Here is a 71,465-nt window from a genome sequence, read left to right on the forward strand (position 1 = left end):
CTCCATATATAACTGTAATAACAAATTCATAAGCGCTATATATATTGTTGGTGTGACTGACATCGCCATAGAGACGCTATCACCCACCAACCATCTCTCATCGTTTGCACAGCGGCTCCCATTGTTCCCTTCATCTTTGTCTCCATTTTTTTCGTGGCTACGTACGTACTGTTGCAACGGTACGTCCACGTGCAAAGGTGCTTAGACACCAGTGATTCATTAAACACATGATGTAGACAGGATGTAGGATATATATTATGTCCTCCAAGGGCTTAAACCTGTATAAAGCCCATATCATGTGGAACTGTCTTGTTTAATCTCGTGGATATAACCATATAGTTGTTTTATTTAATTTGCGGATCAACCCTATAGTTGTATTACTGGTAACAAAACACCGAAAGTTGGCACTCTAGATAGGGGAACACATGCACTGATCCATCTGCAAAGGCTATATTGCTCCCATCATGATAGGGATCATGAATCTACTTCATCTCATGCTAGGTTCTTCGCTTCTGAAGTCTAGACTTTGTCGTTGACTCGGTGGGCAACATATCCCTTACTAGGGCATTCACTGTGGACCAAGAGTTCCACTTTGGAACCTTAGACTTCATCATCAACAACTTTAGCAAGCTTATCTCTGCTACTCGGTTGGGCCAGTCTGTGGAGAAGTTATCTTCACCTTTGCTCGAGCTCCCATTAAGGATTAGGGACTCGGTCACCATCACCCAGCAGTTAACACCTTAGCATGTGGATCTATTACCCAAACATGGCCCTGAGTCCCTAAGCTAGTTGGAACACATTCTGTATGGTCGACATTGTTGTCGAGTTTCTATTACCTATCCTCGAGCATTAATAATATGTGAAGTTATTACCTCTTCTAGGACATTACATCCTCGACGATGAGAATTCAAAGTAGTGACGGCAAACAAAGCTTAATGATGAGTGCAATTATCTATAGGCCGAGTGTCACCGATGACTTGAAAGGATCATGCACGACCTATAGAGGGGTGAATAGGCATGTACAAACTTCAAACTCGATGCGGCGGATTAGCAGTATGCAAAAGTTCCGAACAAATTTGTGGAAGTTTTGCTGGTCCTAGTTGAAAACAACTACAACTCAAATTGACAAAGAGTAAACTTAGGTTGAGTTAAATATCAAGATTTGTGAATTTATTTCCTTCCTTTTGCACCACAGCCAGCTAGAACTTAGAGGAAAAGTAGATCAAGTGTAGAAATGAATTCAAATATGAAAGTGAACACCACCACCACAACAACAAGGGGCAAGACACAGGATTTAACCCAGACTAGGTTCAACCGGAGCCATCGGAGCCACCAAGACTTGTCTATATCCTCGTTGTTAAGGAAGCCACAAAGGCTTTGGGTTTCTTCCAACCCTATCCTCTTATCAAGATAATCACAAAGCTCAAGGTTGAGGTTTCCACTAGCTTCTTTGGGGCAATACAAACTTCTTGGAGCTAATCACAAATGATGAGCGCTCAACAATAGGCAACCCTAGTCGTCTAGCTAGGATCCAAAGCTCCAAGATTAACAAACACAAATTCAGCAGCTAGGGGATGACCAAGTGCTCAAGGTTGGATCTCTTGCTCACATGCTCTCTGTCGGTGCAGAAAATGACCAACTAGTAAATATTTGTAGTTTTGCTGTATGTTGTGATCGGAGGTGGTCTAACACTCAATATCACAGGATCTATACTGGTTTGAAGTCCAGTTAGGGTCGGTTGGCGACTTTATTCCTGAGCCCAGGTGCTCGAAGTTTGCAGTGAGGTTACAAACGAGAGGGAGAAAGATGGGGTGTACAAGAGGTCCGGTCGGCTCCGACCGGAAGGGCCGAGAGTGACAGGAACTTTGCTACGAGCTAGGTATTCAAGCGTGTGCTTGAGGGATTGTGAGCTATCGATCTAGTGAGTCTGAACTTGAAGAAGTCGACCTCTCCTTGTTGGAGGGAGCGCATCCCCTTTTATAGATAAAGGGGATGGCTTTACAGGTGAGAGGGAGAGAGTACAGATGTTTCTAAGCCTTGTTGCCCACACTGACAAAGATTGGATAATGGTAGGCGCCCCCAACACTGTTGATGTTGCTGTAGAATGTCAGATGCGCACGGGCGGTCGTGTTATCTTTTTCAGGAAGGATGGACGCCGGTACCTACAAATACTATCTGATGCCTAGTGGCAGGTGAGGAGCCATGCTATGTTCACTTGGTACGGCAAATCCTGGTGCCCATACTGCGATCGATGTCCAGAGACACGCGGGGGCTTACCGTATGGGAGTTTTTAGCTGCCCCTACAATGCTGTAGGGGGAGATGTCGGCGCCTACAATATTGTTTGTGTCAGAGTGGCTGCAGAGTACTATTTTGTGTAGGGTATGGTCCCTAGTACAGTGGTTTTGACTTGTGAGCCTTGCCTTGCCTTTCTCCGCATGTCTTCTAGTGCCTACCGAACGGGGTGCCCCCAGTCGGATGGCTCCAGTCGGCTCTAAGTGTGCCGATTGGAGAAGAGCGGTGAGCAGGGTTCCCACGAGCCCCAGTCGTAGGGTTGGAGTCACGGGGTCAGAGTAGGAAGCAACATTTTGGGCTAGGCCTTCCGTTTGGAGAGACCGCTCAGAGGCGGCTGGTGCCCGAAGCGAGTGCTCCGGGCGGAGAGGTGGGCCAAAGAAGTTGACGAGCTGGCGCTTGTTCTTTTGGGTAGACCTTCTGGTCGGCCACCAGACTGTCCTTCTGGCCTGTTGTGTTTTAGGCTCTTAGTCCGGCCCATGAACTACATGTTGTTTTCCTGGGCCGAGCCCGGGCGTGGAAGCCGGTCCCCAAGGGACCCTGGGTTTATGAACCCGATAGGAGCCCCTGAGCCCCCGGGTGATTTGAGCTAAATCGTCCGAGGGATTTTTTGTTTTGCCGGCGGGTGCGCGCGAGCGCACCCACGGGTGTAGCCCCCGAGCCCTTAGGCGGTTCGGGCAGAACTGGTTGGGGGGTTTTCTGCGTTGTCAGTGGGAGAGGTTTTGTGTTCAGTGGGTGTGCGCGAGCACACCCACGGGTGTAGCCCCCGAGCCCCCGGGCGGTTCGGGCAGAACCGTCTGGGGGTGTTTGGAGCGTGTGTGCGTGTTTTTTAGTCTGAGATGGATTTTTGTTAATCCACGGCGTTGTTTGTGCAGCCGAGGCGTTTTTAGGCGTGGAGATTGGTTTGAGACAGAACTTACTGATCCTGGTGTCGATGCACTCCGTGGTTTTGAAATGGTTAGTTCTGGAGATGGATGAGACGGAGCCCGTGGGTCCTGATGTTGGTTCGGCCTGGGCAGCCGAGACTGTTAGTTCAGTTAGTTTTTACGCAAGTTCAGAGTTGTGGTCCCTAGCCAGGGTTTCTTGGAGTGCAGTCGGTAGTGAAGCCGTTATACGAGTTTGGAGTCGCGGTCCCAGGCCATAGCCGGATGTCGTAGATCCTGTCGACACAAGTTCGGAGTCACGGTCCCAGGCCATAGCCGGATGTCGTAGATCTTGTCGACACAAGTTCGAGGTCATGGTCCCAGGGTTTTTGTCAGAAGTGAAGCTGTTACGCGAGTTCGGAGTCGCGGTCCCCGGATTTTTTTGTAGCACAGTCGGAAGTGAAGCTGTTATGCGAGTTCGGAGTCGTGGTCCCAAGCCGTAGCCGGATGTCATAGATCCTATCAACGCGAGTTTGGAGTCGCGGTCCCAAGGTTTTTGGCATTTGAGCCCCCGAGCCTTGTCGGGCCTTCATGGGGGTCGATGTGAGTTGTTTTGCGCTACCCCATCTGGTTCCTCACAATCGGAGGGGCTGAGTTTTGTCGACTATCCCGATCGCTTAGGCTCAAAGACTAGCTCGGTGAGCTCACTAACGGGTGTGATCGAGCGGAATCCGGGTCCGTCGTTCATGACTGGGTCGGCATAGCCCTCTTGTGGCATTCCACTACTCCTTTACCTATAACCCGGTAGATGCCTAGGTCATTCCAAAGATCGACCCAGGTGGCCTAATGGCCTCCCCTCGATGGAGATTTTGTTGGCTTGGCGAGAGGTTCAGGATCGAACAAGAAGGTTGAGATGACCCGGTTTGCCAGACCGGGCAAAGGCCGCACGGTGCTCATCTACAGTTTTCTCCCTTGGCTCTGTTGTTTGCTCATGTCGAATGAGGCAACCGCTGCTTCGTGGCGCAACACGGAGCGTTCTGGTGCATTTCGCTGCACATGCGATGCTTAGTTCCCGAGCCCCCGGGCGGTTCATGCCCTAACCATCTGGGGGGTTCAGGCGTATGAGATGAATGTGCGTATGGATGTATGAATGATTTATAATGAAATAGAGGGGGTTTGATAGTACTTACCTTGACGATTGGAGTGACGGGGTTCGGAGGGCTCTAGTTGGAAATGTCCGACCGGGACCTTGATCCCCTATTCTCCTACTGAACACCTATGGGTGCAACGCCCTTGAGGTATCCGTTTGTGCTTGCCGAAGCCGAGGGAGCGGAACCGAGCGGGTCCTTGGCGGTCGCAGTGGTATTTGCAGTAGTAGAAAATGTAAAAGTTACGTTTGTGGGTGAGTCCCCGTGTGAATAATTTTTTGTATTTAATGAATACATCAGTACTGTCCTTGTGACAGAACCATGATACGCCTTTCCTATTTATATCCTAGCATAACCTTTGTTCTTACCCTTTCTCTCTCGTACCTGCCCATTTGTCCCATAGGGTGCGACCTTGGGAGTCCAGGGCATGGCCCACGGGGCTCGACTGCTCACGTCCGTAGGGAAAAGGCGGGGTGCGTTCGGTTCGTAGTAAGAGCAGAGTTACGTAGGGTAATCAAGGGCATGGAATGTGTTTCCGTTTGGGGACAAAGTTGTTTGTTATGTGATGACAAAAGAAAAAAGAGGTAATATACAATATTGTACCCTTATGGAGCCCCGGAGCAACCCAGGCCGAAAGTGTTTCGGGCAGGGGTGCTCTTTTGGGAGCATGTTCTAACTAAAAAACGGTTTAGACCATATTTAGGGGGGAAACGGCGTAGCTGTTCAATGTTCCAAGTGTTGGTGAGAGCGTTGCTGTTGTGGTCCTCGAGTCGGTAGGTGCCTAGTCGGATTACTTCGATCACTGTATAGGGCCCTTTCCATGGTGGAGAAAGCTTGTGCTTTCCCTTCGTTGATTGGGTCCTCCAAAGCACGAGATCGCCGACTTCAAGTATCCTTCCCCTAATCTTCCTTTCGTGGTACCTATGGAGGGTTTGTTGGTAGCGAGCGGAGCGGATGACGGTCGTTTCGCGGGCCTCTTCGAGTAGGTCGACCGTGTCCTATTGAGCCTCCGCGGCTCGGTCGGGGTCGAAAGCCTTCACTCTTGGTGTGCCGTGGTCGAGGTCGGAGGGCAATACTGCCTCAGCCCCATAGGACAGGAAGAAGGGTGTGAATCCCATGGATTGGTTTGGGGTCATTCTTAGGCTCCAGAGGGTTGCTGGAACCTCTGCTACCCAACGCCCAGCATACTTTTTGAGTCAGTTGAAGATGCGCAACTTAAGTCCTTGGAGGACCATGCCATTGGCACGTTCGACCTGACCGTTAGTTCATGGATGTCCGACCGAAGCCCAGCCGATCCTGATATCATATCCATTGCTGAAGTCTAGGAACTTTTTTCTGGTGAAGTTGGTCCCATGGTCAGTGATGATACAGTTAGGAACACTGAACCAGTAGATGATGTTGAGGAAGAATTGGACTGCCTCCTCCGACCGAACATTGGTGATGGGTTTGGCCTCTATCCACTTGGTGAATTTGTCGATTGCTACGAGTAGGTGAGTGAAACCGCCTGGGGCCTTTTTGAGGGGTCCCACCATGTCGAGGCCCCAGACCGCTAACAGCCAGGTGATGGGGATGGTTTGGAGCTCCTGTGCTGGCAAATGGGTTTGTCGAGCGTAGAACTAGCATCCTTCACACCTGTGGATGACGTCCTCCACATCTCGTAGCGCGGTTGGCCAGTAAAAACCTTGGTGGAAGGCTTTTCCGACCAGCAACCTTGGGGCCGCGTGATGCCCACAAATGCCGGCATGGACCTCGAGGAGGAGCTGCCTCCCTTGGTCGATGGGGATACACTTCATGAGTACCCCTGATGGGCTCCATTTGTAGAGCTCGTCACTGAGCATGACGAAGGTCTTTGCGCATCGAGCGATCCATCGAGCTTTAGCCCTTTTGGGTGGGAGAACCTCCTCGAGGAGGTAGGCGAGTAGCGATACTCGCTAGTCGGTTTCATCGAGTGCCAGTACGGCGACGTTCACGGGTGACATAGGGGTACTGGGGTCAAAGTCCCCGGGCGCTGGCTAGGCATCGGGAGCGGAGCCCCTAAGTGCCAGTGGGGCATCAGGGTGTGTTTGGGTCAGACCTTCTAGGATGCGGATGGACGGCTCGTGGACGTCGTTGATGAAGACCCTGCTTGGGGATGGATCCCGCCTGGTGGCTAGTTTTGCAAGGAAATCGGCGGCATCGTTGTCCCTTCAAGGGACGTGATGTAGTTTGATCCCCTAGAATTTGTCCTCGAGCTTGTGCACCTCTTGGCAGTATGCTGTCATGAGGGGGCTTTTGCAGGAGGACTCCTTCATGACCTGATCAATGACTAGTTCTAAGTCACCGTGGACATAGAGTCGCGTAGCATCGAGCTCGATGGCGATGCGTAGTCCATTGATAAGGGCCTCGTATTCCATGGCATTGTTTGAAGCCAAAAAGTGGAGGCGGATGGCATAGCGGAGCCTACTCCCATCTAGGGAGATCTGAACCACTCTAGCCCCCGAGCCAGGCGCCATTACGGACCCGTCGAAGTACATTATCCAGTACTCGTGGGAGATGTCTGGGACCGGTAGCTGGACCTCCATCCATTCAGTGACTAAATCAGTGAGAGCCTGAGACTTAATTGCGATGCGGGGGGTATACCTGATGTCATGGCCCATGAGTTCAAGGGCCTACTTAGAGATTCATCCCGTGGCGTCATGGTTGCGGATGATGTCCCCGAGTGGGTATGAAGTGACGACTGTGACTTCGTGGTCGGTGAACTAGTATAGGGGCTTCCTAGTGGCCATTAGCACGACGTATAGGAGTTTTTGCACCTGGGGGTACTAGACCTTGGGGTCTGTAAGTACTTCTCCGACGAAGTATACGGGTCATTGCACCTTGAGCTGGTGTCCCGGTTCCTCCCTTTCGACGACCAGGGCGGCACTCACCACATGGTTACTTGTCGCGACATAAAGGAGGAGGGGTTCTCCCTGTTCGGGAGCGACGAGGATTGGGGTTGATGTCAGGGATGTTTTGAGGCTTTCGAGAGCCTATTGGGCTTCCTCAGTCTAGACGAAGGCGTTCGTCTTTTTGAGGAGCTTATAAAGTGGCATCCCCCGTTCGCTGAGCCAGGAGATGAAGCAACTAAGGGCCGCCAGGCAGCCGGTGAGCCTTTGCACGCCTTTTACATTGCGTATGGGGCCCATGTTGGAGATGGTTGTGATCGTTTTGGGGTTGGCCTTGATGCTGCGCTCGGATACGATGTATCTAAGCAGCTTTCCCCTTGGAACCCTAAAAACACATTTTTCGGGATTTAGCTTGATGTTGAACCTTCGGAGGTTCGCGAACGTTGTGGCCAAGTTTGTGATCAGGTCGCAAGCTCGAGCCATTTTGACCACTATGTCATCAACATAGACGGTGATTGTTGGTTTAGGTTGTTCAGCCTGATCAGGCTGATCGGGCGGGTTGATTTGGTTGGCGAAGCACTGCTGCATGCACCTTTGGTAGGTGGTGCCAGCGTTCTTCAAGCCAAAAGGCATGGTTACATAACAGTATGAACCATACGGGGTGATGAACGAGGTTGCGAGTTGATCGGACTCTTTCATCGCGATCTAGTGATAGCCTGAGTATGCGTCCAGAAAGAAGAGGATCTCGCAACCCGAAGTGGAGTCGATTATCTGGTCTATGCGTGGCAAAGGAAAGTGATCCTTTGGACATGCCTTGTTGAGTCTAGTATAATCAACGCACATTCTCCATTTCCCAGTCTTTTTCCTAGCAAGGATGGGATTGGCGAGCCAGTCAGAGTGAAAAACCTCCCTGATGAATCCGGCTGCCAAGAGCTTGACGATTTCTTCTCCTATGGCTCTGCGCCTCTCATCATCGAAATGACACAGGCATTGCTTGGTGGGCTTTGAGCCTGAGATAAGGTGTAGTTCATGCTCGGCGACCTCCCGTGGTATCCCCAGCATGTCAGAAGGCTGCCATGCGAAGACATTGCGATTATCACGTAGGAAGCCGACGAGCTCGCATTCCCATTGGGCCGAGAGCTGGGTCCCGATTCGCACCATTTTGGCTAGGTCAGTGGGGTGGACACCCATTGCCTTGGTTTCCTTGAGCGAGCGGAAGGCCATCGAGGAGGTTGGTTTGTTGCAGTCTGGGGCTGCTGGGGTTGATGACTCCCCGAGCTACGGGAGCTCGGACGAGTTGACGACCGTGGTGGCGAGCTCATAGTGCTCATGGTCGCACTTGAAGGCATGCGAGAAGGCGCTACTCACGGTGATGATGCCATTTGGTCCCGGCATCTTCAGCTTGAGATAAGTGCAGTTGGGGATTGCCATGAATTTTGCGTAGCATGGCCGCCCTAAGATGGCGTGGTAGGACCCTAGAAAGTCCACCACTTTGAAGGTGAGGACCTCCAAGCAGAAGTTGGCCTGGCTGCCGAACATGATGGGCATATCGATCTATCCAAGCGGGTATGCCTACGCTCCTGGTATTACCCGATGGAAGGGGGAGCCTGTCAGGCGGAGCTCCGATCGGGGGATGCACATGGCATCGAGGGTGTTGATGTACAGGATGTTGAGGCCGCTACCTCCGTCCATCAGCACCTTGGTGAGGCGCTTCTTGCGGACGATGGGGTCGACGATGAGCGGGTAGCGTCCTGGTCTTGCGACGTAGGAGGGATGGTCCCTCTGATCAAAAGTGATTGGGGATTTCGACCAGCTGAGGAAAGAGGGGACGGCCATTTCGGCAGCGCATGCCTCCCTATAGCGTATCTTATGCTGGCGTTTAGTCCAGATGGCGTCGGACCCACCAAAGATCATGATGCACTCTTCGGGTTTGAGGAAGCCATCTCCGTCCTTGCCTACCGTGCCTCCCCTTTTGGCTGCTAGCTCCTTGCCGTCTCCCTCCTTTGGCTCGCTGGCCTGTCAGAGGAAATGTTTGAGAAGCTCGCACTCCTTGTAGAGGTGTTTGACGGGGTAGGCATGGTTGGGGCATGGGCCATCCATGAGCTTGTTGAAGTGGTTAGGCAGTCCCTGCTGGGGCTACCTGGCCACGCGATTGGCTGCGGCGACTAGCACGGGGCTGTCCGATCGGCGTCGATCTTTTTTGTTTTTCTTACCCCTCTGCGTAGAGGGGCCTTCGTCTAGGTCCATGCGCTTGGCTTTAAGCTTGTCTCGGCCCCCGCCAAAGACCGCTTCGACCGTGTGGCAGAACCACCCGAGATAGCGTACTTACGGAGGCGCTCGTCTTCCACCAGACACTAAGCACCCCGAAAGCAACTATCACAACCGGTATCCGTCGGGCACACCCCGAGGGAGAACCCAAAAGATCCATATTTTTTCCAAGGATCCAATAATGAAAATGAGTCACAACATAAGTCCATCTCATACATTAGAGTTTCTTAAAAAGTACATTATTACAATACCAAATACAGAGTGTGGAATGATAAACAGCGGAATATTAAAAGATAACATCTAGCGATATGATAACGAGGATTTCGTCTGAGCCCATCAGAAGAATCCTCCACTCAAGGTACTCCTCAAGCATCACCTACAACAGGGGTAAATAAACCCTGAGTACACAATGTACTCGCATGACTTATCCGACCAGTGGGAATACTTTCCCGACTCCAAGGGATATGCTAGGCTTTATGGTTTGTTGTTTCTCTTTTAGCAAAAAGCAATACTAATAGTGAGTCCTTATTGATACATTATTATCATTAGCCGTATTAAGTCTTCATCTAATCAATCTATATAAGCACCTGTTCTACTTTCAAGCAAGGGTTGAGCAATCGATACTGATCATTCTCCTTTTTTCCACTTACAGTTCTTACTACGGTGCTAAACCGCAGACAAGCCGTACCGGATAACCCGGCGATTCACGAATCAATGTGCCTAGCTGGGTGCCCCGAAGACACATGCCCCGCTTGTACCCTAGGCACAAGCAGGACTAACCCACCACTCTCCTGTCTCGGGTGTCCAGGTCCCCGTCCAAACTTGGACTCCAAGCCCCCGCCTCTGAATCCCGGACTCAGTGCGGTGCAAGGACCTCCACCACCTCCTCTTCCCATCAGTCGGTCCGAAAAGAGCCAGATCCGCAACAAGAGAGTAGCAAGCCTTCCTAGTGCCCATACCCAAGTATGTGCTCAGGACAATAATCTGTGACTTGCCTAGAGTCATATGCAACGACCGGTCCTTAATCGACACAGACAGGGAAAAAGTGTAACCGGGCTATGCCCTGTTGGCCGCAGGACACAACCCCTCACACCCACTAGTACCAAATCCACATCCCTGTCCGGTCACCATTTTCCTTTCCATTATTTCATCGTGATATCATAGTTTAATCACCTATTTGCGAGTAACGACAGGTTACTCACGCTACCGATATCCTGAGCATAGCAGCTACTCGACCTGTACTAGTAGGACTCATGGTGGATATATTTATGCATGTAGCTTCCATAAAATGCCTATAATGTAAATGCATATCATATAAATATTTACAGTGATCATTTAAAAATAGGGGTTATGCACCGGGGCTTGCCTTGGGCAGGTGCCAGGTCAGCAAAGTCAGTACCAACAGGCTCCTGGGCTCCCTCCTATGCGAAAAGCTCCTCCTCGTACTCCTCGATCACCTCGTCGTACTCCGGATCACCGACGGGTATGAAGTCTACCTGTTCGTGATCTACATGAAATGACGATGCAATGATTAACACTATGGCAACAGCAATTCTCAATGCAAAAGTACCCCCATTAAATTACTAAGTGAGGTCTACCCACTAAAGTCTAAGCTACATACCAGTACTACTAACAAGTATGAACGTGTCCTACATTCTTACGATGACTACGGATATTCATACTCCTAATGCCAATTTACGATACATACTAGAAAACAAGGATAATAACTACGCCATTAAACGACTCGTTCTATGTTTACCATTTTTACAGCAAGTATATAAATGCCTAAGGAACCTACTGTAATGATTTCAAAGCTAAAGCTATTGTCGGTTTACCACAACAAATCCTGCAATTAAAGATCGATATACCGCTAAGCTCTCTACTTCAATCTTATGAGCCTACCATCCTAACAGCTAATGGTGAACTAACTGTACTAACAGGTAGATGACATTTTTGCGAACCTAACAAACTTAGTTTCGCTATTTTTGGACAACCATGCAATTTACTATGATTTATCAAAGTTGGAATCATAACAGGAAATAAATAAGCATTTCAAATTCTAGGAAATAATGAAAACCGAAACTTCCTTTGCCGGCCCACAACGCGCGGCCCGATCCAACGCGTCACCCCGCCCGCGCGTGACAGAAAGCCAGCGCGCGGCCCACTCGGAGGAGTGGCCCAACCGGCCAGCGGCCCACAACGGTGACGGCCTACGCGTGGAGGCGATTATGCACGGGCACCCCCAAACTACAACAAAATCGCAGCGAACCCTAAGCCACTATTGAATCAGTCAGCGCTTTTACAACAGCACCCTCCAACTTCTACGTCTTCACCGCGGTGAAGTCCCTGACCATCCAGGGCGCGCACTGGCGTGATGGCGCGGCGCTGGACATCTATGTCGGCCACCCCAGCCCTCTCCTTACTCAAATAAAGAGCCGATACTCACCTATGTGCAAACGCAAATCATAGGGCGGAGACACACGCGCTGAGACGTCGCAGCGAGCTCGGACCACGATGGTGGGCACCCTGCAAGTACGGTGATGCCGTTCTGGTGAACATCAGCACTGCCGGGACAAAGCGAGGAGCGGACGAGTACCAGCGACTCACCACGGAACTGGAAGACATGAAGAAATGACTGGAGATGGCTCAGGCCGAGCCGGCCACGTGCGCGCGATGAGTGTAGCGGAGCACGGCAATGGCACGGCCATGCCACAGGCTGCACTACGGCGATAGGGTATAGGATGTGGCGAGCATGGTGACAACCGACTAAAGGGGAGGCTAGTGGCACGAGGAATTTGACCGAGCTGCTTTGGTGGTGACGAAAGCCGATGGCGCAGGCACTACTGGTCTTAAGGACCCGAAAGCTCAGCCCTTCAAAATTGGCGCACAGGACTGAGCTACATGCGGCTATGAGGGGAAGGATGGGTGACCGGCTGCCCAACGAAGCTGCGGGCAAGGCCAATTGGAATGAGGTGCAATCACTACGGTGAATTGGAAGAAAACGTCACTGCGGCAAGGGAACAGCGGAGATAGGGGAGGTCCTAGCACGGCATGGCTCGTCAGCGATGTCAATGCTCGGTACTGACATGCCTGGTCATGGGGAACCTCAGGGCGTGCTCCAGACAGCTGTTCGCACGGTCGCTGCAGCAAACGATGAAACGCGGCATGGCTCGCCTGCGGGTAGTGCCAGCCAACGAACACCGTGACATGATGTCGAGGTGACGGCGAAGCAGGCCGTTGTCCAGCGCGCAAGCAGCCAAGGGAGTCAAGGCATGGTACCAACGTAGCCGCTGGCGACGCGAACGCGGGACCCAGTGGCGACAACAGCCACGGCGGGGCAGAGCAAGGCGCTGGCAGAGCATGGCCGGTGGCCATGGCGCACGCGTCAGCTGGTGAGGTGAGCAGCAGCGGGGCGGTGGCCATAGGCGGGCAGTAGCGCGGCAGTGGCTAGGGCGCACAGGTTGTGCGTGTGCACGGCAGCAAGCGCAACCGGGCGCGGCAGTGGGCTCTGGCCCGTGCGGCAGAGCGCGCTGGCAAGCCAACCGGGGTGGTGACCACGCCCAGAGCTTAGCCAGGTGGCGTGCACGATATTTAAAGCAGCTAGAAAATGCGTACGCCATGTTCCAAACGCTAAGCTAATTGCTTGATGCGACAAGGGGTACACCGAGCCATCACCCACAGTCGCGATATTGCGCTACTCCTTAAGCCAATTGTTCTACAACTAATGCCAAAGATGGCTTCGTCAACCACTTCAAATACTTACGTGGAGGACATCGATTTGAATGGTTTCACGTCGAATCCCAAACCCGACCCCCGGGGCGTACTCGCTAGCCATCCATGTCTTCGACCGCGCATTTTTATCGCCGTTCGCGAACGTTTCATAACATTTTGTTTTAACAAGAATTCGATTAAGATAATAATTATGTTATGTGACACGAAACATAACCTTTGCTTTCCCGTTTCGTAAAAATGTTTCAATGCCAAACACTGATTATAAAGCCTATCCTACACAAATGCACATAATTCCGATGCTTACAAAAATGTTTCAGCAAAACATTACAATGTAACACCAGGGTGTTACAAATCTACCCCCCTAAAACAAAATCTTGACCCAAGATTTCATGTGCCTAGTATGAGAAAGAGGTAGGGAGTACATTCGGTGCAAAACTAACTATCCAATCCAGAGAGGAGATGGGGGTAATGCTTTGCTAAGTAGCTCTCTTGCTCCCAGGTGGCTTCGTCCTCTGAATGGTTTTGCCATTGTACCTTGTAAAACTTTATCACCCTGTTCCTGGTCACTCTCTCCTTCTCATCCAATATTTTTATAGGATGCTCCACATAAGACAAATCAGGTTGGAGCGGAAGTCCTTCTATTTCCATAGATTCTTTAGGGACTCATAGGCATTTCTTCAGTTGCGAGACATGAAATACATTGTGAACTGCCGAGAGAATTTCAGGGAGTTGGAGACAATAAGCAATGGGACCACACTGCTGCAACACCTTGTATGGACCCACATACTGAGGGGCTAACTTGCCATGGACACCAAACCGATGTACCCCTCTCATAGGAGATACCTTGAGATACACATAATCTCCAGCTGCAAATTCTAAAGGTCTTCTTCGCTTGTCTGCGTAAGCCTTCTGTCGACTCTGAGCTGACTTCAAGTGTTCACAAATTATATTTACTTTCTCTCGAGCCTCCTTTATGAAATTAGGCCTGAAGTACCCATGGTCTCCTACTTCAACCTAGTTTAGTGGCGTCCTACACTTCTGTCCATATAAAGCTTCAAATGGTGCCATACTGATACTCTCCTGATAGCTGTTATTATAAGAAAATTTGGCCAGCTTCAAACACTAATCCCACTTCTCAGGAAAAGAGATTGTACAAGCCTGCAGCATATCCTCGAGCACCTGGTTCACCCTTTTAGTCTAACCATTAGTCTGTGGGTGGTATGCCGAGCTTCTGAGAAGACGAGTTCCCAAACACTCCTGGAGTTTCTCCCAGAAACGAGAGACAAAAACTGACCCTCTATCAGAGATGATGGTGAGAGGAACTCCATGTAGGGTCACAATCTGATCAAAGTATAACTCCGCATACTTCTTGGCATTGTATCTAGTGTCCACCGAAAGAAAGTGGGCAGACTTGGTGAGACGGTCCACAATGACCCAAATAGAATCAAAACCAGAGGAGGTGCGGGGTAAACCCACAATGAAATCTAGGGAAATATCCTCCCATTTCCAAACAGGAATAGGCAAGGGCTGCAGATATCCAGGAGTACGCATATGATCTGCCTTGATTCTACCACAAGTGTCACACTCTGCAACGAACTGGGTGATATCTTGCTTTATGTAAGACCACCAGTACAGTTGGCGTAGATCATGGTACATCTTGTTGCTACCAGGGTGGATAGACAGCTTGGAATGATGGGCTTCTTTTAAAATCTTACTTTTTAGCTCTTCTTTAGATGGAACCACCAGTCTATTCTTGCATCTCACGACTCCCAGCTCATCAATGCTAAAATGAGGTCCACGTCCTTCAGCTAGCAACTTCTTGATGTGAGGAATCTCTTCGGGGTCTTCCTTTTGTTCCTGAATAATTTGCTCCAACAACTCTGAGGTCAAAGCAATCTGAGCTAGCACCTCTGTGTGGTGAAGTGACAAGGGTATTTCCTCAACCTGATGTGACTTACGACTTAAGGCATCAGCTACCACATTGGCTTTTCCTGGATGATAGTGGACTTCCAAATTATAATCCTTGATCAACTCTAACCATCTCCTTTGCCTCATGTTCAACTCAGACTGAGTGAAAATATACTTAAGGCTCTTGTGGTCAGTAAAGATATGCACTTTGTTGCCTAACAAATAATGCCTCCAAATCTTCAGAGAGTGAACTACAGCAGCTAGCTCTAAATCATGAGTAGGGTAGTTCACCTCGTGCTTCTTCAGTTGGCGCGAAGCATAAGCTATCACACGCCCCTCTTGCATAAGCACACACCCCAATCCCATCTTTGAGGCATCACAGTAAACATCAAAGGGCCTCTCAATATCAGGTTGAGCCAATACAGGAGCAGTGGTCAGAAAAGCCTTCAGGGACTGAAAAGCTTCTTCACAAGTTGGACTCCAAACAAACTTAGCTTCTTTCTGGAGCAGCTTAGTCATGGGCTGAGCTATCTTGGAGAACTCAGGGATGAAACGATGATAGTATCCAGCTAGTCCAAGGAACTGATGGATCTAGTGCACAGACCTAGGAGACTTCCAATCTAATACATCTTGCACCTTGCTGGGATCCACAGAAACGCCCTCAGGTGTCAACACATGTCCCAAAAACTACACTCGATCAAGCCAAAACTCGCACTTGCTGAATTTAGCATACAGCTGGTGCTCTCTGAGTCGATTCAGGACTATCCGAAGGTGACAGGTATGCTCTTCATCATCCTTGGAATAGATCAAAATGTCATCAATGAACACTACCACAAACTTATCCAACTCTGGCATGAAGACTGAGTTCATCAGGTACATGAAGAAAGCCGGGGCCTTGGTGAGACCGAAAGACATCACTAGGTACTCATACAACCCATACCTAGTAGAGAAAGCTGTCCTTGGTATATCTTGTGGCCTAATCTTGATCTGATGGTAGCCCGAGCAAAGATCTATCTTTGAGAACACCTTGGCACCAGCTAACTGATCAAACAAAGTATCTATGCGGGGCAAGGGATACTTGTTCTTAACTGTTACCGTATTGAGGGGCGGTAATCCACACACATCCGTAGAGTACCATCCTTCTTCACGAAAATCACTGGGCAACCCCATGGTGAAGAACTTGGGCGGATGAAACCCTTGTCCATCAACTCCTCTAGTTGCTTCTTCATTTCTGCCAGTTCTCTCGGAGCCATGCGGTACAGACGCCTGGAGATAGGAGCAGTACCAGGCTCAAGCTCAATGGAGAATTCTACCTCACGGTCCGGTGGCAATCCAGGAAGATCTTTAGGGAAAACATCTGGGAACTCACATACTACTGGAATGGAGGTAAGATCAGGAACGGCTTTAGCATGGGCAGCAATAGGTAAGACTGGTTCTGAGGGTATGATGAGGGACATCCTATCCTCAGAAGACAGAAGCTGTAACTCTACACTTCTTCTCTTCATATCCAATACTACCCCATACACCCGCAACCAGTTCATTCCAAGAATAACATCAATGCCTTGCCCAGGCATTATCATGAACTGTAGACGGTAAGTGTGGGTGGCTAATACCAAACTTACTATATTTGTGCAGGTATTGATGAACATCTGAGAACCCACAGTACGGATCTTATAGGCATATGGTATAGCCACTAGTGATAAGTTGTGCCGCTCTACAAACCCCATGCTCATAAAGGAATGCGATGCACCAGAATCAAACAACACCAAAGCTAGATGGGATTCGATGGTAAACATACTAGCCATAACTGTCTCCTGCTGCACAACCTGCTGAGCATCTGTGAAGTGCACCTGACCAGATCTGCTGGGCACCTTCCTTTTGATGAAAGTTCTCTTAATGAGCCTAGAATTTGTAGATGGCTGAGACGACTGAGTTGCCTGCTGCTGAGGACACTCCCTAGCATAGTGGCCATCCTTGCCACACTTGAAATAAGCACCAGGCTTGTTCCTGAATCCCTGACAAGGTGGGACCTGCTGTCCCTGAGTCTGCTAGGGCTGCACCTGCTGTGGAGGTGCCTTGTACTGAGTAGTAGAAGTCTGTGATGTCTGCTGGGGTGACTGGAACGGAGGCCCGCCGAATGGTTGATAGGGCCCCCGCCTAACAATCTACACCTTCTGAGTATGGGGATGGCTGGAGGATCCAGCTGCCACCCGCTTTCACTTCTAATCCGCCTAAGATGCCCACTAAAAACCCTCAATAGCAATGGCGGCATTCATCAGAGCCCCAAAGGTCTGATAGTTCCCTAGGTACAGTTTCTCCTGAAGGGTAGGAGTGAGACTGCGAAAAAAGCGATCCTTCTTCTTATCATCCGTCTCCACCTGACTACCCGCATACTAAGCCAAGTGGTTGAACTGATTCACATACTCCATTACCGTCCTGCTCCCCTGACGCAACTCCATAAACTCGGTCACCTTCTGGTGGATAACGCTAGCAGGTATGAAGAACTCACGGAAGGCGGTGGAGAACTCCTGCCATGTCACCGGGTGATCCAGCAGCTCCGTGGCCTAGAAAGTCTCCCACCAGGCACCTATGGACCCCAAAAGCTGTTGGGATGCAAAGTGCACCTTCTGCTCGTTAGCCACTCCGAGCAGCCGAAACTTCTGCTCCAACGTGCGAAGCTAGTGCTCTGCCTCCAACGGATCGTCCAACGGCGTGAACATGGGTGGGTGGGTCTTGAGGAAGTCCTGGTAAGAGGACTATCCCTCAGGACGGCGAGCACCACCCCCATTCCCACCGTTGCCTCTGGGGCCTCCATGGGCGAGACCCACGACGGCTTGTGCCATAATCTCCAAGGCACGAGCAGTCTCCTGACGAGCAGCGGCTGACTCCCGATGAGCAGCCAACAACTCCACCATGACCTCCGCTGCAGACAGCGGCGGAGGCGGTGGCGGTGGTGGGAAAGGATGAGGAACCAAAGGTGGAACCTCCCGAGCTCCCTCGTTGTCATGCTCAAAGGCCCGAGCACTGTCACCATGGCCCTTGTTGGCCGCTCCGGAACTAGTGCTCCCATGTCTGGACCTCAAATTCATCTATAAGAGAGACGAACCATCCATTAGGACACCTTTCGATCAGAATCTAAGGATTAAAGAGATGGCATCACATTTATTAAAGCATTCATTAAGTTAGTCCTACCAATTTACTACTTTCATTATACGTGAAGGGGGATTCCTAGTTCAAGTAAGATGCTATAATATGATGCATGCTTCGACCTATACGTTGACTCAAGCCGGAATATAGCGGCGTTCGTAAAAATTTTGGCACATCACACACTCACTTTCCGTATACTAAGCGATTTCTTACGCAACGTAAGTCAGTGTACCTGCAGAATTGATTAGCTAAAACCAGTGCCGCTATCCTAGATATACCATATAGCTAGGGCTTATACTTAACTCAATCGCATCCTACTTTTCGCAAAACTTTTGTTGGTCAAACTTTTAGTTTTGTAAAAGAGTGAGGAACTCGTGACCATTATTGGCTCTGGTACCAACTGTGGCAGAACCACCCAGGATAGCGTACTTATGGAGGCGCTCATCTTCCACCAGACACTAAGCACCCCGAAAGCAACTACCACAAGCGGTATCCGTTAGGCACACCCCGAGGGAGAACCCGAAAGATCCATATTTTTCCCAAGGACCCGATAATGAAAACGAGTTACAACACAAGTCCATCTCATACATTAGAGTTTCTTAAAAAGTATATTATTACAATATCAAATATAGAGTGCTGAATGATAAACATCGGAATATTAAAAGATAACATCTAGCGATATGATAACGAGGATTTCGTCTGAGCCCACCAGAAGAATCCTCCACTCAAGGTACTCCTCAAGCATCACCTGCAATAGGGGTAAATAAACCCTGAGTACACAATGTACTCGCAAGACTTATCCGACTAGTGGGAATACTTTCCCGACTCCAAGGGATATGCTAGGCTTTATGGTTTGTTATTTCTCTTTTAGCAAAATGCAATACTAATAATGAGTCCTTATTGATACATTATTATCATTAGCCGTATTAAGTCTTCATCTAGTCAATCTATATAAGCACCTGTTCTACTTTCAAGCAAGGGTTGAGCAATCGATACTGATCATTCTCCTTTTTTCCACTTACAGTTCTTACTATGGTGCTAAACCGCAGACAAGTCGTACCGGATAACCCGGCGATTCGCGAATCAATGTGCCCAGCTGGGTGCCCTGAAGACACATGCCCTGCTTGTACCCCAGGCACAAGCAGGACTAACCCACCACTCTCCTATCCCGGGTGTCCAGGTCCCCGTCCAAACTTGGACTCCAAGCCCCCGCCTCTGAATCCCGGACTCAGTGCGGTGCAAGGACCTCCACCACCTCCTCTTCCCATCAGTCGGTCCAGAAAGAGCCGGATCCGCGACAAGAGAGTAGCAAGCCTTCCCTACGCCCATACCCAAGTATGTGCTCAGGACAATAATCTGTGACTTGCCTAGAGTCATATGCAACGACCGGTCCTTAATTGACACAGACAGGAAAAAAGTGTAACTGGGCTATGCCCTGTTGGCCACAGGACACAACCCCTCACACCCACCAGTACCAAATCCACATTCCTGTCCAGTCACCATTTTCCTTTCCATTATTTCATTGTGATATCATAGTTTAATCACCTATTTGCGAGTAACGACAGGTTACTCACGCTACCGATATCCTGAGCATAGCAGCTACTTGACCTGTACTAGTAGGACCCATGGTGGATATATTTATGCATGTAGCTTCCATAAAATGCCTGTAACATAAATGCATATCATATAAATATTTTTAGTGATCATTTAAAAATAGGGGTTATGCACTGGGGCTTGCCTTGGGCAGGTGCCGGGTCAGCAAAGTCAGTACCAACAGGCTCCTAGGCTCCCTCCTGTGCGAAAAGCTCCTCCTCATACTCCTCGATCACCTCGTCGTACTCCGGATCACCGATGGGTACGAAGTCTACCTGTTCGTGATCTACATGAAATGACGATGCAATGATTAACACTATGGCAACAGCAATTCTCAATGCAAAAGTACCCCCATTAAATTAATAAGTGAGGTCTACCCACTAAAGTCTAAGCTACATACCAGTACTACTAACAAGTATGAATGTGTCCTACATTCTTATGATGACTACGGATATTCATACTCCTAATGCCAGTTTACGATACATACTAGAAAACAAGGATAATAACTGCACCATTAAACGACTCGTTCTATGTTTATCATTTTTACAGCAAGTATATAAATGCCTAAGGAACCTACTGTAACAATTTCAAAGCTAAAGCTATTGTCGGTTTACCACAACAAATCCTACAATTAAAGATCGATATACCGCTAAGCTCTCTACTTCAATCTTATGAGCCTACCATCCTAACAGCTAATGGTGAACTAATTGTACTAATAGGTAGATGACATTTTTGTGAACCTAACAAACTTAGTTTTGCTATTTTTGGACAACCATGCAATTTACTATGATTTATCGAAGTTGGATTCATAACAGGAAATAAATAACCATTTCAAATTCTAGGAAATAATGAAAACCGAAACTTCCTTTGCCGGCCCACAACGCGCGGCCCGATCCAACGCGTCACCCCGCCCGCACGCGACGAAAAGCCAACGCGCGACCCACTCGGAGGCGCGGCCCAGCCAGCCAGCGGCCCGCGATGGTGACGGCCTACGCGTGGAGGTGATTATGCATGGGCACCCCCGAACTACAACGAAATCGCAGCGAACCCTAAGCCACTATTGAATCAGTCAGTGCTTTTACAACAGCACCCTCCGACTTCTACGTCTTCACCGCGGTGAAGTCCTTGACCATCTAGGGTGCGCACCGGCGTGACGGCGCGGCACTGGACGTCTACGTCGGCCACCCTAGCCCTCTCCTTACTCAAATAAAGAGCCGATACTCACCTACATGCGAACGCAAATCATAGGGCAGAGACACACGCGCCGAGACGTCGCAACGAGCTCGAACCACGATGGTGGGCACCCTGCAAGTACGGCGATGCCATTCCGGTGAACATCAGCACTGCTGGGGCAAAGTGAGGAGCGGACGAGTACCAGCGACTCACCACGGAACTGGAAGACACAAAGAAACGACCGGAGATGGCTCAGGCCAAGCCGGCCATGTGCGCATGATGAGTGTAGCGGAGCACGGCAATGGCATGGCTGTGCCATGGGCTGCACTATGGTGGTAGGGTCTAGGATGTGGCGAGCATGGTGACAACCGACTGAAGGGGAGGCTAGTGGCGCAAGGAATTTGACCGAGCTGCTTTGGTGGCGACGAAAGTCGACGGCGTAGGCACTCCTGGTCTTAAGGACCTGAAAGCTCGGCCCTTCAAAATTGGTGCACAGAACTGAGCTATAGGTGGCTATGAGGGGTAGGATGGGTGACCGGCTACCCAACGGAGCTGCGGGTAAGGCCAATTGGAACGGGGTGCAATCACTATGATGAATTGGAAGAAAACATCACTGCGGCAAGGGAACAGCGGAGATAGGGGAGGTCCTAGCATGGCATGGCTTGTCAGCGATGTCAACGCTCGGTACTGACATGCCTGGTCATGGGGAACCTCAGGGCGTGCTCCAAACAGCCGTTCGCACGGCCGCTGCAGCAAACGACGAAATGCGGCATGGCTCGCCTGCGGGTAGTGCCAGCCAACGGACACCGCGACGCGATGTCGAGGTGACGGCGAAGCAGGCCATTGTCTAGCATGCAAGCAGCCAAGGGAGTCAAGGCACGATACCAATGTAGCCACTGGCGACGCGAACGCAGGACCCAATGGCGACAACGGCCACGGTGGGGCAGAGCAAGGCGCTGGCAGAGCATGGTCGGCGGCCAAGGCGCACGCGTCAGCTGGCGAGGCGAGCAGCAGCGGGGCGGTGGCCGCAGGCAGGCAGCAGCGCGGCAGTGGCCAGGGCGCGTAGGTCGTGCGCGTGCACGGCGCAGCGAGCACAACCAGGCGTGGCAGTGGGCTCTGGCCCGCGCGGCAGAGCGTGCTGGCAAGCCAACTAGGGTGGTGACCGCGCCCAGAGCTCAGCCAGGTGGCGTGCACGATATTTAAAGCAGCTAGAAAATGCGTATGCCATGTTCCAAATGCTAAGCTAATTGCTCGATGCGACAAGGGGTACACCGAGCCATCACCCACAGTCGCGACATTGCGCTACTCCTTAAGCCAATTGTTCTACAACTAATGCCAAAGATGGCTTCATCGACCACTTCAAATACTTACGCGGAGGACATCGATTTGAATGGTTTCGTGTCGAATCCCAAACCCGACCCCCGGGGCGTACTCGCTAGCCATCCATGTACCGCGCATTTTTATCGCCGTTCGCGAACGTTTCATAACATTTTGTTTTAACAAGAATTCGATTAAGATAATAATTATGTTATGTGACACGAAACATAACCTTTGCTTTCCCGTTTCGTAAAAATGTTTCAATGCCAAACACTGATTATAAAGCCTATCCTACACAAATGCACATAATTCCGATGCTTACGAAAATGTTTCAGTAAAACATTACAATGTAACACCAGGGTGTTACAGACTACCTCCTTGCCAGAGGCGTGGTTGGTGGCAACGTTGAGCAGGTCACGAGTGGTACGGGGTTTCAAGCAGCCAAGCTTGTGGATTAGGGACTCATAGTTCATCCCGGAGAGGAACGCGCTGATGATGTCTACGTCGACGACATCGGGGAGGGAGTTGCATCATTGGGAGAACCTACGGATGTAATCCCGCAGGGACTCGTTGGGCTCCTGGTGACAGCTCTTGAGGTCCCAAGAGTTTCCCAAGCGGACGTACATCCCCTGGAAATTCCCAACGAAGACCCTCTTGAGGTCCGTCCAGTTGCGGATGCTGTCGTGCGGAAGGAATTCGAGCCATGCCCGAACATGTTCCCCCATGCAAATGGGAAGGTATTGGATGATGAAATAATCATCATCCACTCCTCTGGCCCGACAGGCGAGTCGGAAGTCTTCGAGCCAAATGCCTAGGTTGGTCTCCCTAGTGTATTTGGTGATGTTGGTGGGTGGCCAAAAACACTGTAGGAATGGTGCTCTCTGGATACGTCGGCTAAAGGCCCATGGCCCCGGGCCCTCAGGGCTGGGGCTCCGATCGTCTGGCCGGTGGCTATGCCTGGGGCATGTTTCACCACTTCCCTCAATGGTTTGGCTAGGGTCCGTGTCACCTGCTATCGCACGGTGGACATCACCATTGCGATGAGCCTGACGCCGGTTGTTGACGATGCTATGGGCGTCCTGATGCGGATTGGGCCGCTCGTGCACCAGCGGTTGGCGCAGAGCAGGCGTCAGGTTGGACCGTGGCATGATCTCCACACCCCGAGCCAGGCCTGATGGCTGTGGCGGTGAGCGAATGGAGCGATCCATTTGGTGCGTCCTTGTCCTCCCGATGGGGAGAGAGGGCGCGGGTTGGAGTCATGACGTGGAGCTTTCCGCCTGTTGGACGGTGGTGGCTTCTACTAGAACCCGGATGTTTTGGTAGACTACCCACTCCTAGGGGTTGACGGGCTTGGGAATGCCATGCAGAAGCATTACCACAGCGGTGAAGTTCTGGCCAGCCCGAGCGAATTGAGGGAGATTGTCTCCCTCGTTCATGATGTGGTGTTGGACCTAACGGGTGTGACCCCAAGCGCTGGCCGCTGGGCCATGCGCATGGGGTGCAACGGGCTGTACTGACCGTGCCGGTGCTAGCGGCGGTTGGTTCTACCGTCGTTGTCATAATTCCTCAGCGTGTGCTTGCGCAAACGCGAGGGCCCCCGCACACGGGTCTAGAGGGGTGTGAGTTTGCGTAGACTCTGCAACCATCGGCGGTTGTCCCGCAGCGTCCGCCATAGCACACTCTCGGGACGGACAGTGGTGGGGCGTCACGTCACCGATGCTAGAACCGTCGCTCTCGCCATCACCATCCGGGAGTTCATGGGAAATGGCAGGACTGTAGCCTGCCATTCCCACGAACTCGGATGCGAGGGAGGATGGCACCAGCATCCTTTGGAGCCCCCGAGCGTATGCATCCATAGAGGACGCGAGGCCATAGGGGAACCGATCGTATGGCGTTTGTGGCGTGGGCGGTACATTCCCTCTAGGTGATTGGTGAGAGATAGTAAATAAAGAGCGAGTAGTAGTATGCATATTACTTACAGCGAGGTTTGAGCAGAGAGTTTGCTCGAAATGAAGCGCAGATGCTGCACCATCGAAGTCGCATGTCCCGGAGTCAATGGAGGACGCCCCTCCGATGGGTGTCGAGTCACGGGCCTCCTCGTGGAGGTGTAGTACGCCAAGCCAGTCGGCGATGAGGTTCAGGCTTCCAAAGAGGAAGGCCTGGGATGGCTCGAAGATGGGTGGAACCCACATCCCGGTGGGCGAGAGTGCAGGGAACTCCAATGAGCCGAAGTGAATCGTATCGCCCAAGCCCGCCTTGATGGATGTGGTGGAGAAATGGGCCATCGGATGACCAAAAGAGTGTTGAACGTACAACGTCCTCCCCACAGACGGCGCCAACTGTCGGTGCAGAAAATGACCAACTAGTAAATATTTGTAGTTTTGCTGTACAATGTGATCAGAGGTGGCCTAGCACTCAATGACACAGGATCTATACTGGTTCGACGTCTAGTTGGGGTCAGTCAGCGACTTTATTCCTGAGCCTAGGTGCTCGAAGTTTGTAGTGGGGTTATAAACGAGAGGGAGAAAGATGGGTGTACAAGAGGTCCAGTCGGCTCCGACCGAAAGGGCCGAGAGTGATAGGAACTTTGCTACGAGCTAGGTATTCGAGCATGTGCTTGAGGGATTGTGAGCTATCGATCTAGTGAGTCTGAACTTGAAGAAGTCGACCTCTCCTCATTGGAGGGAGCGCATCCCCTTTTATAGATAAAGGGGATGGCTTTACAGGTGAGAGGGAGAGAGTACAGATGTTTCTAAGCCTTGTTGCCCACGCTGACAAAGAATGGATAATGGTAGGCGCCCCCAACACTGTTGATGTCACTATAGAATGTCAGATGCGCACGGGCGGTTGTGTTATCTTTTTTAGGAAGGATGGACGCCGGTACCTGCAAATACTATCTGATGCCTAGTGGCAGGTGAGGAGCCATGCTATGTTCACTTGGTACAGTAAATCCTGGTGCCCATACTGCGATCGATGTCCAGAGACACGCGGGGGGGCTTACCGTATGGGAGTTTTTAGCGACCCCTACAATGCTGTAGGGGGAGATGTCGGCGCCTACAATACTGTTTGTGTCAGAGTGGCTGCAGAGTACTATTTCATGCAGGGTATGGTCCCTTATACAGTGGTTTTGACTTGTGAGCCTTGCCTTGCCTTTCTCCGCACGTCTTCTAGTGCCTACCGAACGGGGTGCCCCCGGTCAGATGGCTCCAGTCGGCTCTGAGTGCACCGATCGAAAAAGAGCGGTGAGCAGGGTTCCCACGAGCCCTGGTCACGGGGTTGGAGTCGTGGGGTTAGAGTAGGAAGCAGCGTTTTGGGCTAGGCCTTCCGTTTGGAGAGACGGCTCGAAGGCGGCTGGTGCCCGAAGCGAGTGCTCCGAGCGGAGAGGTGGGCCAAAGAAGTTGATGAGCGGGCGCTTGTTCTTTTGGCTAGACCTTCTAGTCAGCAACCGGACTGCCCTTTTGGCCTGTTGTGTTTTAGGCTCTTGGGCTGGCCCATGAACTACATGTTGTTTTCCTAGGCCAAGCCCGGGCATGGAAGCCGGTCCCCGAGGGACCCCGGGTTTATGAACCCGACAGGAGCCCCCGAGCCCCCGGGCGATTTGAGCTGAATCATCCAGGGGATTTTTTGTCTTGCCGGTGGGTGCGCGCGAGCGCACCCATGGGTGTAGCCCCTAGGCGGTTCGGGCAGAACCGGTTGGGGGGTTTTCTGCGTTGTCAATGGGAGAGGTTTTGTGTTCGGTGGGTGCGCGCGAGCGCACCCGCGGGTGTAGCCCCCGAGCCTCCGGGCGGTTCGGGCAGAACCGTTTGGGGGGTGTTTGGAGCGTGTGTGTGTGTTTTTTAGTCTGAGATGGATTTTCGTTAATCCATGGCCCAATGTGTTTTAGGCTCTTGGGCCAGCCCATGAACTACATGTTGTTTTCCTAGGCCGAGCCCGGGCGTGGAAGCCGGTCCCTGAGGGACCTCGAGTTTATGAACCCGACACTCTCTAACTCACTTTTAGCCCAATCTCACAAAGTATTTCACCAAGAATCAAGGGAGAGGTTGGTGAGCCTTCAATGGAGTGAGTGGAGCTTGTCCCTAAGGCAGGTGGGAGAGTGAATGAAGAAGATGATCATTGGGGGAGTGAGAGAGAGAGCACAATCTAGCCTTTGGTTTGTTTAGGTGGATATCTGGACTTTTGGATAGAAATTGAGCACTTGATCACCTTAAGCTACCAAATTTGTGTTCCCCTTGATAGTACAGCTTTTCCTATACAGAATTTCCAAACATAAATATAGTTAATCCCTCATTTATCCTTTTGCCAACTGTTGGTATAAATTAATGCACATAGAATAATCCACAAGCGCACGGATATTATACCGATGTAGCACTTCACCGGGAGTACCCAGTTTTATATTAAACTCGAGGAAACATGTGTGAGAATAACCAAATCTAACTTATCCCAACTTCACAATCAAGGCTATAATAGGAGCGTGGAGGAGACTACAAAGGTCTTCTAGTTCTAACTTCGGTAAGCTTTGTCTTCTATTGTTCAATTCTGAGGATAAGACTAGAGAAAACACAGACAGAGTATGTTTCCTATAGCAATATTGTCCTGCTAGGCCTACTAATGGGAGGTGGACTATAGAGGATTCAACAAGGCTATAAGAGTCACCCTCATGAGCTACCACCAATCCAGAAAATAGGGTACATCTATGAGTAACCGAGTCTAAGCACCATGCTTACACTATGAATACTACTTTAACCCAAGAGTTACAAGGATTAAAGTACTCAAAAGAGAATCACAAACCGGAAGAACAATATGAACAAGATGCTTACTTGAATTAGAAGTCGATTACTAGAGAAATTTCAAAAGCAAGCTTAAGAAGAACTTGATTCCACTAGGTACAAGGCATAGAGAGAGCACCGATAGGTCGAGACACCTCCAAAACTCTTCCCTCTCACTCTATCTCTCTATCTCTAATACAAGACTAGATCCTATCGAGGACTAATCTTCTCTTGATTGCTAGCCCTGATCCTGGTGGACATATGAATTAGGGTTTCTGGCTTCTCAGCTCTCAGGATCAAATGAGGCTTATGCCTAGGGGAGTGGCAGGGGCTGGATTATATAGCCCTAAGGGTCCAACATGAGCCCTTGGATCAAACCAACTTAAGCAACGGCCTAGATGCATCCTCAAAGGCGGTGGGAAACCGACGTAGGAAGCTAGCTAATAGGTGGGCCCACCAAGGGCCGGGCGGGCTGACAGTGGGGCCAAGCAGCCCCACATGTCATCCTCTAGTCCTCTACTTCTATGATGTGGCTCCTAGATCCTTCTAGAGTCTTCCCACGTAAGTACCGCGGTGGGATTCCATGTTTTCCTTTGATGATTACGTCCACCTTGGCGGTTTTCTGATTAAATCATGCTGGAAACACAGATTCACCAAAATTCATAGAATTTGTCAATTTAAACCCCTAAGTCTACTTTAGTGATTCACTTATACCCTTATGCATGTTTAATTGATAGATAAAATATGTATGATAATTACCGCCAACACCAACCAAATGAATTTGGAGGTCTCCTTGTGTTGTCATGCACCCACAATGACTTATAACATGTTATCATCTTGTAGATATCATTAGACCATTATTTGTGTGGTTATGAATACACCAAAATATCTTAGAGGCTTGGATGTTCTTTCATGACTAGAGGAGTAATCCTAGCTAGATGACAAGCACAATCGAGGGCAGAAAACGGAAAGCCTTGAACGGAGAGGCCAACGGGTCCATGAGTAGATTCTCGAACACTACCTAGGGGGGTGAAAGGTCCTAATGGCTAGAGGAGGGTGAATAGCCTATTGAAAATTTCTACAACAACACTTAGCAAAGATGTTAGACACTTAAATGGCAAAGCGAGTGTTGCGCTAGCCTACTAAAAATGCAAGCCACCTACCATAATTCTAGTGACTACAATCTCTAAGCACACAATGGCTAAGTTACTACACTAAGTTAGTGTGCTCTCAAAGGCTAACTAAAGAGACACACTAACCACTAGACCCGACATAAGCTTACTCTCAAAGCTAATTACACTAAAGAGTGAAGTAAAACTAAAAATGTAAATGCAAGGTAGGGGATGTGATGATTATACCAACATGTCGAGGATAGAGCCAATCACAATATGATGGAGCCAATCAATCACAATCAATCAATGAATACCAAGAAAACCTCAGACAAGGTGACACAAGATTTTTTACCGAGGTTCACTTGCTTGCCGGCAAGCTAGTCCTCATTGTGGCGATTCACTCACTTAGAGGTTCACACGCTAATTGGCATCACACGTCAAACCCGTAACTAGGTGCTGCACAACCAACACAAGATGAGGATCACACAAGCCATGAGCAATCCACTAGAGTTGCATTTGGCGCTCCACCGGGGAAGGCACAAGAACCCCTCACAATCACAATGATCGGAGCTAGAGACAATCACCTTCCTCCGCTCGACGATACACCAATCATTGGGCCATCTAGGTGTCGGCAAACACCAAGAGTAACAACAACTCCACCAGCTCAAATCGTCCAACTAGTGCCACAAGATGCTAGAACATTAAGCAATGCACTAGAGGCTCTCCAATCTCACTCAAGATGATGAAATCAAGTGTGCAAGTGAGTGAAGTGGTGTGCTCAGCTCTCAAAGGGTGTATGTAGCTGTTAGAAGTGCTAAGAGAGTGGCCAAGGCCGGCCACCCCTCTATTTATAGGCCCACAAGCAAATAGAGCCATTACCCTCTAGAGTCAGCTTATGCAGGGGCACCGGACATGGGGTGGTGGTGCCCCTCCAATGGTCATCCAATGGCTAGGGGCACCGGATAGGGGGTGGTGATGCCACCTTGAGCCAGCCCCCCATTTTCCCTCCTCTCTGGATAAATGGGACAGTGCACCGCCATGGGGTGGCGGTGACCGCGGCGGTGCACCGTCACACCAGAGCCAGTGCACACCGCCACATGCGGTGCCAGCCTCCACAAGCTCGCTCTCAGCCGAGTCCAGGTGGGCACCGCCCTAGGGGTGGTGGTGCCATCGGACAAGGGGTGGCGGTGCCAGCCTCCACAAGCTCGCTCTCGGCTAAGTCTAGGTGGGTGGCGGTGCCACCAGCCAGGCACCTCCCTCTCGGCCTCCTCTACCGGTCACCGCCATAGGGGTGGTGGTGCACTAGACAGGGGGTGGTGGTGCCCCCGTGGCAGCACCCCGAGCCCAGCTACGCCTCCTTCTCTTCACCTTTTTCACCACCTTTGCAAATGTGCTAACACTCCAAGTGTTTCACCATCACATGCAAGTGTGTTAGCATTTTCACAATCATTTTTCAAAGGTTAATAACTTCTCACCGATTGTGCACTAGGCCTAAAATGCAACGCAAGTATTCCAACACCTAGTGGCACTAGATGATCGAGTTGTTCGATAAGAGCTCCCCTCTTAATAGTACGACTATTTATCCTAAATGTGATCACACTCTCTATAGTGTCTTGATCACCAAAACAAAATGGCCCTATGGATTTCACCTTTGCCTTGAGCCCATTTTGTTTTTCTCTTTCTTCTTTTCCAAGTCCCGGAGCTTGATCATCATCACATGTTCATACCACCACCATGGACTTCATTTCATGTGGCCATCTCCCTCGATGAGTGCCACTTAGCTCCTTCACTTGGGTTGGACCATCCTATCTAGTCACACACTTAGATGTAAGGATTAGTCCAAATAGGTTTCATCAATTAGCCAAAACCAAACTAGGGCTTTCAGGGGGGCATACTCTCTGGCCTAGTTGGGTGGATATATATACATATATGTGTGTAAGAAAAAAAACTTACCTATCTAGTTGAGAAATGGTCATCGCTCGCACTGCATTTGGCCTTCTCGATTGCAATCACCCCGACACTCGTAACGTTTTCGACCATAGGAGCATGGGGGGCGTATATGCCATAGGGTTACAACGACGTCTCGATTTCACGATGTTTACTTGTTATCGAAACGCGTGTTGACGCCACGTCGGCCGCACTGTCCCTATGTGCGGTTTCCCTAGACCTATGGCCTTATCGCCAAGCGATCAAGAATGGTCAAGCCGCTATGGTGAGAGGTTAATATGCAATCATCAACTCTCATTCTTTGTATAGAAAAACTCTAGGTACTTGTATACTGCTTTATTCAATTGTCTCTAGAAAAGTCAGACAAATAGTATTAGCATGGTGTTTGAACTATTTATATATTGCGGTTTATGGAAGTTTCGAACTTAATCTTCCAATTGAATACTTGTCATATTATTTAGTGATTGTATATCGAATTGTGTTGTAAATTTTATAATTATTTATGAAATTAGCACATACTCCCTCCTTTCTAAGTTATAAAACATCTTGGCTTTTCTATGTGCTTTTGCTATATGTATCTGGATATAGTGTAGTGTATATCTAAGTGCATAGCAAAAGTTTTGTATATAAAAAAAAGCTAAAATATTTTTATTATTTATAATAGAGGAAGTAGTTTTTATTGTTTTTTTTGTGCGGTATACCCTCCTAAGAGAGGGTGTGTGCGACGTTGATGTCCTTCAAAGGAAGGGCCGGTGACGCCCTCATCCAGCAAGTCTAGAATACGAGAACACCACCACCGCGTGAATGGGCCAAAAGCCCAAAAAGTCCGCCGGGGCCCACCGGGCCTGCTAGCTGAGGCCACCAACGCATGGCCGCATGGGAGTCTTACCTTTTGTATGTCGGGCCGAGAGAGGACCCTGGCCTCTTTTTCTGTTGATGGGCTTTTTTTGGTACTTGCAGTGCGTACATACCCAGCCCAGCCCAGTAAGCAGACCATATACAGCCCAGCCCAGTACGCATGCATACCCAAGCAGTAAGAACGTGACTGCGACTTGCGGCCAGGTGCAGGTGCAGATAAATGGGAGGAGCGAGAGGAATATGCCATTGCCATCGTCTCTCTCTTTTTCTCCTTCAATTCATTCACGCGGAGAAGAAAGGAAGGAAGAAAATGACTCGCTATCAAGATGATCTAGCTAGCTATGCGATTGCGAAGCATGTTCTTTGTTCTGACTTTTTCTCTCTCGGATAATAAATAGATAGATATTTTGTGCCGCAAGCTGTGCGTACAGACTTTTCTTTTTTAAAAAAAAGCCAGCATTTCATCCGTTTCCACGCATCCTTCAGTAATTCTTGTCACAAAACCAAAAACGGTCTTATATATCATCGCCTCGTCTATAGAAAAAAAGGTGAGCAAGGGATTATCGAATACAAAGATATAGAAAACGATTTTTAGTCGAATGACTCTTCAAATAATAATTTAGCGAGTAGATTTTAGAAATGCTCTTGGATATGCTCTTATATGTCTTTTTTGTTTTCCAAAAACAGGATCTCGAGTATATATTTAATTTAGCTAGGCTATCCTTAGTGGGAAGTTAATTGTTTCCAACAATGCCATGTAGAGGGTATTGAAATAATGATGAAACAAAATAGCTAGCTCCTGCAATAATACATGACAATAGGCAAACTGTATTGGAAACATTCAGCCTGTTCAGTTTGCCGGATCAATCAGTCTGGATTGAGTTTGAATCCATGACAAAAGATGTCCGCCGATTTTGCATCACACGACTCGGTCTCAGCGGATGGATGCCCAGTCCAACTCAAGCTGCAATCCATATCAGATCCATCGATGGAGATCCATGCTGCATGGTTGTACAACGTGCCATCTCATCTGATCTGATCAATCACCATGTACATGCTTGCCTTCCTAATCACGACACTTCGTTTTAATTCATTTTCATATTGCCGCTATCTGTCTACCACGTATACACGACTACATAACCACCTGCGGGTTTTCTTTTACTACTTCCTCATTCCATTAAAAAAACAATCAATTTTAGTGAGTCAAATTTTCTTAAATTTGATAGATTTTTTATAGAAAATAGCATCGATATTTCACTACAACAAATGCTTTAATCCATGACGGGTTCAGATAATGTCACTAACAACGAATCACCTCTAACAACGCACAAGGTACAGTGATGGATACACAGCCGCCCAACCTCTATTCGCGTATATTAAGGAGAAAAAAAGGACGAATGCCTCTCGCACCAGCCGGCGCCGCCTCCCACCCCAAACAATCCAAACCTGTTAATACATGACAATATTTGAAACCGTCACAAATATTGTTTCGGGATGGTTTTTTGCGATCTTGGTGTAGTGTTTATATCTCTAACTAAATCTATTATAAAAACACCTTTAATATTCATCTGATGTGAGCATCATAGTATCAGTAATTTTTTATATTTTCTTCAAAGTTGAGACAAATTAACTCCCAAGAAAAAAATTAAGAATTGTATTTTTTTAGTCCGAGGGAGTAGCTTTTGCTTATTTCATTTGTTTATGGCTAATACATTACGTGTGTATTAATGTGCTTCTCTTTCTCCATCCGGACCGGCTGCTTTTCTACCGTCATGTTCCCTCCTCTACCAGCAAATCAAATTAACACCGCTTTTCTACGCGTAAGCAATGGATCGGCAAAATATCAGTGCTTCTAGCCTGAGACATTAGCAACCGATTATCTATTAGAAAAGGGATTAGAATAAAAGAAAAAACAGGACAGGATCGGAGCAGCAACGGCCGACACGAAGTCGCGACTGAAAAGTTACTGTTCACGAATGCATTCGTGAGAGAAAAATACTATTTCGGATGAAAAAAGAAGCGGATTTAAACCGAGTTTCATGTCAGCCGAACGGGGGGAAGAAGAAGTTTGTGGACAACGAAGAATCTTTTGTACGAGACGTGAAGATTGCTCCAACACAGCACAGCAAATGAATTGAAGCAGCACAGCCGACACAATTGAAAATGGTCTCCCTCGAACCATGTTGTGCATGCCATATATTATTGCTGTTTCCGCCGCCCCTGTTTAATATACACCTTTTTTTTTTTGGTCTCTACTACCTCAGTTTCAAAAAATAATAATTTTACGTCATTTTTAGGATTATAAGAAATGGTACCAAAGTAACGACATTTGTATCTCTAAATAATTTAATATAAAATATATTTTATGATTAATAATGTAAAATGATATTTGATATTAGTTGCTTTTCTTTTTGTATATAGTTTATCAGAATTGTGATTGATAGACATTTTTCAGACTTATTTTGTTGGCATACACTCATGCTTCGAGTACTAATTAAGTTTTCTAGCTATTCATAATTAGCTTTGATTATATTTCCTTTTCTTCAACTAGCTAGGATGTATGTTCCAAGGAATATTCTTGCTCATGTCAAAGTGGTTGGCTGATAAACTAATACATAATAGTTAATCCCCAATACAAGTGTTTAAGCACCTACTCGCCTCCATCCGTACTTGAGGTATTGGCCGACGGTTGAATCATTTGCTCTTTGCTTATAAGCAACACATCGACGATCACTTGGTGCTTGCATTGCTTTTCTTCTTCTTGGCAGACAAGTTAATTGTTGTTTTTCTGTAAGTTTTTCTTTTTGTTACCGCCAGAAAAATGTAGGTTACATAGATATACATGAGAAAGCGGTAATTTCGTTTACACACATGGTTTTATCGGTCTATTTTAATTTCCAAAGTCACACTTTAAACATGTTTTCATAATAACTAGTTTGCTTATTATCTGCAAGGCTAGCGTATAAAAGATGCATCGACTGGATTAACATTTTCTCAAAACGATGTTTATTTTGAGTAAATTTTAGTACACTGTACAGGGAGACTGTACTATTCTAAAATAAATTTAGGAAAAGCTAAATATGCTCTTGAAGGCTTTGTCTAAACAAAAGTACACGTTATAATTGATGGGATTGGGAAAACCCTATTTCATATCCAGTTTGATGGCTAAGATTGTTGCTTAAACGAGCCTAATTCATCTTCTCTTGGGCCACCCGACCGTTACATACATACCTTCTAATAGGTGATTGGATAGTTGTTGGTTGAAGGTGTATATTAACTATTAGCACCTCTTCACCAACTAATGAACTAGCACATCCATTTGCTAATAGTTAGCACGCCCATTTGGATCCTCTCCTGGTAATGTTTATCTACTAACTATTATCACTAAAAATGGTTCCAAATAGACCCTAAATGTGCTTTGTTGACAAAGTGAAATAGATTTTTTTTCTTTGCTGCATTGTGCTTGAGTGTAATTTTTGTACGAATCGCAGCATAGACGCAGACGCGCACATATATATATATATATATATATATATGGATGTGTACTTGGCTCTCTATGAATGCATAACTTATCTTTACGTGCACACATCCAAAAAACTGAGAGACAGATCTAGGCCCTGTTTGGTTGAGCTGTGGCTGTGGAAAAAAGCTGCTGTGGGCTGTGAGCTGTGGAAAAGCTGCTGTGGGCTGTGAGCTGTAGAAAAGCTGAAAGCTGTTTGGTTAAACAAGTATAAAATATACCTTTTATCTTTATCTCTCTTGAAACAACTATGGAAGAGCTTTTTATTCCACCAATTTCGAAAAGCAGAAAGCCAAAAGCCAAAAGCAGGGTCAAACCAGCTTTTAAAAATAAACTACGGAAAAGCAGCTGCTTCTGAAAAAGCACCCTCCAAAAGCAGCCCCTTTGGTTGGGCTTTTGGCTTTTGGGGCCAAAAGCCAAAGCCAAAAGCCCAACCAAACAGGGCCCTAGAGCGATGGAGCCCATATTTTTCTAATTTATTCCATGCATGATTTAGTGACACAGTTGTTTTAATGATAGACGATATGCTCATTGACATTGAGGCACCATAGGTGCCTGAGTATCATTTTGTCATGCCAAAAGAGATGATCGTTTTGTGCCGGACCTAGTGGTGATCACTCTACCACCGTGCACCTTGACGGTAAAAAAAAATCATTCATATTTGCTGATTTGTCATCGGTGATAGATCCTTTCAGCTTATATATATCCAGAAAGCAGAGTAGAGTGGATAAGGTTATCATACACACTTATCACCATGCATTTCCCTAGGTTTAGATGCAAAGATATATTGTGTGTGGTGAAGTCAAGTGGATGATGACGGAGAACAAGACGAGCATGATTGACATTTGTCACCGGTGATAGCTTAGCTAGCTAGGGTGAATGATTTGATTACTAGGGTCTTAGCAGGGCGTGACTTGTTAGTAGTGGATAAAGTTAGATTGGTCATATTTGGTAATATGCATGCATGCTTTGCTTAATAATGAAGAGTAAAGTAGTACGTGCTGGTATTTTTCCCGCTTGGTGATCCATGATTGTTTGCGTTTGCTTGGTGGTGTGTTATTTGTTGCATTGGTTGGTTGTTCCAATAAGAGAATCGAAGCGAAGGTACATCACATCATCACATCTATGACTTTGTCGCGGAGCTGGTGGCCTGTTAGGGACGTTGTAAACTTAACGCCATGGATTAATTAGCTAGTCGGTGCCGCAAAGCAACTAACTGATCGAGAGTTACAACTTTTTTGTATGTTTATTTATACATATATATATGTATGTACGATGAAAGACGAAGGAGGAGGTGATAAGACAATAGGAGTCGTAGTACAATAGACAAAGATCGTCCTTCTCTGTTTGATAGCGGTCTTACTGTAAAAAAATAAAGAATGCAAGGACATGGTAATAGGTAGGAAAACTGAATGAGAGTTGTCAACCGTAAAGCGATAAAGCAACGAACACGTAAGACAAGATTTTTAATTGGCGGGATGGGTCGTTGAATAGGTTTTTCTTTGACAACACACTAGATTTAGATATATTTAAAAAAAAGGGAAATATGAATGGGTCATGGAGTAGATTTCTTTGGCAGCATTAAATTTATATTTGGAAAAAATTGGAAGAGACGACAGCGATCGTGGTGTCCCATCTATAGCAGCATAGGCAACAAGAATAAGGGCCTGTTTAGTTCCCAAAATTTTTTTGTGCAGTACCCATCACATCGAATCTTGTGGCACATGCATGGAGTACTAAATGTAGACGGAAAAAAAACTAATTGCACAGTTGGATGAGAAATCGCGAGACGAAACTTTCAAACCTAATTAGTCCATAATTAGACACTAATTGCCAAATACAAACGAAAAGTGCTACAGTAGCCAAAACCCAAAAAATTTTGCATCTAAACGCGCCCTAAAGGTTTTGTTTGGCATCCTGACACCTCATCGAATGGAGCACTTGAGGAGAAGCCTTAAATTATAAAATGTTGGGTATAGCTTCTCTACCAACTGTCAGAGATGGAGCAGAACCATGCCAAACGGGTCCTAAGACTAGGCGCCTATTTGATAGAGCTACTCATGCTTCGGATTAGATGTGAAAGTTGATTCTCTGATAAAAGTGCTTGTCTAACCAGATATTTTGTTACGATAGACAACGATATTGTGTGAGGGTGAATCAGAAGCTCACTTTAGAGAATCACCTCACAACCACCTCTCAGTTAAAAATACAAAGGAAATGCATCGGCACCAACCCTCTCGTGGAATTAAGGCCGCAGGCCCAATAAATAATGAACCTATTCACGTGAAATTCCAAGTAGGATTCGTGTGAAGTTTCTATATTTCCGAGAAGAGCACTGATACTTTGATTTGATTTTTATTGAATAATAGAGGGGTCAGATTATTGGGTTTGGCGCTGATGTGGCACAAACAAACAACCAATCCAATCAATCAAATCCCAGCAATAGAAGAAGTGTAGTTTTTCACTCTGTCCCTGTTCGCTGGTTGATTTCAGCCAGCTCAAATCAGCTAGTCAACAATATTTTTCTTTCACAACAAACCAACACCAGCCAACCCAAACCAGGTCAAAAACCAACCAGCAAACATGCGGTTTCTTTCTGGCCGGACGGAATCATGATCGTGCAGTGTTTTTGAACTGTAATCGAGGGGGCGTACGTATACATACGGGGCATACTCCTACGGCTCAGGCAGTCGGTTGCAGTAGATCGAGGGAGCCGAGTCAGCCCCGCCTATCGTGGTGACGCCATCTCGAGGCCTTCTTGTTGACCTGACCGTGTCGTCGTGTCGGCGCCCGCCGCTTACCAATTTTATTTTTTTATTTATATTTTGTCTGTCTGCAATTACTACTACGCACAGTACTAATGATCGTATAAATACATAAATAAAAAATTAAAATGAGATATGCTCCGTACAGGAGTATTTAATACAGTAATGATTATAATTCTAAGTTGCGCGTACAGTATTATTAATTAATTCCAAACCCAAAAAGAAAAAGGGAAGAAGATAGTTGTGCGCGGGCCCCACGGCACTCGAGGCAGGTGGGGCCCAGCGGCGACCAAGGGACAGCGTTCCTCACCTGCCGTCGTCTTCCTTGCTCGCCTTCCTCCCTCTTTCTTCTCGTTTCTAGACTAGACTTGGCTTGGCTTTGTTGCCTTACCTTGGACTCCCCCTCTCCTCTCCTCTCCTCTCCTCTCCTGGTGTGCCTGGTGTGCGTGCTTCTGCTACCTAGTTACCTAGCTGGTCCAATCGCTGCGGCCAGAGCCCCCGCGCAAGCTACCGGGGAGGATTCCAGCGCCGTCGAGCAACGGGACTCTAGCGCCCGACACCGAGCACTAGTAGACACTGCCGCCTCCCTCCACCACCGGCTTGGCATCTCGGGGTACGGGACGGAGGAGCAGAGAGATCCATCCGCCGAATTGCTTGCAGGCACCCCGTACCGTACCATTGGGATTCCGATTCCAGGATCGATCGCTCGGGGGTGTGCGCGCCGCCGCCCTCCTCGCTCCTCATCCAATCCACACGATTCCGATTGGATTGGATTTCAGCTACCCTTCGCCCCACGTGCGCAAGCGCTAGCTCCTGCCGCCAACCGCAACCGGCCCACCGCCGCCCTCCCTGCGCCAGGTGGCGCCCAGGTCGAGGAGGTCCTTCGCCGGCGACGAACACCCACCAGGTCCCCTTCTCTTCCCTTCCTTTATGCATTCGGATTCGGATCTGATCTGCTCCAATTCCTTAAAGTTAGGAGTAGTAATTTACAAGTGTATTATGCCTGCTACTAACTTGGGTTTTTCCCCTTTTTCATTGACCCATAACCAATTCCAGCAGACCAACCGCAAGGGCATGTGACAAGCTGCCGCCTGCCTTCGCCACAGGCAATGTGCTCCGACATGGATCAGCGCCACCATCACGCAACCAGGTATTTCAGTTCTCTTCTCTTGCGTCGAGCTTAATCAATCCTCAGCCTCCTCCTCCGGCTTGGCTCAGGTTGCAACCAAACCAATTCATCAGATTAACAAATCCACTTTATTATTACTTTGCTTGCTTCCATGTTTAACTTTCCTCCCCTCCTCAATCAGGTCCAGGTGTATCATTCATGTTACTGGACCGTTTCCAGAATACTCTCCCCTACCTTAGCCTTTTTGCAGAATACTCTCCCCTACCTTAGCCTTTTTATTTTTACCACCACCACCAACAGGCTATGTTATTATACAGCATCTATTTCTTAAGCATATGTCCCTTTTTTTCCCTGAAAACTAGTGTTGCAGAGCTTGAATCTAACTCAATTATTCTCTGGCACTCTATGTGTTGGTAACACTGAGGCCATGTTTAGATTGCAAAAAATATTAACCTGATGAATAGTAACTCTTTCGTCTTATTTGGTAAATATTGTCCAATCGTGGACCAACTAAGCTCAAAAGATTCATCTCGTGATTTCCAACTAAACTGTGCAATTAGTTATTTTTTTTTACCTACATTTAATACTCCATGCAAGCGGCTAAAAATTGATGTGATGGAGAGAGAGTGAAAAAACTTGGAATTTGGAGGTGATCTAAACAAGGCCTGAATAGGGATATTTTTGTTTCTTTGCCTGCTAACAACTAGCTAAACCTGTACAGCTTTAATTTTTTATTAACAATCCAGTGTAAAAGCACATAGATATGTATGGAGGCCCCCCATCCTCACCCTTTTCCCTTTTGCCCAACACAACAGGGAGGATGCACCAGAGGCTAATGGTTACCATCGCGGTCCCCATGGTGGGGATCATCACGAGCAGAGTCAGGCTGCGGATGCCGATAAGCATATAAATCATCAGTCCACAGATGACAACAATGTTCCCTCCAGCGCTTCAGGCCACAGACAAGGTGGTATCAGCCGTCATGCATCCACATCTTCTGTTGATGACCGCTCCATCAAGTCCGGTGACGATTCTGATGGGGCCGAGAGTACCAATGGCAGAAGCAGTAATACAGAGATCTCATTTCTAGAAAATGAGACAATCTGGATACCACCTCAAGCTGCAGATAAGGAGGATGAGGCCCAGAGTTTTGCTACAAGCATCGCTTATGACGACGACGACGATGATTATAGTGACGGGATAAAGTGGGGCCAGTCAAGTTTCCCATCCCCTGGTAAGCAGCATGACTCCGGCACTAGCAATCATAGGGAGGAACGAGAGAAGGCGATGTTAGAAGCTATGAATGGCCAGCTGAAGATACTTGTCAGTCGGTTTCTCGCATCTGCTGGCATTCCGTCTTCCAACGAAGAGGGTAGCGATAGCTGGCTTGACATCGTCACCTCCCTGTCATGGGAAGCAGCGCTACTTATTAAACCTGATGGTAGCATGGGAAAGGAAATGGACCCTGGCTCTTACATCAAAGTCAAATGCGTAGCATCTGGTACTCGCCGGCAAAGGTGAAGCAATAATTTGTCTTCACATCAATACATAGGAATAGGATTTCTGTTTCTGTTTCAAACTATATCCGTTAACCTGTGGCAATGTTGGTTTGGTTGCAGTGAGGTGTTCAAGGGGTTAGTCTTCAAGAAGAATGCTGCTCATAAGCACATGCCGACAAATTGCCACAATCCTAGGCTTCTACTTCTCAAAGGAGTCCTTGGGCATTCTGATGTCGGTTTGTCATCATTTAATTCAATGGATCAGGTTAGATGCTACATATTTATATATGTATGCAAATATTAAACCTCGGCTTCTGTTTTTTTTTCACGGAGGAATAATACCTTCTATTTTCTATGCCTCTAACAATCAGGAAAAGGATCTGTTGGAGAGAGCTATTGGTAAAATGATGGAGATATGCAGTCCCAATGTTGTTCTGGTCGAGAAAACTGTTTCACGAAACATTCAAGAACTTCTTCTGAAAGAAGGTGTCACGCTAATTCTTGATATGAAACTCAACCGGCTACAAAGAATTGCACGCTGTACAGGCTCTCCCATAATATCGTTTTCAGAAGTTTTGGATAAACCAAAGCTGAAGCAATGTGACTACTTTCATATTGAAAAATTTATCGAGGAGCACAACAACGCCAGTGAGGGTGGGAAGATGACATCTAAAACATTAATGTTCTTGGAAGGCTTTCCACGTCCACTCGGTTGCACGGTATGTATAGTTCATGCTCATTGTATACTGGAAATAGTCTATTCCATGCGCACTAATACCATTTATTGAATTAGTAGCAAGTCCCAAACTGATTGGTATTCCATACCTTTTGGATTAATATTTACAGTTAGAGTGGTTTTCTTTCTTTTTCAGATACTGCTAAAAGGAACAAACAGTGAAGAATTGAAGAAAGTCAAACAAGTAATGCATTTTACGGTCTTTGCAGCATATCACTTGATCCTTGAAACATCTTTCTTTGAAGATCAAAGGGTTTTTCTAAATGATAAAAGTACCCCAAAAGAAACTTCTGTTACTGCTACAGAAGGGACATCACCAACTGCTTATGATGTTGCTGCTCTTAGTGGTGCTATCCCTAGCTTTCCTTCACATGATGACTCTCCAGCACTTAGACTGTTCCATGCCACTTCTAACAGCTATGCTGATGTGAACAAACCTTTGACATCTCCAAGAAATGTGGATGCATTCAGTTCAGTATCCAGCAGCTCTGCAAATGACCTTGAACAAGGTGCAAGGCTCAATACTACTGAGAGGTTAACATTACCAGTCCAAGGGCCACTAAGGAAATTGTTCGCTGACATGTTACACCAGAATATTTACTTACCTGTTACTTCATTGCAAGAGGCAAATGATAATAGGAAGGAAGTCAGGGCTGAATCCGGTCAAGAAACTGTTAGTAATGGTTTCCATAGGCCAAAGATAGAAGAGTCTGCGGTTTCCATTGAAAATGGGGAGTCCATAAATGATGCCCAGAAACAAGAAATTACTCAAGTAATAATGCCGAGTAGTTCTTCTGTAAGTGGTAAAAATGGAGAATCACCTGTTATGGAAGACAATGGGGCACATAGTACTACAAGTATTGTTATCAAAGAGAAATATGTCGACGATGATCAAGCTGATGATGCACTTGATTCTCACAGCATACTGATTTTGATGTCTAGCCAGTGCACGGAAAAGCAGGTTATCTGTGAACAAAGCCATTTAACCCGTATAAAATACTATGGGAGTTTTGATGTGTCCTTGGGGCGATATTTGCAAGACATTCTGCAGAATCAGGTGACACTATTTCATAACCTTCTAGTGTTTTGTTCTTACGTGAAATATCTGTGTTTTGTGTTTGTAATACAATTTGACTCGGTTGCTGGAGGCTCAGCTTTTAATGTTTCCCTTGCAGAAACTGAGTTGCTCCTCATGTGGAGAGCCTCCAGAGTCGCACATGTACTCCTACACGCACCGAAATGGAAATTTGACCGTTCTAGTGAAACGTTTGGTGCCCCAACACCATTTACCAGGTGAATCCGAAGGAAAAATATGGATGTGGACTAGGTGCTCAAGATGTGATCATGAACATGGGGTATCCAAACCAACTCCAAGAGTACTAATATCAGCTGAAGCATGCAACCTCTCGTTTGGGAAATTCCTTGAACTCAGTTTTTCGAGCCACTCTGCAGCAAGAAGGTTATCCATATGTGGACATTTGGTCAACAGGGATTGCTTGCGCTTTTTCGGGTAAACTTCCTGCTAGCCATTAGGGTTTCATATAACAATTCCATGGAAACTACCTTTTTTGCAGTTTGGTGATGAATACTTCCTCATTCTTACTAATTTCAGGTTGGGCTCTAAAGTTGCTATGTTCCGGTACTCATCAGTTGAAATTTACGCTACCTGCAAACCACAACCTACTCTCCAGTTCGTCAACCCCATCAGACAGGATTGGTTTGAAGGACAAAGGAGAAATGTATGGTTCATTCTCTTGACTGTTTTTTTCATTACTTATCTTCAGTTATTGTACAATGGTGCCTGACGATTATGCTCCATCTCTCAAGATTCATGCTAAAGGTATGGCACTTTTCTCTGGGGTTGCAAGATTTCTACAAAACTTGAAGAATGAACATCCTGATGCAATAACATTAGCAATCAATTGTGGCCTCGCACTCCATGTTAAGGACTTCACTGAACTAGAAGAGTTGTTGATAAAAGAAAAGGCCCAGTTTGAGGTGGGTATATGCATTCTATTTGCCTCGGTGTTTGTTCTGTTTATTATTGTTGATTGAATTTTTATATCTGTGTTGTCCTGCAGAGTTCTGTGGACAAGGCCGCTGATCAAAATGGGATACTCTCGTCGTCTGTGCATGAACTATTGAATATAAATTGGTACTATCAGGACCTTCTACTTAAGCTTTACATTTGGGACCACCGTCTACATCAATTATTCTACTGTAAATCTGTCCAACTAGAAAGTGTTGCTAATTACAAGAATCCTGCTGATACTGTTGATGGGATCTATGGCGATAACTCTGGTATTGATAAAAAAATCAGTGAATCTACATATGACAAAACTACAATAGCTTTGGGGGTAGCCAGTACCACGGAGTCTGCAAGTAACAAACTTGATCCTCAATCATGTGATGCTGCAGCACCCTTGCTTGATGAAAGCCAGGAAGCTGGGCACTCGGAACTAACTTGCAATGGAGGTAGTAAAGCTGAAGAATCATCCATTGCTCATGGTCAAATAAAGGTAGATGGCACAATAGAAAGCACAAATGATCCTTGTTCCGAAATATCCAATGATAATGAGGTCCAGGTCAATGACACAGTAGCAGATCCAATACCCATGGAACAGGAGCCTTGTAGCACTCCCCAACAGTTCAAATATCCTTATTGGGATGAAAGGGAAAGGTGGATTTGGAATTCAATTGCCGAGTCTCAATTGGCTTACAGGAATGACATTCAAATTGGATATTTGGAAAAGTTTGAACTCATTAACAATTATTTGCCACATTATCTTCCTCCCTTGTTTGAACAACATGACAAGGCATACTCTCCGCAGTTTGCGGTAGGTCCAGGTGGTAATATTTTGTGCATAATGGAAGATGAGATATCCAGCATAATAGCTCGTGCTCTTGCCATATCTGATGAACGCCGCCATTTGATAGATTTAAAATTTGAGAATGGAATGGATTATTCCAAGGGAGAGCATGCTAAAGCAATGGAGAAATCTTATAGTTTTCTGTCTGAAAATTCTTTCAGCTCGTCGTCATGGTCATCTACAGATTCTGAAGCAAGCTTGTCATCTGTGTCTTCATTTTCATCTGATGACTTTTCTGGTTATGATAGCTCATCTTTATTGTCCCCGATGCATCCAGAAATGACTGTGAACGGGAAAGTGACTCTCAGAGGCAAATATTCGGTCACTGTTGTATATGACAATCAATTCTTTGCACTCCGAAAAAAGTGTTGCCCATCCGAGCTTGCATATATTACTTCCTTAAGCCGCTGCAAGAAGTGGAATGCTCAAGGTGGAAAGAGCAAGGCCTATTTTGCAAAGACGACGGATGACAGGTTCATCATAAAGCAAATCAAGAAAACAGAGTTCGAGTCATTTATTACATTTGCCCCTGATTACTTTAAGCATGTTTACCATTCTCTGGACACTGGAAGCCAAACTTGCCTTGCCAAGATATTAGGAATCTATCAGGTAGTTATATCAAGAGCTCGAGTTTGATTTCGATTCATTTTCCTGCTTTTTTTTTTCATGTGGACTCACTTGCCTGTTTCAGGTTAAGCAAATTAGGCATGGCAAAGAGGTAAAGATCGACTTGATGGTGATGGAAAATCTTCTCTTTGGCCACAATATTTCACGAATTTATGACCTCAAAGGTGCTACTTTTTCGCGACGCGTCACTGACTCAAATGATCGTGATACTGTTTACCTGGACCAAAATTATGTTGAGGACATGGGTTTTTCTCCAATCTATATTGGTGGAAGAACAAAGCATCTTTTGCAGCGCGCAATCTGGAATGACACAGCTTTCCTCACTGTAAGCATAAAACACATCTTTGCCACAGTTACTGGCAGTTATGTTTTTTCAATGATAACATTTGTGAACATAATTATTGTACTTGCAGTCAGTGAATGTCATGGACTATTCTCTACTTGTGGGAGTGGACAAAGAGAAGCACGAACTTGTGTTTGGCATCATTGATTATCTGAGGCAATATACTTGGGACAAACAACTGGAGACATGGGTGAAGACTTCTCTGGTAGTACCCAAGAATGTTTCACCAACTGTTATTTCCCCCAAGGAATACAAGAAAAGGTTTAGGAAGTTCATGGCGAAGTACTTCCTGTCAGTTCCAGACACATGGAGTCCTGATAATTCTTCTAAGCAATGCAAATCCCTTGGTCAGAGCAATCACAACTTGGCGGAAGTCCAGAATGGTGATAACCTGCTTCAGCACCTAAATGAAACTGAGGGGTGTACCTAATCCTGTGCAGGACTTCCTGGCAGTTTTGTTGAAGTCTATCCCATTGTTGTTTGGCTACTTTTCACTTTGTAAAATGGTGTACATAGGAGGACCTCACTGTTAATCTATCCAAAAGTTTGCGGTTTTTAGGCAAATTGTTGGGCAAGTGAGGTCCACATGACGTGTACCTATACAAATGTTCATTGTTAATTTCATAATTATTATAGTGAAATTAAGAATTCATATGATCATTTTTTGGACGTACCACTTGTGTGACTCAAGCAGTCTATTCTTCACTTATGACTAACTGTCCAAGATAGACATTTCCCACCTCTATTGAAATTAGGTCAATTGAGTATTATGTTGTACTATGTACCCCCAGTGTACTTGCTGGGATCTGAAAGCGGCGCCGTATAAAAGCCTGCCCTCTGATCTTGTTGCACACAGCACAATACAGATTTTGTGTTTGATGGATACTGTCCAGTTTCGGTATGCCCCCTTTCACTTCTTTTTGGTTCTCCACAATGTACAGCTTTTTCAGATCTGGTATAGAACATATTGCAAGCTACTCTGTATTTTCTTTTATAAACGGAGTTCCATTGTTACTTAGAATGGGTAATTAAGTTTAATTGTTCTGTTTCTGGAATTTCACTCAATATGCATGTATGCCCTGAAACCATTTTTATACGCATTTATGCCTTTTTTTATTTTTCAGATATCTTCCCTGTAGATGAGGTTCTGCATCAGGCAGTACAGGCCTGGTGATGTGCCTACTGATTGCTGTTCTATGTGCTAATTTATTGCTATACAGGTATGCCTGGACCATTGATGAGGTAATTTTTTTGTGACAATTCATGACTGAGTACAAACTTCACTGTTCAGTTCAGTACTTAATTATATGCTACTTTCCCTTCTTGAGCCAAAGCACATTATCATCTAAGTTGGAGCTTGTAATATAATTTTTGCTTGACCAGATAACTGATACCAAGAACTTTTCTTCTGTTGGCTCAGCAGGTTGACTGAATGTTAACCTGACCTTTTTCTAATCAATCAGTATTTTGATTTTTCAGTTCAGTGTGAATTCATGATGAGCAGCTTATATTTTGGTCAAGCGATTCTGATTGCTGCTTTAAGAGGTGATCATTGTGTCTGTTTGAGGAAGAGATTGGATTTGGTGGGCTGATGAAGCTCAGCTTTTCCCACCAGAGGCAGAGCCCTAACCCAAAGTATGGAATATGGATTGCCCTGCTGCTTACCATGATATCGCTTGCTTTTGGCCCTGCAAGGCAGCTCAATCAATTTGGCATTGCAAACTTTGCCGGCAGTGGTTCTCTTCATCCGATTGAGGTCCAGAGGATGATTCTGGCTCAAAAGACGTTCACAAAGTGATCATTCTGTTCCAATTCCAGAAGGCTGTTCCTCATGATTATACAACCAAATGGTGACTGGGGTCAGATATCAAAGAGAAGCATCACAAGAAAAGAATCTCACAAAAGCGGCCACAAAGGTACCATCCCTCCCTTAGGTCGTTTGTTCATCTTCTCTGTTTTGTTAAAACGACAACCATCCCTCCCTTAGGCCGTTTGTTCATCTTCTCTGTTTTATTAAAATGACCGGTCTTTTTTGTACCATTCACCGTATTCTTGGGCTGGTGGGAAGCGACGATACGTTTCAATGGACGAAAGCATAAGCCTACCACCAAAAACAAAACGAACAAGCAAAAAAGAATAAGAACAGAAAAGTCTAGTTTCTTCTTCCTTTTTGTCTCCTACCTATATATGTCCAACAAGTTGGCCGCACCACCACAGTGCTTTCCCAGTTATAGAAAAGGGCGAAGAGTTGGTTTTCCTTTTTCGGAGGTCTGATTGGTGGCACTCGCGGATTCTCCTTTTCAGCATCAGCTGTGATATTATTACCATATATATATAATTATATACTATAATTAAAAGTACGTCTAAATCTGAAGTATATTATGTTGAAAAGAATGCTAGAGATATGTTCTGGTTCTGATTCTGACAATAGGCAGGCACAATAGGAAGTGGCAGTACCGCCGTTGATTGGGAAGCATACAAAGAGGATGATGATTCTGCTGCTACATGCATGACTTAAAGTATGGACACCCTACTAGAGTGGTTGCTAGCTTGCTAAGCTAGCTAGAGAGTAAACAGCACGTACTGCACTGCACTGCACTTAACGAGAGAAGGGGAGAGGAAAACAAATTAAACAAACAAACAAAAAGCACCTTTTCTTGGGTTGCCTAGATTTGTTAGCCTCTTGTTGGAGTATCTACTAGTACTACTAGGGTGGCATAGAATAGAAGAAGTGGAGCTGCCTGCTGAAACCGTTCCTCTGAACAACTCATCTTGTGATTGTGAAGTTTAATTTTGTTCCAGCTGATAATCTAAGGACGGGAGGAGCTAGCTAGCGATGGCTGCAGAGGTCGGAGAGCATCTTCCTGCCCTCGACGATTTCGTCGAAGAAGTCATCGAGCTCAGCGATGACGGCCTCGGCTCCTGATCGCAGCATCCCAACCCAGCCACTGATGATCTCGGCTCTCTGGCCGAGGCTGTCGCTGATGTCGTCGCGGTAGCCGCCCATGGCAACGACCCTGTCGAAGTCCTGCTTGAGGCCGTCAATGGCAGCCCTGGCTTGGCGGAACTCGTACATCATGATCCCGCCGCCGATGATGCATCCTTCCATCTCCTGGGCGACGCGCTGTCGCAGGCAGGCGACGGAGGCAACGTAGCCACCACCCGAGGCGCGGAGCTGGTGGTGGGTGACGGAAGAGCAGCCGGCGGTGAGGTCGGGGAGGCAGGTGACGGTGCCGGAGACGAGGAGGACGAGGAGGAAGGAGGTGGCGTTGCGCAGCGCGTAGAGGACGCCGCGGAAGCCGTTGAAGGCGTTGAGCTTGAACTCGAGCGGGGAGCGGTCGTCGAGCAGGAGCGAGGCCGGGTCGAGCCTGGCGTCGGCGAGCGCGCGGTTATCCTGGTGGAGCGCGACGGCGTGGCGCCTGGGCGCGGTGATGGCGCGCTGGAGGTGGCGCACGGCCGCGGCGTGGGAGTGGGAGCCGCCGGAGCCGCTGGAGCCGTAGAGCCAGTCGCGGAGCGCGGGGGCGACGCGTGCAGCGGCGGCGCAGTATGCGTCGAGCCCCGCGGCTCCCGCGCGGGCGAGCTGGCAGGCGTCCCACAGGCGGGAGGTCTCGTCCATGTACTCGTCCAGCCAGCTCTCCCCCGGCGGCAGGTGGAGGCGCTGCACCAGGTGGAGTAGCTGCGAGTGCAGCGACCGCAGCAGCGCCGCCACCTGCTGCAGGAAGGCCGCCGATAGGCACGCGTGCTGGCTGCGCTGCAGCGCGTCCAGCCCGTGCGCCATGGAAGAGTAGAACGCGTTCATGCTATTGCTATTGCTGTTCCTGGCTGCTCTGCTCAATGGTGGTGGCGGTGGCTGTGCATGGACAGATGGACGATGGACAGGAGGACACTGGTGCGGTGTGCGCTGAGCCTGCCTCTGCCTGGTCGCTGGGTTTTATAGGCAGGCAGCCGCAGCGCAGGCACACACGAGAGACTCCCTGGGCCATCAGAGGAGAGGTGTCAGAGCTGGGAGTGAAAGCAATGCAGGGGAGGGGAGGGACTATGGTAATGGGTAATGATGGGGTGTCTGTTGCGCAGGGGGAACGATGATTGATTCATTTCGATGCTGCTGCACCAGTCTCACTCTCACAGTCTGGCTTCAATCCATGGCTTCCATGCCAGAGTACTCCGTATGCCGGTTGCCAGATGCCCACTGCTTCTTTCTGCTTGGGTGGTCGCCTCGCCCTGTGAGCCAACCTCCGTGCTTCCTTGCTCCCAGTCAAGAACAAGTGATGGCATGCAGGATGAAGGAGCAGAGCAGCCGTCCGGCATCGGAAAACCCAACAGCCTAGTCTACTCTTGGCCTGCAAGGCTGCAACTCTGAATATGAGATGACCATGCGTATCGTATCAGACGACCATGAGTATCGTATCAGAGATGAGACGAGACGACCGTAGCAGTAGCAGACTAGTAGTAGCAGCTGCAATTCACGGCTGGCTGCGCCCTTCATCCCTGCAGATACGTATGGTCTCTGAGCTGTGCTGCCTCTCCTCTGTCTGCCCTTGACCCCCTCCCTGCCATGTTGGCGTCACAACTCACAAGGCCGGCCATGTTGGAGCCCATGGCCTCCGTCTCCGTACGTACACTCCCACCGTCGCAGCTGCAAAATACTCCGATCCTGCGGTACATACATGCGCTTGTCACCGTTCAGCAAGTATTATACGCGTCTTCGTTTCAGAAATTACTGAGCGTCTAGTCTAGTGTAAAAAGCATCCCCTTCCACGTGAGATTATCTAGATGTCCAGTTCGTCGCTAGTGATGATTAGCAAGAATGTCTGTTTCCAAGACTACCGAGAGGATGAGAAGGAAGAAAGACAGGGTTTCAAAGGCGGGCAGGGAGTACGAGAGATCTGTCTTTGGGGAGAGAGGACACAGGCCCGGTCTCTACTCTCTAGGAGGCTGAGGAGAGTATATTCAGGGAATCCAAGTCCCCATGGCACAGGGCATAAGGCAAGGGAGGATGATGGATGGCCTGGAAATGGGCATCAGTTTGAGGCTGCGTCGCTGCAACCGGAATGATGGGTTTCCTTGTACCCGTACAAATCTCTCTGGCCGCTACAACGCAAACCGCCTTTTGAGGCGGCCAGCAAGCAGGCACAGACAGCCTCTCCTCTCACCCGGGCCAGGGCCGGGGCTCCCCATCATCCCCAAGAACCAACCGTCAACCCAACCAACCCAGCAATCATGCCTCCTCCTAGCTCCTTGTTACAAGCAGTTTCTATGATGGACTGCATATGTTAATAACCCTACTGTCTAGGCGCTCGTGGGGTTTAGGAGAACGAGAGTGTGATTATATGTGTTACTAGGATTGCATTGGTTGGGAAACCGTACCAATGCAAAGAGCTAGCATGTTGTATGTTATTGTTTGCCTTTGCCTTTGGCCCTCCCAAAACCCAACCCATGACAAACGAAGTACTCTCTCTAGTCGCAAATTAAATACATATCTTGGCCATGTTTGGGATGAGGGGATTTTTACTTCAGTCCTACATTTTTTGTTAAATCGAACTGATTTCGATAAAATTTCTTTATAATTCTTGTGAAATAATTAATGCGTTCCAGACAGACCCTAATAAGGCTCTATTATTTGGCACATCTCTAACTTTGAGAGGGGCATCCGTTCTAGTATATGTGTTTGAATCAAAGCATATTTAAACTAATAATTCTGTCTTGAGTAGAAAGGAAATAGATCAACCAAACACCTAGGTGTACCCATAGGTCCAGTATTGGATATAGCATCACAGTATAATATTGGGAATTGCCTTAATTAGGACATCAACACGGTCTTCAATGCCGCACTTTGACTAATAATATCTATCTATTTAAGAAAATAATTCTTTTACTATAGAGTTATATACTATAAGAATACACCCACACGATCTTCAACAGTGCACTTTGACAAATAATTTCTATAAGAATATGTTGCTTTGAATAGAAAAGGATATATATTACTCCATGAAAGTATGTTCCATGATAAACAAAGATATAAACATCGTCATGTTATCGATTTATATAATTCTTTAGCCACTAATTGTCAAAACTATCACCTTATACATATTTTTTAGCCATTAATGGTCAAAACTAAAATACAAGTTTAGGACAAAGATAAGTCGACTTATGTAACACCCTCAGTGTTGCCCCGTTAATCATCTACTAAAACATGTCATGAGCATCATACTTGTGTGTTAATGTATGTGGTGAAGTGTGTAGATCAATTTCTGTAACTCAAAATGATCAATAAAAATGCTAAACGAAAGTTGGTTCGATGGTTCATGCATATCAAGTATGGTTTAAAACCAATTTTTATTAAGCAAAAATAATATAGAACATGTGTGTGATACTTAAATAAAGTTGAAGTACAAACTTTGTAGATGACAATGAAATATTTTCTTTTAAAAATAATATTGCTTTGTAATATTTTCAATAGCCTACAAATCGCAAATTGAAATCAAGTTCAGAAAATTTTCAAGTCTGTCAACGGCTAGACGCTGCTATGTTTAGCAATTTATTTGAAGAGATTGGGTTAAGGATTGGTGTAGTGCTATGATTCGATTTAGTAGTTCCATATGCCATCTTGAGTGTAGTGAAGCCGGTTTAGGTTTAGGAGCAACGGTTTGGTCGTGATCAACGCTTTAAAATTCGTGCCCGTACTTGTCTCGGGTTGGTTGGCGCCGGGTGCGCGGTCACCGCGCGACCTACCCACGTAACGCACATGGTCACGTCTCGCGCGGTCACCCTGCGCCACCATGCTGGGTCGGTCGGGCCGCTTGGGCTTGGCCAAGGCCGGCCGCAGCGAGTCGTTGGCCCCGCGCCCTACTATCCTGCCCCGCGCTGCCGATGTCATCACGTTCGCCCACTGCTGCCTCGCGTCGCGACGCTGCCGCTGCCGTTGTGTCACTCTCGTACTCGTGTCTGCTCGCTGCATCGCGCTGCCCCCTCCCTGGCCCGGTTGGGTGCCGTCCGCACATGGCTGTGCACGCCGTCGTCATGCTATTAATGGCGCTGTGGGGCGTGGGCCATGGCCGGTCACGAACGCTCACGCTCATCCCCTCGTGCTTGGACGTAGGTCCCTCGGCCACAACCGCTCATGTCTTGCCAAGGCAAGGACGAACCGAGCCCACCTGTCGTGCCCTGTTTTTCTCTTTCTCCCGCTGCTTTCCGTCGTCGTCGAGTCACGGTCACGGTGAGCCAGAGAGCGAGCACCTATCATCAATTCCTCGTGCCCGCGTCTCTGCCTTTACGTCCTCTTGTCGACCACCCCCACCCCGCCTTGATTATGGCCAGGCTAAGCTCCAATTTTGGAGCTTTGCTCCCACCGCCGCGCCATTAAGGCCTAGCCCGCCTCATCGTGGCCAGCTCCGACCTCGCCATCTCATGTCGAATTGACTGCACCACTAGCCCTGCCTAGAACCCCTCTTCGTCGTGCGCACGCTAGTCGCGGCTCTAGTGCCGCCTCCTCGCTGCTGATGCGACCGTGCCTTTGCGGTCTGTCGTTCACCTCGCAGCGCGCATGTGGCCAGCCTCGCTTGGGTTGTCTCCGGTTGAGCCGGCACCTCGGTTAGGTCACTGGTGAGCCGGCACCCCTACTGTCGTGTTGTTGCTGCATCTCACTTGAACATCGTCGCCATTGCCGTAGGGTGCCCGTCGTCATGGAGACGTCCTTCTACGGCGTCTGGGCTCATGTAACTGTCGCACATCGCCTCGCGTCGACCCCTTGGTGAGATTCGGCCTCTTAGCTAGGTTAGCATGGGTCCCGGGTGGCCGGTGTTGTCGCTAGTGCCACCGCTCGCCGCGCTGGAGTGTGCGGGGGAGGCCAAGGACCATGTCGTTGTAAAAGAGGAGAGAGTACAAGGGGTTTTTTGCATAGGTGTTGTCACTAGGAATAGTAACATGGACTCCGATGTAAGGTCCTAATGGCTAGAGGGGGGTGAATAGTCTATTAAGAATTTCTACAACAACACTTAACAAACCGGTTAGACAATTATGAGACGAAGCAAGTGTTGCGTTAACCTACTAAAATTGCAAGCCACCTACCACAATTCTAGTTTATATAGTTTCTATCCACACAATAGCTATGTCACTACACTAAGTTAGTGTGCTCTCAAAGGCTAACTAAAGAGCCACACTAACCAAACTAACAAGCTCTCATAACTAGCTACACTAAAGAGCTTGACAACTAGTTTGCGGTAATATAAAGAGAGTGAGCAATTTGTTTATACCGCCGTGTCGAGGAGTGAACCAATCAATCGCAAGAATGAATACCAATGAAGACCAATCACCTCGGAATCAAATAATGAACACAATGATTTTTTACCGTGGTTCACTTGCTTGCCGGCAAGCTAGTCTTCGTTGTGGCGATTCACTCACTTTGAGGTTCACGCGCTAATTAGCATCATACGCCAAACTCTCAATAGGGTGCCGCACAACCAACACAAGATGAGGATCACACAAGCCACGAGCAATTCACTAGAGTACCTTTTGGCTCTCCGCCAGAGAAAGGTCAAGAACCCCTCACAATCACCACGATCGGAGCCAGAGACAATCACCAACCTCCGCTCGACGATCCTCGCTGCTCCAAGCCGTCTAGGTGGTGGCAACCACTAAGAGTAACAAGCGAATCCCCCAGTGAAACACGAACACCAAGTGTCTCTAGATGCAAACACTCAAGCAATGCACTTGGATTCACTCTCAATCTCACAAAGAGGTTGAATCTATGATGGAGATGAGTGGGAGGGCTTTGGCTAAGCTCACAAGGTTGTTATGTCAAAACAAATGGCCAAGAGAGTGAGCTAGAGACGGCCATGGGGCTTAAATAGAAGCCCCCACAAAATAGAGCTGTTGTACCCCTTCACTGGGCACAACACGGGGTGACCGGACGCACCCTGCCAGCTCCGATCAACGGATGGCTGCCATGTCATCCCTTTCTTCAAATATTGTGCACCCTATCCCAACGGTTAAGTGATGACCGAACGCAGCACAGTGCCATGATCGGACTCAGGACCCTAGCGTCCGATCACTTCTAGTAAGGTTCCAGCTATGACTAGACACGTCAGTTGGATCACAACCAAACGTAGGACCCCAGCGTCCGGTCATTTCCAGTAAGCCTCCACTCGTGATCGGACGCGTCCGGTCATGCTCGACCAGACTCACCCAGTGTCTGGTCACACACAGTCTCCTCTATCTCCTCTGTGCACCGCCACATCAGCAAGACCTGACGCACACATCCAGCGTTCGGTCACAAAGTGACCCAGCGTCCTGTCACTCTGTGAAATCCTGTCTTTTCTGTATAGGGTGCCGGTGGCACCGTCAGACTGTCCGCACTCTACGAGCGGACACTCCACTGGTGAAGTTTCTTACCTTTGCTCAAATGTGCCAACCACCAAGTGTATTACCTTATGCACATGTGTTAGCATATTTTCACAAATATTTTCAAGGGTGTTAGCACTCCACTAGATCCTAAATGCATATGCAATAAGTTAGAGCATCTAGTGACACTTTGATAATCGTATTTCGATATGAGTTTCACCCCTCTTAATAGTATGGCTATCGATCCTAAATATGATCACACTCACTAAGTGTCTCGATCACCAAAACAAAATGGCTCCTACTATTTATACCTTTGCCTTGAGCCTTTTGTTTTTCTCTTTCTTCTTTTCAAGTCCAAGCACTTGATCATCACCATGGCATTACCATCATCATGTCATGATCTTCATTTGCTTCACCACTTGAAATGTGCTATCTATCTCAAGATCACTTGATAAACTAGGTTAGCACTTAGGGTTTTATCAATTCACCAAAACCAAACTAGAGCTTTCATCTGGGTTGTTTTGTTCATAGTCCGAGGCGTTTTTGCTAATATGCCAGCGCACGAGGGATTCTCTCGCCGTGGGCCGCCTTGCGCTGCAGGCCGGCCTCACATGGACCGCGCGCGCTCGTGCGCGTGCGCTGCATCGTGTGGACCGCACGTGTGGGCCACGTGGGAGAATTCGTTTTTCATTTTTCATAAGGAATTAGAAATAGTTTTATGATTTAATTTTAAGCTGATCTTTGATAAATTATATAAAATCATGTAGGTATCCAAAAATTATGCAACAAATTTTGTTAAGTTCCTAAAATTGTGCTCTATTTGTTAGTGCATTTAGTTCATATATATACATGTTGATACTAGGAGCTATTAAATTATTTGAGAGTGCTTAATATTATTAGGTTAAATATTATAGGTATTTTTGTGGTAAATTGGTGATAGCTTTACTCCTAAAATTTTTATGGTAGTTTTTTGGTATTATTATGTGCTCACTGTATTTTGTAGCCCTAGAATAGACTACTTAATATGGTAGTTAAATACCCATTAAGGCTAAAGGAATAATGGCATGATGTTGGTTTATAAAAGTTAAGCACTTGTATGGTAAGCTTGAAATCTATTTGGTAGAGATAATGATTAGTTTAGTATCTTAGTCATTAGAGCTAGCTTAGTAGCTTAGCATGTGTATTCTTATTTTAAGTGTTGTTGTTGCCAAAATAATAAGTGTTGCATCATCATTGCATGCATGAAGAGAACGAGTTGGTGGAGTTCGTGACCGTCGGAGAGCAGGAGTATGAAGAGGTGATCGAGGAGTAAGAGGAGGAGGTCCTCGTACAGGAGGAGGTCCCGGAGCCGTCACTGACTGACTTAGCTGACACCCCGTCTGCCCAAGACAAGACCCAATGCATAACCCTTATTTTAAATGATCACTGGATATATATATATATATATATATATATATATATATATATGTGATGTGTATTTACATTACAGGATTATATTGAAACTACATGCATAGACAACCTACCTATGAGTCATACTAGCATAGGTCGAGTAGCTGCTATGCTTGAACTATCGGTAGCGTGAGTAACCTGCCGTTACTCATAATAGGTGATTATTATTATTACTCTCATAATAAAATAGTGAAAGGAAATGAAGACCAGGCAGGGATATGGTACGGGTATTGATGGGTATAATAGGTTGTGTCCCGCAGTCAACGGGGCATAACTTGGTTACACTGTTTTTCCTGTCCATGTCGGTTAAGGACCGTCCATTGCTGTGGATGGTAGTCAGGTCACAGACTTATTATCCTGAGCACATACTTGTTTATGGGAGCGGAAAGGCTCGTTGCTCTCTTGTCATGGGTTCCGGCTCTTTCCGGACCGACTGATTGGAGGCGGGGATGGTGGAGGTCTAAGCACCACACTAAGTCCGGGACTCAGGAGTGGGGGCTTAGAGTCCAAGTTTGGACGGGGACCTGGACCCCTTGACAGGAGAGTGGTGGGTTGGTCTTGCTTGTGCCTAGGGTACAAGCGGGGCGTGTGTTTTGGGGTACCCAGCTGTGATACATTGGTTCGTGAACGCCATGTGATACGGTACGACTTGGCTACGATTTAGCACCGTAGTAAGAACTAAAAGATGAAAGAGGATGAATGGATCTGATCGCTCAACTCTTGCTTGAAAGTAGAATAGGAACTTACATAGAATGGTTAGCTAATGAACTAATCATGACTGCTAATAAAATACATACATAAGGATTCACTACTAGTAATGCTTTTCGCAAAAAGGAAACCCAGCAAACCATAAAGCTTATCATATCCTTTGAAGTCGGGAAATTATTCCCACTAGTCGGGTAAGTCTTGCGAGTACATTGTGTGCTCAGGGTTTATTTACCCCTGTTGCAGGTGCAGCTTGAGGAGTGACTGTTGTGTGGAGGATTCTTCTGGTGGGCACAAACGAATCCTTGTATCTTATCGTTAGATGTTTATTTCAATTCCGCTGTTTAAATTCTGCACTCTGAACTAGGTATTGTAATAATGTATTTCCGAGAACTCTTGTGGTATGAAATGGACTAAGTATTGTAAGCTCGTACTCATTATTGGATCTTGGGTGAAAAATGTGGATTGTTCGAGTTCTCCCTTGGGGTGTGCTCGACGGAACTGTCCAATATAGCTAATTTTTGGGTGCTTAGTGTTTAGTGGAAGACGAGCGCCTCCGAAAATATGTTATTTCAGACGATTCTGTCACAACTTACATTTAGGATTAGAGAAAAAGTATAATATACATAATGCAACTTACTCCCCTTCACTTGGGTTTACTTGCCACTGACGATTGTAAATAGCATAACAAGTATTATATTGTGTGTCCTCTCTCCTATACATGCGTCTCCTGGATGATCGTCTAGCTCACCACCACCACACATCTGTACCAGGGCTGGCTACACCAACCGTGTAGGCAGGCAGGCAGGCATATACTGTAGCACGTAGGAGTAATGCCCCCAATGCAGAAATTCCGTCCATATTATTAGAGAATACTCCACTCCATCAAAGCATATACTCCCTCCGTCCCATTGAGTTTGTCGCTCGGGAACCGGGATTGTGAGGGGGGCACGGTTTTCCAACGACAAACTCAATGGGACGGAGGGAGTATATCGCCTAGCTAGCTTCCTCTGGCTCTAGCTTGTCCTACACTAGCTATTAATTGTAGCACCACTGCTCACACGGGCGCTGTTAATTTTTCTCTTGCCTCACGAAATACACTAGTACGTACGTTATTAGGAGCCTGGTGATGAAGCCACGTTTTGTGGTTCGTTCTGCTCCAGTAGAACGGTGCTGGAGCCAGCAGAGAGAGCTTGGACATACAAGCTCTTATTAGCTACCATCCTTCGAGTTGTGTAGTATGTATGTTAATATAATAATTGTTAGCACAATGTAATTATAGTAGGCTGATGTAATTATAGTAGGCTACCCCTGATTGATTGTGCCTGTAATCTTGCCTGTGTGGTTGGCTGCAGCCGGCTATATGTACACATGTACAAGATATGAATGACAAGATATTCTAATCATACTTACATGGTATCAGACGCGGTTACGATCCGCTTCCCTTCCGCAACGCTAGCCACTGCAGCCAATACGATCGCCCGCCCCGTCACAGACTCCGTCGTCGGGCGCCGTCGCTGATCCAATCGCCAGTGCCCCTATAGCCGCTGGTTCGCCGCGCTGCCCTTCCCCATCCTGATGCCGGACAACGATGACACTGCGGCCGCCGCGGCTGCCACGGCTACTGAAGACCGCCGTCTCGCGAAGAGGCCGAGGCCGCCCGTCGCGCCGAGGAGGCGCGCCTCCACGCCGCCGCCATTGATGCGTACGAGTCTGCCCACGAGGCTCTCTGGGCACAGGCCACCGCCATCATCAACGTTCGCACCCTCATCCCCGTCGTGCTCGATCAGGCTGCCAACAACTACACCAAGTGGCGTGGCTTGTTCCTCACCGTCCTCGGCAAATATGCCCTAACTCGCCATGTCCTCGAGGACGCGTCCTTCCCCATGCGCCCCGTGTGGGCGCAGACAGACTGCGTCGTCTTGACGTGGATCTACGGCACCGTCTCCAACAACCTGCAACAGTCCCTGATGCTGCGGCAGTCCTCGACTCGCCATGCCTGGTGCTATCTCGAAGGCAAGTTCCTTGGCCACAGCGAATCTCGCGCGCTCCTCCTCGAGACGCAGTTTTGAAACCTCCGTCAAGGTTCTCTGAACATCACCGACTATTGCCGCCGTCTCGAGTCGATGGCCACCTCGCTTGCCGAGTACGGCGATCCGATCGGCGATCGACAGCTCGTCCTCACGCTTCTCCGTGGCCTCAACGACAAGTTTCGCCACATGGTCTCCATCCTCAAGATGCATCGCCCATTCCCGACCTTTATAGAGGCTCAGACTCATCTCTTTCGGGAGGAGATCGAGAACGATGCACGACCACCTTCGCCGTCCTCTACCCTCGTCGCTACTGCGCCTCGCCCGTCGGCTCCCGAGACTTTGGCACCACTGCGCCAGGGGCGCCCACACCTCTCCCCATGCGCCCTCCTAGTGTCCTGTCCCCGCCTACCACTGGCGGCGGCGGACAGCACAACGGCCGGCGGCGCGGCCATGGTGGTCGCGGTGCCCCAAATGCACCCGTGGGTGGCTCTCCACCAGGACTTCATCCGTCTTTCACGCATCCGTGGTCGGGTACCATCCATATGTGGCCGTATGATAGGTCCGGCCGCCCTCTGCAAGCTCCACCTACGTTCGCCACCGTACCACACTATGGCAGCAACCACGGTGGCATCTACGACAGCACCTACGGCGGCGCCTATGGCCCTACCCCGTATGGTTCATACTATGGGGGAGCTTCACCACCACCACCGGCCTTCTAGGGGCCCTCACTAGCCTTCCAGACTCCATCGGCGGTGCCCTGGTCGACCCCGGTGACGCCCTGGAACCCTGTCCAAGGGGCTCCTAGAATCAGGACTCGCTGGCGCAATCATTCAACACCATGACGCTCACTCCGCCAGCGCCCTCCTCTGAGTGGTATGCCGATTCCGGTGCTGGTTCTCATATGACTGCGGACGCTGGTAAACTCTCCACCATTTTTTCACCTTCATCAAGTACTCCTTCATCTATCATTGTGGGCAATGGGGCGCTCCTTCCTGTTACTGCCACTGGATCACACACTTTTTCTTTTCCGCATCGTAATTTGGTTCTTAACGATGTCCTGGTCTCTCCAAACATAATTAAGAACCTAATTTCCATTCGTCGTTTTACCACCGATAATAATTGTTCCATTGAGTTTGATCCTTTTGGCCTTTCTATGAAGGACTTGCACACCAGGAACGTGATCGCCAGGTGCAATAGCTCTGGCGACCTCTACCCGTTCTACCCCACCTCCACCAGCGCCACCATGTTCCTCGCCGCTCCCACTTCCCTTTGGCATCGTCGTCTCGAGCATCTTGGGTGTGAAGCTCTGTCCAAACTTATCAGTTTCAGTGTTATTTCTTGTAATAAGGATGATCTAGACCACATATGTCATGCGTGCCAACTTGGTCGTCATGTGCGTCTTCCTTTCAGTTCCTCCAGCTCTCAGCCTGTTCATAATTTTGATTTAATACACTGTGATCTCTAAACATCTCTTATTGTTAGTGTGTCAGGCTATAAGTATTACCTTGTTATTCTCGATGACTTCTCGCACTACATGTGGACCTTTCCTCTTCGCCTCAAATTCGATACTTTTTCTGTTCTTTCTATTTTTTGCTCATATTCGCACGCAGTTCGGCACCACCATAAAGAGCGTCCAGTGCGACAATGGCCAAGAATTCGACAATTCTTAGGCCCGCACGTTCTTCCTCTCCCACGGTGTTGCACTCCGCATGTCATGTCCATATACATCCCAACAAAACAGAAAAGCGGAACGTTCTATTTACACCATCAATAACATTCTACATGGCATCAGTAACATTCTACATTCTACATTCTTCATGCATAGCATTTATCCAATCAACATCCTTCATTACTTCATCTATCTTCTTTGGTTCAATGGATGATACAAATGAGAAGTGTTCACAAAATGATGCCAATCTTGATCTTGTTTGTGCATCTCTTGAAATATCACCAATAATAGTGTCCAATGGATGATCTCTTGCAATATTGGTTGGTTGGAGGATTAGATCTTGATTGCTTGCACTTGCTTGATCATTGGATTGAGATGATGTACTAGCCACTTGATCTTGTTCATTGTCATGAGAGCCACTTGCACTAACTTGATTTATATCATCTTGCATATTTGAGTTAGAGAGCACTTGCACTTGATCATCTTTATCATCATTCACTTGCCTAGGCCTCAATTCACCAATATCCATGTTCTTTATGGCATTTGAAAGTTGAATGTCTCTAACATCTTCCAGGTTCTCATTCTCTACTTGTGAACTCTTGGTTTCATTAAATTCAACATCATGAACCTCCTCAAGAGTACCACTATCCAAATTCCAAACTCTATATGCTTTGCTTGTAGTAGAATAATCAAGTAGAAATTCTTCATCATATTTCTTGTCAAACTTATCCAATCTTGTGCCTTTCTTCAAGATATAGCATTTGCAACCAAAGATCCAAAAATATGCAATGTTGGGCTTTCTACCATTCAAGAGCTCATATGGTGTCTTCTCTTTCAATCGGTGACAATAGAGGCGGTTGTTACAATAGCAAGCCGTGTTGATAGCTTCGGCCCAAAAAGATTGACTAACATTGTATTCACTAAGCATAGACCTTGCCATATCAATGAGTGTTCTATTCTTCCTCTCAACAAGGCCATTTGATTGAGGTGTGTACTTGGCCGAGAATTGATGTCTAGTTCTAAATTTATCACATAACTCATCAATTCTAGTGTTCTTGAACTCACTACCATTGTCACTTCTAACTCTCTTGATGGTTGTTTCAAACTCATTGTGAATGCCTTTGACAAATGATTTGAATGTTGCAAATACATCACTTTTGTCCACTAAAAAGAATACCCATGTGTATCTAGTATAATCATCCACTATCACAAAGCCATATTTGTTTCCACCGATACTAGTGTATTGTGTTGGCCTAAATAAATCCATGTGCAATAACTCAAATGCTTTGCTAGTGCTCATCATGCTTTTCTTAGGATGGGTGTTTTCAACTTGTTTGCCGGCTTGACAAGAGCTACAAAGCTTATCCTTTTCAAACACAACATCTTTCAAGCCTCTAACTAAGTCATGCTTAACCAATCTATTCAATTGTTTTATTCCAACATGACCAAGCCTTCTATGCCATAACCAACCCATGCTAGACTTAGTGAACAAGCATGTAGATAATCTAGCTTCACTAGTATTGAAATCAACCAAGTATAGATTCTCATATCTAAAGCCTTTGAAGATCAAGTTAGAGCCATCTATACTTATGGTCTCTACATCATCTACCCCAAATATGCATTTGAATCCAAGATCACACAATTGAGCCACGGATAGCAAGTTGAAATTCAAGCTCTCTACTAGCAACACATTGGATATTCTCATGTCATTGGATATTGCAATCTTACCAAGCCCTTTGACTTTGCCTTTGCCATTGTCACCAAATGTGATACTATCATAACCATCATTGTCATTGGTGTTGATTGAGTTGAACATTCTTGCATCACCGGTCATATGTTGAGTGCACCCACTATCAAGAACCCAATGCCTTCCTCTAGCTTTGTAATTAACCTACAAAAGAAGATCAATTCTTTTTAGGTACCCAAATTTGCTTGGGTCCTTAAAGGTTAGTCACTAAGCTCTTCGATACCCAAATGGCTTTCTTCTTTGAGCCCATCCATGGTTTACCAATGAACTTAACCTTTACACTATTTGTACCCTTAGTAAGCATATAGCATGAATCAAGCTTTATGAAGGATACATTAGCATTTTTGCTCTTGTTTTTGCACTCTTGCTCTTTATGACCCACTTGTTTGCAACTATTATAAAACCGACCATTGTTCTTCACAAAACTAGTCTTGTGAGGAGCAAAGGCCACCTTGCCTTTCTTGGGGGTATAGCCCAATCCCTCTTTGTAGAGAGAAGCTCTTTAGCTATCCAAGCACATAAGCAAGCGGTCCTCACCACCATAAGCCTTAGTCAAGGTGTGAGTGAGCTTATTGACCTCCTTCTTGAGGTTCTCATTCTCAACCACTAGTGAGGCATCACAAGTGAAACCATCACTACTAGATGAGGTAGAAGTGGAGGTGCTACAAGAAGGGTTAGTAGGAGCAACAATGATAGGCATAGGTAGTGATTCATCAATTATATTACAAGTTAAACCTACATTGCAAGTTTCAACATGCTTCTTTTTATTTTGCTCATCAAGCAAAGATGAATGAGCCTTTTCAAGCTTTTTGTGAGCTTTGCCAAGTTTCTCATTGGCTTCCTCTAGCCTCTCATGAGATGCATTGAGCTCATCAAAGGCTTGCTTAAGGGCTATTAGTTCCTTACGTAAGCTTTTGCATTCCCTTCTCTTGATGTCAAAGTGTTCTTTAGCATCTTCTAGCATGTCAAATAGTTCTTCTTTGGTGGGTTCATCATTATCACTATCACTATCATTTTCATTTTCATGTTCATTTTCATCATCATGTTCTTCATCACTTTCATCATCACAAGATTGTACCTTAGTGGCTTTAGCCATGAAGCATGATGAAGATTCGAAGAAAAAGGGCTTCTCATTGATAGCAATGCTTGCAAGAACCTTCTTCTTGGTGGTCTTGTTATCATCACTATCATCATCATCATCACTTGAGGAAGCATCACTATCCCAAGTGACTACATATGAATCACCCTTCTTCTTCTTGTATGCCATCTTGTCCTTCTTCTCTTTCTTTTCCTTCTTATCCTTCTTCTTGTTCTTCTTGTTGTTATCATCATTGTCGCTATTGTATGGGCATTGAGCAACAAGATGATCTTTGCTTCCACACTTGAAGCACCTTCTTGACTCTTCTTTGTTCTTGGATGAAGACTTCTTTCTCCTAGCATGATAGCCCTTCTTCATCATGAACTTGCCAAATCTCTTAACAAAGAGAGCCATCTTCTCATTATCATCATCATCCCATGAATCATCATCTTCACTTGATGTTTCTTACTTAGCTTTGCCCTTGGATGATGTGGCTTTGAATACCATGCTCTTCTTCTTGTCATCCTTCTTGTCATATTTCTTCTCCTTCTTTTCTTTCTTCTCATCATCATCTCTATATGTATCATCGGTCATTATATCCCCCAATACTTGGTTTGGTGTCATGGTGTCCAAACCGCTTCTCACTAGAATGGTGACCAATGTACCAAGTCTTGAAGGTAAGCATCTCAAGAACTTGTGGGAGAAGTCCTTGTCCTTCACCTCTTCTCCAAGTGTTTTGAGATCATTAATAAGCACTTGAAGCCTATGAAACATCTCCGGCACACTCTCATCCTCCTTCATCTTGAAGCTTGCAAACTTCTCCTTGAGAATGTAAGCTTTTGCACCCTTCACGGCTTGAGTGCCCTCAAATGACTCTTCCAACTTCTTCCAAGCCTTATGAGCCATCTTAATATTCTTGATTTGCTCAAATGTTCTCTCATCAATTGCATCATGAATAGCACTTAGAGCAATGTCATTGTTTTGGAGAAGCACTTCTTCGGCCGCGGTGGGATTCTCTGGATCACCAATCTCAATTTTGGTTTCTACCACCTTCCATACCTTTCTATTGATTGACTTGATGTGTGTGGTCATCTTTGACTTCCAATAAGGATAATTTATGCCATCAAATTGGGGTGGCTTCTTGGTGTTGTTGATTTGAGCCATTTTTACACCGAAGGTTGTTAAGCCTCAAATCACGGTAACCTCGGCTCTGATACCAATTGAAAGGTCCTAATGGCTAGAGGGGGAGTGAATAGCCTAATAAAAAATTCTACAACAACACTTAATAAAATAGTTAGACAATTATGAGGCGAAGCAAGTATTGCGCTAGCCTACTAAAAAAGCAAGCCACCTACCATAATTCTATTTTAGATAGTATCTATTCACACAATAGCTATGACACTACCCTATGTTAGTGTGCTCTCAAAGGCTAACTAAAGAGCCACATCAACCAAGCAAGCAAGCTCTCACAACTAGCTACACTAAAGAGCTTGACAACTAGTTTGCAGTAATATAAAGAGAGTGATCAAGAAGGTTATACCATCGTGTAGATGAAGAAACCAATCAATCACAAGGATGAATAACAATGGAGACCAATCACCTCGGAATCAATGATGAACACAATGATTTTTACCGAGGTTCACTTGCTTGTCGGCAAGCTAGTCCTCGTTGTGGCGATTCACTTACTTGGAGGTTTATGTGCTAATTGGCTTCACACGCCAAACCCTCAATAGGGTGCCGCACAACTAACATAAGATGAGGATTACATAAGCCACGAGCAATCTACTAGAGTACCTTTTGGCGCTTCGTCGGGGAAAGGTCAAGAACCCCTTACAATCACCACGATCGGAGCCGGAGACAATCACCACTCTCCACTCAATGATCCTCGCTGCTCCAAGCCGTCTAAGTGGCAGCAACCACCAAGAGTAACAAGCAAAATCCGCAGCGAAACACGAACACCAAGTGCCTCTAGATGCAAACACTCAAGCAATGCACTTGGATTCTCTCACAATCTCACAAAGATGATGAATCAATGATGGAGATGAGTGGGAGGGCTTTGGCTAAGCTCACAAGGTTGCTATGTCAATGAAAATAGCCAAAGTTATGAGCCACAGCCGGCCATGGGGCTTAAATAGAAGCCCCTCACGAAATAGAGCCGTTATACCCCTTCACTGGGCATAACGCGGGCTGACCGCACGTTCTGGTCCGTTGACCGGACGCTGAGCCCCCAGCTCACAGTCAGCCACGTGTCCTGACTTTAACGGTCATCAGTCTTGACCGGACACTGCGCCTGAGGTGACCGGACGCTGAACACCCAGCGTCCGGTCATTTACAGTAAGGTTCCAAAACCGACTTGTGCCGACCGGACGTGTCCGGTCATGCTTGACCGGACCCTGTAGGCGTCCGGTCACACTGTGACTTCTTACTGTGCTGACCGACAATACGACCGGACGCATCCCTTTAGCGTCCGGTCGCTGAACGACCCAGCGTCCGGTCAGTTGACTGACGCCAGCATCTTTGCGACCAACTCTATTTCACCTCTAAGTTCTTCACCCTTGCTCAAATGTGCCAACCACCAATTGTATCACCTTGTGCATATGTGTTAGCATATTTTCACAAACATTTTCAAGGGTGTTAGTTCTCCACTAGATCCTAAATGCATATGCAATGAGTTAGAGCATCTAGTGGCACTTTGATAACCGAATTCCGATACGAGTTTCACCCCTCTTAATAGTACGGCTATCAAACCTAAATGTGATCACACTCTTTAAGTGTCTTGATCACCAAAACAAAATAGCTCCTATGGTTTATACCTTTTCCTTGAGCTTTTTGTTTTTCTCTTTCTTCTTTTCAAGTCCAAGCACTTGATCATTACCATGGCATCATCTTCATCATGCTATGATCTTTGTTTGCTTCATAACTTGGAGTGTGCTACCTATCTCATGATCACTTGATAAACTAGGTTAGCACTTAGGATTTCATCAATTCACCAAAACCAAACTAGAGCTTTCACCATCTCTCAGCATTGGCCCATTCATCAGCTTGATGTTAAGAATGTGTTTTTACATGGCACTCTGACAGAGACAGTCTACTGTGTCCAACCTTCTAGTTTCGTTGACTCATCCCGTCTGGATTTTGTCTGTCGACTCAACAAATATATTTATGGTTTGAAGCAGGCTCCTCGTGCTTGGGTTTGTTGAGGCCAAGTCAGATACTTCGTTTACATACCATCGGGGCTCCGACACCGCCTATTTGCTATTATATGTTGATGACATTGTTCTCACTGCCTCCTTAGTTGGGTTTCTTCAACATATCATTGCCGCCTTACAACGTGAGTTTGCTATGACAGACATGGGCTAGCTTCATCATTTTCTTGGTGTTTTAGTCACATACTGTGACGATGGTTTATTCCTCTCTCAGCGGCAGTATACTCTGGATATTTTGGAGTGCGCCGGGATGAGTGCTTGCAAGCTTTGCAGCACCCCCATCGACCTGCACTCCAAATTGTCTACAAATGGTCCTCTAGTTGCTGACTCCACACACTACCGCAGTTTAGCTGGTGCTCTCCAGTATCTGACATTCACTCGTCCAGACATTGCCTATGTCGTCCAGTAGATCTGTCTCTATATACATGATCCTCGAGAGCCACACCTTGCTGCTCTCAAACGGATCTTACGCTACTTATAGGGCACTCTGTCACTTGGCTTGACTCTGTGCCCCTCATCACCTGCTGAGCTTGTTGTATATACAGATGCCGACTTGGCCGACTACCCCAACACTCGTCGATCGACCTCTGGCTATGCAGTGTTCCTCGGGGATAATCTGTTGTCCTGGTCCTCCAAGCGTCAACACATAGTCTCTTGGCCGAGTGCAGAGGCCGAGTATCACACTGTCGCAAATGGTGTCGCTGAAGCTTCTTGGCTACATCAGTTACTCATGGAGCTTCGCCACCCACCTCGCCGAGCCATATTGGTCTATTGTGATAACATTAGTGCTGTCTACCTCTCCACCAACCCAGTCCAACATCAGCGCACGAAGCATGTTGAGATTGATCTCCATTTTGGTCAGGAGCGAGTCACCCTTGGCCAAGTTCGGGTTCTTCATGTCGCAACGATATCTCAGTACGCCGACGTCTTCACCAAGGGTCTCCCAACCTCTGTGTTTCACGAGTTTCGATCCAGCCTGAACGTTCGTTGTGCTCCCGTTCCGACTGTGGGGGAGTGTTAGCACAATGTAATTATAGTAGGTTGATGTAATTATAGTAGGCTGCCCTTGATTGATTGTGCCTATAATCTTGCCTGTGTGGTTGGTTGCATGCCACCCTGACTATATGTACACCTGTACAAGATATGAATGACAAGGTATTCTAATCATACTTACAATAATAATAATAACAACAACAACATTGCATCCTCTAGGTGTTCCTTAGTACACCTACAACTCTCGCGAATTTTCGGTGCTCGGTCCTGCGTCGCATTGGCCTTTGGCACCCAACCTCACCGTCAGGTCGACACTAGTTGAGTTGGCAGACTCATCAAGCAAATGCCACTATTCGATATAAACAGTGTCAGCAGCCAGGGGAGTGTTCGGCTTATCATTATAAGTCGGCTTGCCATTATAAATCGGTTTATAAGTAAATATTTTTCTCTTCAAACAAATCAGCCGTATAAATCAGCTTTACGAGCGGCCCAGCGGAGCCAAGGAACGAAGAACAACACAAGGCAAAAATTAAAAAACACGAGTATATAATGATATGACATGTTAGGCCTGTTGTTCTGTGTGCGTAGGTCGGCTCGGCTGGTTCTTGAGCCTTGACTAACTAAGGAAAGTTTTGGGGTCGATGGTTGCCTGCTGTCTAGTGTCTGTGTCTAGCGTATATATGCTGTCCTATGCAGCTTTGGTGTAGAAGGCTGCAGCTAGCTGCAATGCAAGTGAGTGAGCCCTTGTTTAGTTCTATGAATTTGAATTTTGGGGTTACTGTAGCACGTTCGTTTTTATTTGGTAAATAATGTTCAAACATGGACTAATTAGGCTCAAAACGTTCGTCTCGTAATTTCCCACCAAACTGTGCAATTAGTTTTTCTTTTCGTCTACATTTAATGTTCCATGCACGGGCCACAAACATTCGATGTGACAGATACTGTAGCAACTTTTTAGAAGTTGAGGTGGAACTAAACTAGAGCTGAGATATATACTCCTCCTACACTCTTGCCGTAGAGTAGTCCAGCTGCATGCAGTAGTACCATGCATGGCATGGATGATGGATGGATGGATGCAACAGGAAATTAGAGAGTCGCTAGCCGTAGCTGGCCATGCATTCATGCTGCATGCATAAGGCTGCCTGCACTGCCATGTCGTAGGAGTAGTATCATGGAGTGGCTGCACTGCAGCTGCCAAGCCCAGCTCATCAGCTGCTATGCTAGCTAGGCAACGATCGATCGATTGCATACTACATGACGAACATACTCCCTCGGTACGATCAAGTATAGTAGTATAATACGTATATGGTATAGGACGACGACGGAGCTCAGTGAGTCCCTCTGACTGTCTGAGTCGTATCGTATCATTGATATGATCGTCCAGCGCAGTAGTAATTTGGTTTTGCATTGCTAGGGAGTATCTGACCTAGGTTTGCGGAAAACTCATGATGCGTGCCTCTGCTATATATCTGCTAGACGTACTTTGCAATCGATCGATATACAGCCTGTTCGTTTGGCTGTGGCTTGTCGTAAACGATCGTAAATTTTTAATCGGAATAGTATTTTTCTCTCACACAAATCAGCCAGCAGTACTTTTTCATTCGAACCAGCCAACCGATTCATGAATAATGATGATCCATGCTAGCTAGCTGCGCCCGTCAACAAGGTCGGCTGCCCTGCAATTGCAAATTACAAGGACTGCATTTTTCATGTTGTCACTGCTCACTGCTGACAGATCGAGCGGTGTGGATCATCATGCAGTCAGAGGATACTCCTTTTCGAACAGCACGTCCATGCCTGACGAAACAAACTGGCTGACACTGAATGAAATTCAAGTTTGAAAAACAACCTAGAGAGGTAACAAAGACAAACAGAGGCCAGCATGACTACGAACATATGGACTGTACGTAGCATCACTTTTTGACGCCCTTTGCAAGTTGTAAAGATCCTCTCTCTATCTCTCTATCACTCCTCTATATGAAGAAAGATTAAAGATGCACGAGCGAGAGATGGGGGCTAGCGGCGGCACTGCAAAGTTGCCGCGCTTTTTGCAGGATCTAGCTAGCTGCCTCATGCATTTCTTTTCACTTGCTTCGATCGATTGCCCAGCCAGGAAAGCAGAAGCAGGCATATGATAGGAGGCATCCATCGAATCACTCATCATGCTGTCATATCTGCAGCTAGCCGGCTAGCTCATCGGCATCATCGTCTTTTCATGCTGCTTCCATCGATTGCCATGCATGCCAGCTCGAACGGAGATACGGAGCACTCTCTCTGTCAGCGAAAGAACGTAATTACGGGAAGCACGTCGGTCAAACTAGTACAAATTTGACTAAGTTTATAACCAATAGTAGCAATATTTATGTCTTTAAGTAAATTTATTATAGAAATATATTCTATAACTAATCTAATGATACATATTTTGTATCATGAATATTAATATTTTTTATATAAATTCAGTCAAAGCTCAAATAGTTTGATTTCTCGATAAACGATAATTATATTTTTTTCGTGGACGGAGGGAGTACTACCGTACCGCAGAAATCAGAAAATGAGCTGCACCTGCTTGTGGCATGGATTGTATTGTTTGCCCCTGGGCCCGGCCCGGCCCGGACAAAAGGACACGCGCCGGCCGGTGCAATCCATCGATTGCCATGCGAGTAAGTCTTGTCTCCTTTCAAACGTTTTACTCCTCCATCCTCTGCTTTCTTTCTTCCTACTCTCGTACTCTACTCTATTTTGCATTGCCGCCGCAGATCATCGATGAGATGCCGCCAAGACTCGACAACCATCATCATCATGTCGCCCCCTGCTTAAATTCAATTCAGCCCTGGTTTAGTTCTAGGAATTTGGATTTTAGGGCTACTGTAGCACGTTCGTTTTTATTTGACAAATAGTGTTCAAACATGGACTAATTAGGCTCAAAACGTTCGTCTCGCAATTTTCCACCAAACTGTGCAATTAGTTTTTCTTTTCGTCTACATTTAATGCTCCATGCACAAGCCGCAAGCATTCGATGTGACAGGTACTGTAGCAATTTTTTTGGAGGTTGGAGTGGAACTAAACAAAGGGCTCACTCGATAGGGGCGAAACTAGCACACCAAATTTGAGTGACGGTCTCTACTGATAGACCTCTGTAGTTATAGGAAAGAAGATATGTTTTCCTTAAAAACACATAATTAGGTGGCGATCCATCCACTCTCGCCCCTTGTGTGTTGAGTCCACCCCCGACGGGTGCTCCATTTGGGGTAGCTAGTCAGAGGATACTCCTTTTCGAACAGCACGTCCATGCCTGACGAAACAAACTGGCTGACACTGAATGAAATTCAAGTTTGAAAAACAACCTAGAGAGGAAACAAAGACAAACAGAGGCCAGCATGACTACGAACATATGGACTGTACGTAGCATCACTTTTTGACGCCCTTCGCAAGTTGTAAACATCCTCTCTCTATCTCTCTATCACTCCTCTATATGAAGAAAGATTAAAGATGCATGAGCGAGAGATGGGGGCTAGCGGCGGCACTGCAAAGTTGCCGCGCTTTTTGCAGGATCTAGCTAGCTGCCTCATGCATTTCTTTTCATTTGCTTCGATCGATTGCCCAGCCAGGAAAGCAGAAGCAGGCATATGATACGAGGCATCCTCTGGCTCCCTCGAAGTCACCGTCGTTACCTTCTCACGGCAAAAGCTTCTTGTGGGCCATCGCTACCTTGTCCTCTCACAATGAGGAAGACGAGGAGGATGTCCAGCCAGTGCCGCAGCACACGGAGGAAGAGACCGATAGGCGGAGGGATGAACCGGCGGGGCGGATGAGTGGTGTAGTATTGATGGGGTGGGGGGATGTAGGGGAGGATGAGTTGGCGGTGGCGCGGAGGAGCATCGTGGCAAGGAAAAGCTAGGAGCGGACCTTCATGGGGAGAAGCTCTTTTCATGTTCTGCCGAGGAATCGATCTGGCCACGCGGTCGTGGGAATTGCCTCCGAATTACAGCATTTGGGGAGCGTGACTCACTTGTTTTCGTTAGAATCAGTGCCAAAGCAGTCCCAAACAGACTCATTGTTCCCCTAATCAATCTCATGCCTATCTTATCGAGGTCCCTCTGGAACACATGCATTAGCCCCTCGTTAAATTCAGGCAAGAAAAAGATACAAAACAATGACATCGACTGTAGGTGCTTTATCAGAGGACTACAATTTTCATGACAAAGGTATCACAAATCTAGAACTCAACACTGCTAGTTGGTTTTTTTTTTTTTGGTTGTGTAAGGCGTCCATCGGGTTCGAGTCTCTAACTTAGTCAGCCTGACCGACTGCCTTTTTTCTCAGGTTGTTGCTGCATGCTACGGCTTCTGCAGTGTGTTGGTTCACTGTTATGCCGCTGCTGCAGCCGCTAGATGAAGCCATGAAGGGCAGCCGCTAGATTTTTGTGTGCTTGCACTTACGGCTAATATTCTTTCGCCCGTTATAAGGCAAAATGTGTGACCTCACCGGTCTCAAGATGCGCTAACCCAGCCTTTCAAATGGTCTATCGGGATAATTAAGGTACACGTGGTGTATATGAGCATATGCGCGTGTACGGTGTGTTTTGAAAAAGTAGTGTCACGCGGCATATAAGAGCATCTCTAGTATTCTTTTTTGAATTCACTCTATAAATCATCATTTAGAAAATTATTTGAATAAAAATCGTTATCTATATCTTTTCACCTTTTAATAGATTCTCTATATTTTAGTGTGTGCTTTAGAAAGCCAACACTGCTCTCCTTTGGTTAGTGAG

The 71,465-nt window shown here is 47.0% G+C and overlaps 3 protein-coding genes across 5 annotated transcripts; 1 reads left to right on the forward strand and 2 right to left on the reverse strand.

Annotated features, from left to right (window-relative positions):
- Nucleotides 1-7,327: 7,327 nt before the first annotated feature.
- LOC136469402 (uncharacterized) lies at nt 7,328-8,389 on the reverse strand. Its single transcript, XM_066467608.1, has 2 exons — nt 7,979-8,389; nt 7,328-7,780 (listed from the first exon to the last, which is right to left on the reverse strand). Exons 1-2 carry the CDS (start codon nt 8,387-8,389, stop codon nt 7,328-7,330), a joined length of 864 nt encoding a protein of 287 aa, XP_066323705.1.
- A 29,216-nt stretch (nt 8,390-37,605) lies between these two features.
- LOC136476694 (putative 1-phosphatidylinositol-3-phosphate 5-kinase FAB1D) lies at nt 37,606-45,135 on the forward strand. 3 transcript variants are annotated; one of them, XM_066474626.1, is made up of 12 exons: nt 37,606-38,178; nt 38,328-38,421; nt 39,216-39,917; nt 40,020-40,164; nt 40,271-40,618; nt 40,772-41,692; nt 41,790-42,145; nt 42,248-42,374; nt 42,463-42,633; nt 42,717-44,114; nt 44,197-44,457; nt 44,546-45,135. In XM_066474626.1, exons 2-12 carry the CDS (start codon nt 38,381-38,383, stop codon nt 44,903-44,905), a joined length of 4,830 nt encoding a protein of 1,609 aa, XP_066330723.1. In that variant the 5' UTR covers nt 37,606-38,178; nt 38,328-38,380; the 3' UTR covers nt 44,906-45,135. The 3 variants fall into 3 exon arrangements, with proteins under 3 accessions (XP_066330723.1, XP_066330722.1, XP_066330724.1); XM_066474625.1 differs by having other exon boundaries at nt 38,331-38,421; XM_066474627.1 differs by having other exon boundaries at nt 38,331-38,421; nt 41,811-42,145.
- A 1,709-nt stretch (nt 45,136-46,844) lies between these two features.
- LOC136476695 (uncharacterized) lies at nt 46,845-48,911 on the reverse strand. Its single transcript, XM_066474628.1, has one exon. It carries the CDS (start codon nt 48,272-48,274, stop codon nt 47,306-47,308), a length of 969 nt encoding a protein of 322 aa, XP_066330725.1. The 5' UTR covers nt 48,275-48,911; the 3' UTR covers nt 46,845-47,305.
- Nucleotides 48,912-71,465: the final 22,554 nt, after the last annotated feature.

The sequence above is a fragment of the Miscanthus floridulus genome, chromosome 8, assembly GCF_019320115.1.
Source record: "Miscanthus floridulus cultivar M001 chromosome 8, ASM1932011v1, whole genome shotgun sequence".
Taxonomy (NCBI): Eukaryota; Viridiplantae; Streptophyta; class Magnoliopsida; order Poales; family Poaceae; genus Miscanthus; species Miscanthus floridulus.

Bases quoted from the DNA above. Each gene is read 5' to 3' on its own strand.
- LOC136469402 (XM_066467608.1), bottom strand. From the start codon at position 8,389: ATGGCCTTCCGCTCGCTCAAGGAAACCAAGGCAATGGGTGTCCACCCC. The intron at 7,781-7,978 runs GCATGTCCAAAG...TTTGGCTTGAAG, and splicing joins ATTATACTAGACTCAACAAG to AACGCTGGCACCACCTACCA.
- LOC136476694 (XM_066474626.1), top strand. From the start codon at position 38,381: ATGTGCTCCGACATGGATCAGCGCCACCATCACGCAACCAG. The intron at 42,146-42,247 runs GTAAACTTCCTG...TACTAATTTCAG, and splicing joins GATTGCTTGCGCTTTTTCGG to GTTGGGCTCTAAAGTTGCTA. The intron at 42,375-42,462 runs GTATGGTTCATT...CCATCTCTCAAG, and splicing joins TTGAAGGACAAAGGAGAAAT to ATTCATGCTAAAGGTATGGC.
- LOC136476695 (XM_066474628.1), bottom strand. From the start codon at position 48,274: ATGAACGCGTTCTACTCTTCCATGGCGCACGGGCTGGACGCGCTGCAG.